Source organism: Fringilla coelebs (genome assembly GCF_963513975.1).
Source record: "Fringilla coelebs genome assembly, chromosome: Z".
Classification (NCBI taxonomy): domain Eukaryota; kingdom Metazoa; phylum Chordata; class Aves; order Passeriformes; family Fringillidae; genus Fringilla; species Fringilla coelebs.
The window spans coordinates 64,468,395-64,530,717 of NC_140031.1; the positions used below are offsets into that span (position 1 = coordinate 64,468,395).

Here is a 62,323-nt window from a genome sequence, read left to right on the forward strand (position 1 = left end):
AAAGGAGCTTTTCTGCAGTTAGTCTCTCATACTAATTGGCAAATGCCTAATTTCCTCAGGACAATTATGCACAGGTAATATCAGTGCAAATAAGAAATGTGTGTATGAATAAAACTGACTTCAAAGCAGCCCAGAGTTGCTGGCAATTCCTAACAAGCCAAGAGCATAAATAAAGGTACTGTCCTCTCCGCATGTAGAGCAGTTTACAAGCTATACAAGAAATTCAACTACTGTAGCATCTGTTTTGCATTGTTAACATCTCAGCCAGGGTAAGGTTGTAAGGGTAAGGTTGAAAGGAACACATGCAGGTCAAGTAAGTACCTTCTTATCCAGGCACATAAAGACACCAGGATAATTCTGTTTTCCCTCTTGGTGACTGAAGACATTTAATTTCCTATCTAGCAGTTACTTGACATACACTTGTCAGAGACATACTACCAGTGGAGTAACACTTTAAGCCATCCTTCTGTTTTGAGTAAAAGGCAGGTTTTATGACAATGCAATGCCACACCACCTCTGTTTCAGTCACACTGCATTTATTCAGTGCTATGATGACTGCTAGCTCCTCATGTTCCTGGGAGAGAATAGGACAAAAACTTTCAGCCTCACAGCATTTCAGTTAGTTTCTCTGCTTTTATTAACAAGCATATAATATTCATTGGCAAAACACTGGATACAAGCTTCACTATCATAAAATCAAAACATTAAGCATTAATCCCCAAAGGCTTATTCAGACAAAACTAGCCACCAGTAGTACAGAAATTACACAGCAACACAAAGCATAAAAAATTGTAAACTTTTAAATGAAGCTAAGCCAAAAATATGGTTTTACACTCTGACAGTTCCAGAATCTTTATTATGCCACATACGAGGATAAAAGGCTTAGTGGTTGCACTGGCTAATTGTCCCTTAACTGCAAAATGATCCTGTTTGCAGAAGGAAAGAACAAACTTTCCTTTTGTCCAGATAAGTCACTTGAATTAAAGATTCCATCAAACCAATACTTTCCGTTTCAAACAGAAATAACAAAAATAGTGGAATATCAGTACTTAAAACTCAGGAGTTCTTACTTCAGCCATACCTCTGTTTGAATGAATGATCCCACTGGTTTCTGTGGAACCATCCAGGGTATTAGTAAAGTTATCAATCTAAACGTTCATAGAATTGGACATGTAGCTCCTACCCTACCACCAGGACATGGACAGGTCATTGTGGCTTCAAAAGATTTCCAAAAAACTCTAAGTAGGATAAAAAATGGAACAAATAGTAGAGTCATACCTTTAATTTGTATATAAATAAACAGGTAAAACATTACCTGTTGATTTGCCACATGACCCAAGTTCTTAGGTAATTTTTGTCCTGACTGCAAGTTTTGATGAGAGCAGAGACTGAAGCATTGCTCCATGTTCTTTAGTATTGTTCTCTGCAACTTTTTTTTCAAAAACGGATCTCAAGACCCAAGTAACCTCTAATTGTATTTTATGTAGGGAGACTCGTGTGTGGAACAATTTCTGTTACCAACTTTAGGCAAACTAACTAAAGTTGCATTAATATTTTCAGTGAAACATCCAAACTGAAGTGATTACCTGAGGAAAAGCAGAAACTTGATTTTTCTGTTCAGTAAAGCCTTCTGTACAAAATGTGTACCTAAGATTCATCTCACTGATGTACAGACTGGTTGGCTTCTTCCTATTATCTTTATCTCAATGTAATATGCAGAATGCTGTAAAACAGCAAGTTATATTTATCATCTAGTAGAAAAAAAAAAAAATCTGTAAATCCCCTAGGACTGCGTTGTTATAAAGACAATAAGAGCCAGCGTAAGCTTTCAAAGGCTCATAGCCTACTGGAAAAAATAGCACCATTATAGTTGTAGTCTGATATTTTTTACGGTCCCATATCTCCTGAGTGACAGTGTTGTGTATACTATTGCACAACCGTAGAAAAAAATATTCCCAGGTGTGATGGTACACAAATATACCAGACCTAACAATGGCACAAAACATTTTCAGATAGGCTGCAAGTCTTGTCGATTGCTTCCACAATTCACATTAAGGTTTCTTGCAAGATCATTTATTTTAAAATATTGCTGACAGATAGTTCTTGTACTTACAGAAATTTTAAATCCCCCATTTCACTCGTAAAATAAAAAATGGAACAAAGCATAAAACACACACGCCCGCCCCCAAATAACAGCCCCAAATAAAACTCCATTTGAACAAGTGAGAAAAGCCATCTACATTCCTTTTAAATGTAATGGTAAGTAGATGCTACATTTACAATTTAAACATAAGCCTAATAAATGCATGTTTCAAACCTATTGCACAAAAGCATAAGTAATGCTCTTTATCCATACAAAACAAAAACATACAGATGAAAGCTACTCAAACTCAATGTAAAAGGAAGAAGCTTGTAAAAACATCTTACAGTTTCAATTTATATGCCCGTAAATAAAGCTGGACCACTAAAACCAAAAATACTTGGATGGTAAAATAAGACAGAAGGCTTAAAATAGAATAAATAATTTTATAAAGTTAAAATTTAAACCCCCAAATCTTATTTAAATTCAATATTATATAGTCTATCTCAATTCTTTATTTTTAATGAAAGTATACTTAATGAGACTCTAAGCCCAGGTGATTCATCAGTCTCACTGCTGCTGAGGATAATGCAACAAGATGCTTCCTTACTGCAACTATTTACCAGCGTTAGAAATTGTAAAAACTACTTCACAGTAATGGCATCTTCACAAAAGCCAAAATCAACTACCATGATCTCATCAGGACTAAGAAATATGTATGGCCGTGTCTAAATTTTAGTTCAACTTTCAACAGTATCAGGGTTACTTTACCCAATATAATCTTGATATAAATTGTCTCTTAAGCGTCACAGAAATTAAACAAGGCTCTGACCCAAAGAAGACCTCGCTCTACACTGAAGTCTTTTAGTGAGACTAACATATGGTACAGACAGAGTCGCACCACTCCCAAGGGCAATTTTTGTAGTGAAGATGTTATCACATGTGATTTAGAAAAACAACTGAGTAACTTTGGAGTTTTTTGTTGGTTTGGGGGTTTTTTGTTTGGTTTTCTTGGTTTGGTTTTTTTTTTGTGTTTTTTGTTTGTTTGTTTGTTTGTTTTTACTGGTGCGGTTTTATCAGATTAAACACATTGCAAAAGCAGTTACACACAATTACAAGCAAAAACCCCAGCAACAGGTATTAATACTGGCTTGAATTTATGTATCTATATAAACAGAGTTTTCTATATACTGATAGCACCATAACAAATTCAAGTGATTCTAAAGATGGTTATAAAGTTTTACGTTTTGTATTTTAAGTTGTTACAGCAAGAGATAGATTTGAAAGGCTTCTGAATTTGTGTGTTCGTAATTAATTTCTCAGTTGCTCAAGTACACAAGGAAGAAATGAAATCCCAATGTACTTTAACAGCACTGCGTCAATATCTAGTCATACAAAAGTTTCCTGCAGTACACACACTTGAGGTAGACAGATCTCATTTATATGTGTATATGTATATATTTTTTTGTTTGTGTGTATATATATATATATATATATTCTGATTAAGGTGGTTAATCAGAATGCTGTCTGGCAGCTTTAGTTTAATGTCTACTTCAGGTACAGCCACTGTGTGTATACTCTGTGTGCACAGAGCTGGGACCCTTACAGTCCTGTCCACATTCTCAGGGCCTCAGTGGCAAAGCCAGCCTCTTACTCACACTAGAACAGCAACAATCACATAAGAAACAGCTCCAGAGAGGCCCAGTATGTCAGCCTGTGTACACATCCATACCACCTGCATTGACTGCTTTCATGGAAAGTTTTAAAAATGGTAGACACACAATCTTGTTTGTTCTTTTCTGCCAGATCAAGTAATGCTAAAGACAGAAAAAAAGCTGAAAATACACAAACAGCAAGACAAAATCAGAGCCAAATTTGATTGCATGAATCACAGACATGCACACAAACACCACACAAGAACCAGATGTGGAGTTCTGTGTGACCTAAACATTCAAATGCAGCTATCTTAAGACTTCCACCCACATGGACAGCAGCATGTTCTGGCCTTTGTGTGGCTCTCCTTTCCATCTCCACAATTCAGGAGGCTCCCTTTCATTCTCTGCTCACATAAGTTCTTTTTCACTTCCTTCCTACTCACATCTGTGACTGTAATCAAAAATAAGGAGCCCTGTTGTCAAAGGTAAGCACAAGCAGCAGCAGAGCTGGGAAAGGAGAACTGAAGACTACAGAGAGGGAAATTAAGGGAAATGTGCTGAGGAATGTAGCGCTTCAAAAACTCAAGAGGAAGAATATTTAAAATGCTTAGATAAATCTCTTGCAGTATCAGCTTCCGGTTACTAAGTAACACTTTCTAGCAGAAGAAGCAAAGGAGCACAGCAAGAGGAAGCAGGGCTTCTTATCCAAAGACAATTTATCAAAAAATAACAGGGTTTAATAACAGGAATAGCGACTAGCATTTTCAGCTGACAGGAAAACTCTTCCAAAAATTAGGTTAACTATTTCCAGCTGGCAATAATAGGGCATACACTGTTTTCAGTGACTTCACACCTGCGCCAGACAAATGTTCTTACAATTGTACTATGGATGATACATAGTGGATATAGCTTGCAGAAATCACTTTCAACTACAGTTTTTTAAAAGCCAATTATTTCCAAAAGCCTAGCAAAAAGTGCAGTGAGCCCTGCTAAGTGCCATTGAGGGTGCTTTTCATAACATATATAGTTATATGTGTACATAGATGTATGTACCCCTACATACATTAATGTGTATTACCTTGCATCCATTAGGGTTGATGCAAGCAAAATTACTAGTTAAGGCCAAAAGGTGCTAAAATAATCTTGTCTTGACTCCCCCTTCCTCCCCACCTCATGTAAGTTTGGAATTGCAGTACAGAAAATACTATGGTTTCGTAAGAAATCAGCTAAAGAAATTTAAAGCTGCCTGTAAGTTTAATCAGTGAAATGAAAAATCTGCCATACTCCCAAAGTTGTCCAAGAGCCACTGTTTCAACAGCTAGTGATAGCAAATTCTCTCTAAATTAAAAACTGATTTCTGCAAGCCACAAATACATAATAAATGTTTATTTTTTAAGAAATTCACAAATCTAGCACTTGTGAGTATTTGTCATTACGTGGTGCAATTTATACCATAGCAAAATATATATCACAGCACATTAAAATCAACTGAAATTGTTTCTATTAGTCTTACCAAATTAACACGTATACAGAAGTATCAAAACTTTATTAAAACACACGGTGAGGGAGAGCAATAACTGGGCAAAAATGAAAATTTACTGGTTTCCCAGATTTTCTTAAGTTTTCAATGCAGCATAATAAATTATCACCAGTCACTGTATTATCAGGTATGTTCAATGCTCTACAGAATAACTTGAATAAAGCCAATGCAATCAGGCATACTATATAAGACAATAACACTTTGCAAAAATATAGTTTTTAAAGATTTAGAATGCAAGAAGTAACTAAAGCAACTTGGTGTCAAAAGCAACATATTTATATCACCCCACAACACTCAAACTTTTTTTCTGTGTGTAACTGTAAGAGACAAATCAGGCTGAGCTACATGGAACTGTGAAGTGTTTTCAGTATCTGTAAACTTAATGCTGGTAGTGTCTTGCTGAGTTGAAACTTCTTTCTTCCGTACAAAAAAAAAGTACAAATATTGTCTGCCCAGAAGTCTAGGTAACATATCCCTAGAAGAAATATTCAGGACAGCCCACTATGAAAGCCCTCCAGTCTTCCAAAATTATTCAGCTGGTTTGTGTCATGTGATTAGTGATGCACTAAGAAGGTGCCAGATGATAGTCTCTGCAAAAAGCTCTGTCCAGAAGGACAATTAAGTTCCCTTACAGCAAGTCCATTTTGGGTCTATAATGTAGCAGTAGAGGTGCTTTCTGCAAGACAGAAATACCAGTAAGTTAAGAAACAAATCCAGAACTAATCTGTTCAGTAGGAAAAACTTCTGTGTCATAAACTAAAGCTTCAGTTAAAGAAAAGAGCAGCTATCTGACCTGTCAAAAATTCACCGAGACAAAGACAAGGTGCAACTTCATCTGTGGGGCTCAAACAAGTGATAAAGAACCCTTTCCCCTTTATTTCAGGAGCAGATCTGTTTATCTTGGAAAGCTTCCTGGAGTAAGGGATGTCTAGAAAGCAAAAATTAGAGTATGTGGTACTTCACATTTAATAGCTCTCACGTGAGTCCTCTCCTGTGAAAGCATATGTTGATTTTTTTTACAAATAGGCAAACTTTTACAACCACAACATCCTGCACCATGGACTTCTGTGTCTCATAAAAACAATTACTTCAGCTTGCTTGTTCTGGACCTTCTGTGTCTCATTTCCATTTTATATCCACTACTTCTTTCATTTGGGAGAGCAGTTTACAGTTCTGCTTTCCACATGACAATTACACAGACCTCTCACAGGAGAAGAGAAGAGTATAGATGCACATCAATTTGATGCTCCTGTTTGGTTCTCTCTGCTACACCACAAAACCCTAATGTTTGCATTGTATCCTTTTATATATACCTACATTCAGCTTCAGGTGTTTGCTTATCACCTGTCACTCAGAATGGTAAAGACTTCATCCTTTATCATCCTTTACCAATACTTTATCATCAATCTGTCACTAATCTAATTAATGACAATGGTGTCACTGCACTGGTAATGAACTACTCAAATCTATTTCCAGGTCATTCAGAAACACCATATGAAACAGATTCCAGCAGGATTCCACTTGTGACATCTCTACATTTTTAACACTGACGGTGGACTTTATCCTGTGACTCTTACACAGGTCAATTATTTTATAATTCCAAGACAGAAAAATGCTTCTCTACTCCCACATGGACCTCGTCTAGATATGCATCCAAAGCCACCGAGTGATTTCACTTCAGTGTATACTGCATGCTCAGAATGTGTTGCTTTTGCATTACAAATACAAACTTCTTGTTCCAATAATTCCATGTATACATATACTGACTTCCCTCCTAAGTGTTCAGTTTTGCTATTCATTCTTACTGCCTGAAGGGGTCAAAAATAATACTTTTTGTAGCTTCTACTTCCTCTGACAGACTTGATAACAATTTGACAGCTAATACAGTGTTCCCTTTTCTCTTCCAATGAATACTTAATTCTCCTTCCCTTCATTTACTGGAAACAAATAAATACTTGGTGTCTAAGGATATTGAAGTAGATATTTATAAAAGTACCTTCTATAAAGGTAAACTCCAATACAGTTCCAAATTATCGCTATTTTATAGACATTTTATTTGACTACTTCATGATTTACATTGAATCACTGTGTCATACCTTAAATCTCCATCTAGTAACAACTACAAACTTGAGCGTATGGTCCTTGCCAAGAATCTCTTCATTGCATAATATGTCCAGCTGACAAAATAAAGGTGACAGTTAATTCATAGGAACCCAATGCACCAAACAACATATTTCACATATTACTACACATTTGACAAGACTTTTTTTTTCTCTGAAGATACTGGAACTGGTAATCCTGAAGTTGCCCTGCAGACAAAAATCATACCAAGAAAGAAAAAATATCTGCTCTCAACATGAAGTACTGAAAGACCATGTCAATGCCTGCCTAAGAAATATAGTATGATATGGATTTAACGTTTGGTTTATCTTCCCAAGCAGTACTAAGGTCCTTTCCTGAAAGCTTTGCATGCTTTTAAAAAGCTTGAATACATGAACAAGAGGACAGAAATCTCAGAGAGAGCTGTTATTTAGCGTACTATGTATTTTTTTTTACCTAACACCAGTCAGGTGGCATTGCTACAAGGACAGGGGTTTTTTTTAAAAACACTGACCACCATATACTTATATGCTACATTTACAGGGGTTTTACAGATACTCAACAGGAATTTTTTGTTTTCTATCTCTGTTTTAAAAAGTCTTGATATTATAAAAAAGGAGGATGTCAACATTAAAGCATGAGGATCATATGACTACTCATCAGCTGAACTACAATATCTGAACGTGAACTAAAACCAAGGAACATGTATGAAAACAGCAAGTTCCACCAAGGTGGCTTATGTTACAATGCTTTACCTCATAGCCCAGAAAGGCCTGAATGTGCATGCAGTCCACTTACATGGCAGTAACTCAAACCTGGAATAATCTGTATCAAGCAACCAAGTAACCACGTGCTCAAATTCTCCTTCTATGTGACTTGGTACTAGTACAACAATTACACGACCATTTATGTATTTTTTAAGAAAGCAGAAAGGGATAAAAAAGAAATAAACAGTATTCCAGAAAAGTTTTTCTTGCAGTAGAAACCAAGTAGATTTTTAAGTCATATCTTGGAACACTGCATTGGAGGGCTTACACATGCATATACCAAAAGAATATATTTTAAAAAACCCATTTGAACAATCCTTGTAGCAATGTAGCTGCTGGGCTAAAGCCAGGAGTCAACCTGAGCCAGCTGAGGACAGGACAGGATACATGGTTTTGTTTCAGGAAAACTAGCAGAGTTTAGGGATGTACTTGAACCGTAAGAGAGAGAGAGAGAGTGTTAGTTTGAAGTGTACAGAAGCTATGGAGGAAAAGTGATAGAGATGCAAATTGCCTGTTGACAAGCTTGAGCAGCAACGTGTTGACACACTGGACTGGAAAGCAGATGATTTGATTTGTATGAAATGTCTTAATGAAAGTCAGTGAATCAGTGCCATAATATGGAATTGAGAGATGTCAAGCTGAGAGTCAACTGAAATGTCCAGGAACTGTTACCAAGATCCAGCCAAGTGATAAATAGGGGCTGCATTCATAGTTTGCCACTTTTAATTTTTTACTCTGGTCTAGGAGAAGTTTAAAGTATTTCCTTTCCTTCTGTACCTTTCAACTTAAATTCTTCCCATGATACCCTGTAAAGACAGGGAAAAATACGCATCTGACAACACTCTGGTTGTGGTAGGCAGCAACTTCAGATTGAGCTTCACTAAAAGCACAGAAAAGAGCAACATATTTGTGGTGCTTTCTCTTCAACTGGGCTTCACTGTTGAAGTGTTGGTTTCTGTCTGGCCTCTGTAAAGGGCAAACTTCCTAAAATGCTGGAGATAAACTCAACTATAGTATATCAAACAATCATCTTGCCAGAGTCCATTTAAACACATGTGGAAGCACATAACCAAGTCTTTTTGCTCAACTATTTATAAATGCACATGAAAAGATGCACTGTAAACTAAGTGGAAAGTCCTGTACAGACCCAAAAAAGGACAAGAAAATCGCTATATAACTCAACTCGCTATATAATTCAAGAAGCAGTGCATGCTTCTGTTTTCTGAAAATAAAATCAGAATAAAAGACATCCTTTGGCAAAGGAACAAACCCCCCCCTTTCAAGTTATCGTATCTGTAAACTTATTTTTAAAAATTACAATATTACCTCATTAAAAGAAGAAAGGTTGAGTTTTTTGGCAATGAACTTCTTTAGATGCAAGACTGTTGCTTGTGCAGAGCAACGAATCCATTTTCGTTTCAATCCACGCAGTTTGCTGCTATTGCACTCCAAGCAAATGCTTACCTTCAGGAAAAGGCAAAAAATCAAGAGCTGGCTGCAACAATTTTCTGCAGTCTTATGTATTCCACATGCAGTTTTTATTAATCCAATACAGTGAAGTACAGTACTAGTGTTCTTTAAACTGAAATGCCAATTAAGAAACCCAAATTTCCAAAGATTTCATAAGCTGAGTGGTAATAAGACAAATATGTTTAAGTAGTAATTTTTGGTGTTGGAATAAGGCTGCTTCAGTCCAAATTCATAGGTTGTCAATAGCTTAAGAGGACCATACCTTAAAAGCCAGAGCAAGAAAATAGTAAGAAAACCATTGTAAATTCTTAATGATTGCTTTGAACATAATTTATTACTATAAATGCAACTGCTAATCTAGTTTAATTTTAAGATTCTTAAAAAGAATGAATACAAATGATATGACAAATATTTCAAATTCTCACTTTTTGTCCCATCCTGGGTAATATCACATTCATTACAGTCTAAACTCTGTGATGGTATGCTTGTATTGCACTAGGAGCATCTAGTAACAAGTACAATCCCTTTGAAAGTTCCCTTACATGGCTACTGAGAAGAAAATTAACCCAAGCTAAAGTTACTCTGCACTTGCACAACCACAAAACATTGTTTATACCAAAGGGAATTTTCACTTTCAAACAAGCTTTGTGTTCTAAAATTAACAGTGGGCTTCCCTGCTTTTATGATCTTTTTATGATACAGGGCTAACACTGTATTCGTATTAAATGCTGAAGACAAAATAAGTAATAAGTTAGTAAGAGTGCTGCTAAGGAAACCTGTCTGGCCATCCAGAAGCCACTCTGGCAGTCACATTCACACCACCTGAGCTGGGACTGAAGCCCCATCACAGCTACACCCCTCACACTCACAGTCAGACCAGGATTCCTCACCAGCCAACCCCAGGTTTCCCATAGCAGAGTCTCAGACATCCAGGTCCTTCAAACAGCTTAATCGTGGTGCAGTAAATAAATAACAACAGCTCCAGCTGGAGCCTCTGAGAAGGCACCCTGAACAAAGGAACCCCTGGGCTTTCATACCCTCGCAGCACCAAAGTCTGGGGGTCTCAGCTGCTGCTGTGTGTCAGTGTCAGTCCCCAGGCTGGTGCCACAGGTCCCTGTGCCCTTTCCTGTGTCAAGGGTTGGCAGTTCATGGCCTCTTGCCTCGGGCTCCCGGGCAGAGCTCAGCCTGCAGCTCTCACTGTAACTGCAACCTGAGCTAACTGCAGTGAATGTGCCAAAAGTGCCAGAGGTTTAATTCATAGTTATCAATACACATTCAGCTTAATGTAGCATGGTAATGCTGGGGTACACTCCTGTAGAAGGTGGAAAATTACATGAATTTGATTTGACAGCAAACTTTGAAGACTCATAAACAGTTACAACTATAAAGACATTTGCATGAAGATTTGAATGTATTCACCAGTCCTGCCAAAATCCAAAGGTAAAACCTCATGCTTACAAAAAAGCATTGCCCAAACTGCATCATGTTTGGATCAGAGAACAGAAAATGTAGCTTGAAATAAACTTATTTTCTTCTCTGTTAGATTATCAAAGTTACCTTACCAAAACACAATGGCTAAAACAACAAGCTAAAACTAGAGCATGCCCTATGAGCCCACCTGTTCATCACTTCGGTGGTAGTCATTATCTTCTTCCTGTTTTTCCTCTGAAGTTTCTTTATTTATATTTTCATCCGCTTTAGTTTCACCTTAGATAAAAAAACCCAGATATATGGGATACATATATATTATTTTCATATTTAAACCCCAGATATACTCAGCAGCAGCTTATAGTGCTAATACAATTAAAGCAGCAAGTTTCAGTACTACAGTATAGAATAAGCTTTGCTATTCCCAAATTGTGCTTATCGGCTCAAGCAACACTTGCAGCCAACAGCCCGTGACATTAAAGAGGAGAACACCTATGGAGTTCAGCTGCTAGCAGCCCAGAAGCTGGGTAATTTCACATTCCCCATGTAGGCACTACTATGGAGACCAACTTTGCCACAAGCAACATGCTTAACAGCTAAAACCAAAAATTCTGCACAGAAATAAAGGACAGGCAACAATCCTATGCTGACTCTATTCCTTGTTGTTAGGAAACAATTATAATTATAATATATCCACTGGGCACATACTTCCAACAGATACATTCATCAATTTACTATATGTCACCCACCAAAGACAGAACAAATAAAGGACTATTTACCATTTCGATGAGAATCTAGGTGCTGTTTTGTAGAACATGTCTCCCCTTTGATGTCCCCTGGAACTTCCATGCCCAGTTTGTGATAAAACTCCCTTTGCTTTTTCATTTCCGCTGTTTAAAATTGCAAATATTAATTCCTGTAATAAAGTTCTAATGCAATATTTATGAAGTTATTCCAAATCCCTTCCCACTTAAGGACTGCCAACAAGTGGCGATGGTGTCATTATTTACAGTCTTCTATCTCTCCAATCGCATCAAGTTATGCCTAATCTTATTTTTCAGAATTACAAAAGTACAAAGTTAACTTTATAATTACTACTATACTATTACTGCTAGAATGAGATGGAATTTAAAATACTGTAACTAATTTTGAATATCCCCCATTTTGAATATGACCGTATTTCAGTCAAAACACTGGTTTTGAATTTCAATATCCCAGAAATAATGTTTAAAGTATCTATTTAATCACACTGATATTTGAAAATGCTCTGGTTAAAAAGCAGCTTCAACAGATTAAAATACTCTATTTAAATGAAAGCTTTAACATACAGTAAGGAAAAAAAAACCCACTGCGCAGTATTTATAAAGTACTTCTTTGGTTTAACAGATCTAGTGTCTAACAGGATTATGAAAACAGTAATTGAAAGCTCTCTAACAAAAAAGAACTCTAAAAATAGCAGAAACTAAAAGCATTTTAAAATTGCATTTTACCTCTGCAAATTCTAGAAAGCTTGCACAACAGGTATACAGTTTAACAAAAACAAATTAGAGTTATGGAATGGCAACATTCAAAAGCTGAATGACTATTCTGCTTTACATAATACTGCTTTTGGAAGAAACATCTCACGTTGCCTCCCACCACCTCCACACTCAGTTGCTGCTAGTACGGGTACAAAATTAAATTAATTGCTAAAAATTACACAAGAGAAAGAGTCTTGTTTTCTACTGTATTTTTTCTCAGTTGTCCCCTGGCCCCTTTTTTCATCATTTGAAACTTTCTTTTTCCTTTAATGTCAAAGAAGTGTGTGCAAACTGACCTTTAAAAAGGTCACACCACAACTTACCTTCTTGGAGGCCTGGCACAAGTTTGTAAACAATATCTTGCATTGTTCTGTCATGACTAGAAAGGAAAAAGAAAACAACAAAAAACCAAAAGCAAAATCAAAAGCTTAAGTTCACAATCCTGATTGAAAACATTTCTTTTAAAAAAGTTCCAGGAGTAACCATATGCAAAAATCTCTAAATTCACCTAAGAACAATTTTACTTCTCAATCAGTATTTCTATCAAACCAGAAAGAACAGCAACACAAAAGAAATTATGAAAAAGTACAAGCTAAGACAGAAAACAAATGAAAGTTTGAAAAAACTAGGCTGTAGAAGAATTCACCCCACTGAGTATGTCCTCCTGCATCAAGACAAGTATGACAGTAATAATCTAAAATTCTTTTCCAACTTAAGAGATTTTTTATTACAAAAGAATCAATAATAGCTTGTTTCTCACCCCTATAGACTACTTTCTCACATTTCTAGACTAGTTATCTTTACTAGACTCTTCTAAAATGCATGAGACAAGTTCACAGAAAAAGACCACAACAAACTAAATTTTACTTTGTTCTTAAAAGGATAAAGTAACTCTGAGAAACATTATTTAGCTGAGTAGCCTGTAGAGGTAATGTAGCTCAAATGAAAAAAAGGTAATAATCCCACTGCAAGTAGAACAGTAGGGCCAGTTAAGATTCTAAACTTTAATCCCCAGCTCATCTAGAAAAATCTTGTTCTAATCTAAAATAAGTTATGATCTCAAAGAAATTAAATTCCAATTAAGAAACAGTATAAGAAGCATTTCAAGTGTCTGCCTTGGCTGCTGCAACGTCATTATCTCAAAAGTATCTGCAGTATCAAGTCCTGAACTGGACTTGAAAGAAAAGGCTTACAAGTAGTCTCAGGCTTTTCATCACCTGACATGAGCACTTCACAGCAGTGGAGATCAGTAAGCAAGTACAGAAATGGTGACAAATCAAGACGTTCACAAACAGTAATTACAATACTGTAAGTATTCAGAATATCACTTATCCTAAATTCATGTCATTCTCACCAGTAGCAATCCCATTTGTACAGGCTGAGATTATGAACAGTCATTTATGGACTGCAAACACATTGCCAAAATTATTTGAACGAAAATATATAAGTATATATAAGCACGACACCACCATTAAATCATAGGTGACAATTTGGGGGTGGGAACTAGATCATACCGATAATCTTTAAGGTCCCAAAGAATTTAAGATTCTGTGATGCTATTTAACAGTATTTAGAAATGTAAACAAGGAGACACATTTGGTTTACCCATTTTTAGACAGACAGAGATGAATAGGAGTTTAAATCTCCATTGTCAAACACCTTGTGATACTCCAGACTGTCAATTATTTTTTAAAAAAGGTAAATAAATATATCCAAAAGTAGGCTGAGCAAAGTCTGTTTCAGTTTCGATGGGGCAATATTTTACAACTAATTTAAGCAGTTTACTTAAGTGTATTCAACAATAAAAAACAAATAACAAATTGCCTTCCAGCTGCTCTCAATATCATGTTGTTTGCTGGCCCTTTTTGCACAAAACCCAGGTTTTTGAACCAAGGCAAACATGTTGTCTTACATGTCATTTATTCATTCTTGCCTATTTGCATGTACCTGTCCCTTTAATTATACACTCATACTCCTGTATGAGTGTATTATATAAATGTGGAGACTGCATACTTAGTTACAGGCTCCTGAATGAGGATGAGCTTGAGCAATGTGTGTATAGAACATTGACAGTTTTCTGTAAAAGTGCAATCAGACTCATTTGCTAAAACCATTGCTTCAGACATTGCTACAGAAGTGAGAAAGGCATGTTGAAAAATGCTATGAACAAACACAAGTTCTTTATAATGGAAGACAAAACACTACTTGATATGCAACAGCTAATGCAAACACACCATTACAATGTATTTTCATCAGCAGGAGTAAAATGGAAAGAAAGTACTCAAGGAAAAGAATGTCTTTTCTGACAAGAAAAGGCGGAAAAAACCCAACAAAAATACTTAGTGAACATGAAATTTGACTATGCAAATGGAGATGGAAAATAAGGAGGTGATTGGCAACAGCCAACATGGCTTTCAGTATGAGAAAAACAGTGTCTGACAAATTTGGTGGTCTTCTATGATGACGTTACAGAGACAGTGGATGAGGAAAGGGTGAGTCATGGCATCTACCTGGACTTGTACAAAGCATTTGATGCTGTCCTGCACAACATCCTCGTCCCTAACTGGAGAGGTATGGATTTGACTAATGCAGCATTTGGTGCATAAGGAATTGGCTGGATGGTTGCACTCAAAAGAGTTGTGATCAACAGCTCAATGTCCAAGAGGAGACCAGTCACAAGTGAGGTGTCTCAGGGGTCAGTACTGGGATCAATGCTGTTTAACATCTTTGTCAGTGACAGGGGGATTGAGGGAACCATCAGCAAATTTGCCAAGCTGTGTGGGGAAGTGGACATGCTGGAAGGAAGGAATGCTCAGGACGTGGGTCCATGTGAAGCTCAAAGTTCAACAAGGCTAAGTACAAGGTCCTGCACCTGGATTGGGGTAATCCCAAGCATAAATACAGGCTGGGCAGAGAAGTGATTGAGAGCAGCTCTGACGGGAAGGACATGGGGATATTAGCAAATAGAAAAATCAACATGACCTGGCAGTGTGCACTTGCAGTCTAGAAAGCCAACTGCAACCTGGGCTGCATGAAAAGAAACTTGGCAGCAGATCAAAGCAGGTGATTCCGTACTTCTACTCTGCCTGCAAAAGCCCCCACCTAGACCACTGCTTTCAGCTCTGGGGCCCCCAAATAAGAAGGATGTGGACCTGCTGGAGTGAGTCCAGAGGAGAACCATGAAAATGACGAGAGAGATGGACCTCCTCTCATGTGAAGACAAGCTGATAGAGTTGGAGCTGTAGAGCCTGGAGAAAGAAGACTGCAGGGAATCCTCAGAGCAGCCTTCCAGTACATGCAGGGAACCCAAAAGAAGTCTGGAAATAGACTTTTTACACAAGCAGGTGTGATAGGATAAGGGGGAATGGTTTTAAACTAAAAGATGGCAGATATAGGTTAGATAATAGGTTAGAAATTCTTCAGTGAGAGTGGCAAGGCTGGAACAGGTTGCCCAGAGAAGTTGTGCATACCCCACCCCCAGAAAGGAGGCTGGGGGGGAGGGGGGTGGTGGGGAATGTTCATGGAACTTTAAGAAACCTGGTCTTGGTAAAAGGTGTCCCTGCCCATGGCAGGGCAGCTGGAACTAGATGATCTAAAAAGTCCCTTCCAACCCACGTCCCTTCCAACCCACACCATTTTATGATGATTCTATGACATTCTTACCTGTTCCTATGACCTAAGCAAACCTTTAAAAGATTAACTGACCAATAAAGTTAAAAATTATTTCTCTCATTGCGATCAGACACTGAAAAGCACTGTTCAACTGAGACTAATTTTTGATAATTTTGTAAAAGTGTAATTCCTACAAATGTTTCATATATATTTAATTTTTACAACCCAAGCATACAAAATGAGGAATGACTATATCCCATTAAAAATCGCACAGAAATGAACCATTTGAGTGTATAGTTCACTTGTAAGTCTGGAACAAGCAGCCATGCTAAGGCCTTGCAAACTTATAGCAGAAGTTTCATTCTGTATCTCCTCCTCAATCTCCTTCATACTTCTTTTTCAATGCTTAACATGGTGATAAACAAGAATGAAAATTCTGAGAGAAGCTCTACTCTATCAAAGGGGATGAACCAGTCTAGAGTGAAGCTACTTGGACTTCTGTTCTTTTACTTACCCAATATATTGTAATGGGTGGCTCTGATGTATAACAATCCTACAGGTAGGACAGGTGTTGTTTTCCTCCAAATATTTCACTAGGCAGCTTCTACAGACTAGCAAAAAAGAAATTCACAATTAAAAAGGAATAAAAGTAGCATAACAGAAGTCTGCTTTTATATAGTCACAGAATACACAATACTGAAATAAGTTAATTTTTCTGCATCATATGCACATGATGTCTAATCTCGCAGAACATAGTTTCAAGTACCTTTCATAAATTTTCCTGATACAGGGAAAGGATGCACTAGAATTACAGCATCCATAACTATCAAAAACCTTAACATAGTACACAACACAAAATCTCACTTCAAAATTTACTGGAACAATTTCTAGCAGGTCAACATTCAGTTTGCATGGATGACATTACAGGAACTATTTCCCATAAAGATACTTAACAAAACATATTTGCTTTAACCATGGCCACCTACAGAACAACTGTGTGCGGTGCCAATAAAACCATGGCCACATACAGAACAAGTGTGTGTGGTGGCAATACACAAAAAGAATTCCAAAGCAGGAATGGGGGTATCTTGGTGTTATTTTAATTCTAACTTTCACAGAGTATACTACAGCTGAATTTCCACCAGAAAAAAAAAATTACATTGTCACAGACCCTCAGTATTAGTAAAATGTCCTGCTAGGAGTTGCTGAAGTAGTCATTCACCATTAAGCTGCATGGTTCTATATGCATACACACAATCATCCATCTTTTTCAAAGTAAACTATTTATAAACCACTCTCTTCTCCTGCCCCAAAACAGTACTCATAAAATACACAACTACATGATATCCTCACTCACTTGGAGTTACAACTGAAAAGGTATGGAGAAAAGAAGGGAGCTTTTCTTGAAGTGCACTAGTTCATGTAGTCTTGGTATTAATGCACTTTTCACACAAAACAAAAGGATTTCTGTAACTATAGTGCCATCTACCTCTCAAAAAAAAAGACAGTACAATTACATAAACAGCCTTTGACTAAAAAAAAAGTAACAGTAAAGGAAGTACTATAACTTTGTATTGTGTTTTGCATTCACACACCAAGGATGACAGCACTCTTGGTGGGAGAAGTTTAGACAAAGCCTCATCTCGCACAGCAGCTTGTTCCAGCAGAGTGCCAGAACAGTAGATCCATTTGCAAAAGTGAAGCCAAACTCCATTCCTACCAAGTCAATAAAAGCAGAATCTGACAGGAAGCAGGGACAGGTATCCTGGAAAGAGTATAGGGATGTTGCCAACTTGGGTAGTGAAGGGTTAGAAAGGCCAAATCACAGATGAAGCTGAACTTGGCGAGGGATATGAAGCATTATAAGGGTTTCTGTAAGTATGTCACAAAAAGAACGTCAAAGAATGTGTAACTCCCATATAAAAATGACTGGCAAACCATTAACAATGGACAAGGAGAAGCCTGAGGTATTCAAGTTTTCTGCCTTAGTCTTCTCTAGCAATTCCTCCTCCCCCAGCTCTCGCATAGATGAACTGCAAAGGAGGCACGGGAGGGGCGTAAAGTCCCTTCTACTGTGTGAAAAGAACAGACTCACAAACACCTGGGAACATGAATACACGTAAGTCTCTGGGACCTGATGTGTCCCAGGGTCTCAAACTGGCTGATGTAGTTGCCAAGCCACCAACAGCGATGACACTCAGATGAAATCCCCGGTGACTAGAAAAAGGGAAACATTGCTTCCATGTTTAGGAAGTAGTAGAAAGGGAGAGACCTGGAAATCACCAACCTGTCTGCCTTAACTCTGTCCCTGGAAGATCATGGAGCGCTAGAAGCTGTGCTAAGGCACATGCATGACAGGGAGGTGACTCCAGACAGCCAGCACAGCTTCACCAAGGACTCTGAGCAACTTGATGCAGCTGAAGACACCCCTACCCATTGCAGCGGTGATGCATTAGGCAGCATCTATAGTTCCCTTGCAACCCAAAGCATTCTGTTTTATCTAAAATATCATCCCACATTAGCACATCTTCCAGCTTGGACTAGGTAAACACTAACTCGCCCTAAAATAAACTGGTCACAAGGTAGATCATGTTCTGGCAGGTTTCAGTCTGAGCACAGCATCCAAATAAATGCCACTAGATGGCTTATGAAGGGTGCTGCAGCCATCTAGGTTCTTTTTTTCTGGGATCAGGTTGGGATTACAACCTCTCCTGAAACTACAAGTCTTCGGAGTAATGGACAGGCAACATGGAAATTGTTCTGTGGTCTGAAACAATATTATTTCTAGAATTTTCCATTACTTTGGTTTTCCAATATCTCTGATCTCTGTTTACCTAAATATACAGGCACTGACTGTGGATATGAACTCAGCTGTACATTTTCTGATTTCTTAAACACATCAGAGAGGTTTCATCAGAACAGGAACAGGAAAGGCTAATGCTCACTTTTTTATTTTAACAGTTTCACTTCTCTTGACTTTTTTCATAACTGTACCTAGTTCAAGTCGACCTTTTATCATCCTGATACATCAGAAGACGATAGGTTTCATAATGTGAGGTTTTCCCTTTCATAACATAGGAGGACAGCTTTCACGTGTAAACACTAACAAAACTGACATAAACACAAAGTTTAGCAAGACCTGCAGATATCATCTAACCTAGAAGTTTAATCAAGGAACAGATACAAACTAAAAAAAGACTTGACTTTTTTTTTAGTTATTACTGATGAAGTTTTTAGCAAATGACTTAGTGGCCTACCTGTCACCAACAAACTAAAACCACAGCAGAGAAATAAGTAGGAAAGAAAGTGAAAACACTTTGTTTTCTCCTAAATTCAGTCTTACAAAAATTTGCCCTCTTCCTCCAGAGGGCTGGCCTTGGTACTCCAAATTACTTTCACTAAAGGACTCAAGAACTTCATTTACTACTGAAGAGTCTTTGAACGGCTAAAGATCAGTAAATTAGAGAAAAATTGAAAAGGTAAGAAAAATGTGCAGCTCTGAGTAGAAGAGAATAAAAATTTCAAGGTGGTATAATTCAGAATAGAATTTGCTATCTCAACAGACAGGTAATTTCATGACGGATTTTACAAGGATGCTTTTCCAAGAACACATATCATTAGCATTATCTTACACAATACATACAATGCCAACGTGTATGAAGTTTTGTTAAAAAGACAGGACTCTGTGCCTATTCTCACAAAACCAATTATACAGGGCACAGAGTGAAGTAGCATTCATAAAATATAAATTGTCAAAATAAGGGAGAAACAAGGCAAAGAACACCCCAGAAATAGCAGGAGGAAAAGGTAATGTGGTGCATTTTCTGACTTTTGCAGCAAGTGCCATAGAGCTGTGGATCTATGTATTTCCTCTGTAAGCAAATGTAAGAGATGGTGTGGTTGATATCAGCTTAGGGATCTTTGTGAGGTTTTGCTTTATTTTTAAAGAACAGTAAAAAATGACCTCTCTCTAGCTCTCTGTCAGCCATGTTAACTTGTTATGATACTCATTTTGGATACATTCTTCTAACTAGCAGCAGTGAAGATATTTGGGCAAAACTAAGTAGAGGTCTAGCTCTGAAAACAATAGTATGGGAATTGAGACAGGAAGCAAGAAGACTCTGGAGAGACTTTAAAGCAGTCTTCCAAAAGTTGAAGGGCACTACAAGAGAGATGGAGATGAACTTTATACAGGGGCATGTACTGACAAGACAAGGGGGAATGGCTTCAAACTGAAGGAAGATAGGTTCAGATTAGATTAGAAAGAAATTATTTACTGTGACGGTAACTGGCACAGGTTGCCCAAAGAAGCTGTGGATGTACCGTCACTGGAAGCATTCAAGGCCAGGTTATACGGGTCTTTGAGCAACCTGATCCAATAGATGCTGACCCTGCCCATGGCCAGGTGGTCGAATATAGATTCTAGAACCATTTTGTGATTCTTGGAATCATAGAACAAACCCTTCTACTATCCTAGATTCTATGAGGATATTCAGAACAACATTAAGTGTGACAAGTGCAACAAATTCATCAAGACTGATAAACAGAGCTTCTAAATGGAATATAATAAAAAACATTATCACTGACAAATCATGAACATTGCCTTTTCCCTCTGTCAGATATAAAAGGTGAAGTTTGCTGACACTTTTTGTTTCATGATAAAGACACAGCCACCAAATAATTGCCTTCCAAGAAAATTTTGGACTAAGTCATTAAGCTAATTCTACAACCTACTAGCTTTATCAGAATAAACATAAATATTGTGGCAGAACAATTTTAAAACATGGGATGGGTTGCAAGCTTTTACAGCATCCTTCACTTACATGAAAATAGAAATTCATGGAGTAACTTATCACCAAACAACTACTTTATCACAATGTTTTGGAATACAAGCTTATTTCTAGGATACAATACAACATACTTATTCTTCATTGATAAACTACTCTGTTTTCTGCAGAGGAACGGAAGAGAAAGAGACATCTGAAAGGTTCCAGGAGGAGAACATACGCTACATCAACTGTAACAGAAGTGAGAACTAGGTATTCCACATTCCTTTAGCATGAAGACAGAGTGCATTCTTGGATGGTTACATTACCACAAATTGTATACGGCTTCAAGTTTATGCAGCACAGCTTTAATGTTCCCTCCATTTGCTTTGTTAAAAAAGGAAATCATATGTTAAAGGAAAGTAGTCTAGTAAAGCACATGTTTTTTGGCTGATGCACAATAGCTATTTGAAATTTCAACGGAAAACCATAAAACACGTTTTAAACTTGCAAGTTAAAAAAAAGAAAAAAACAACAAAAAACCCAGAAACAAACAGAAACCAAGTCAGCAACTTTAACTTAATTATACTTCTACTTACAAGTATGCAAGCATTCTGTTACAGTAGTAGCATCAATCAGGTATCCATTGCACAGACGACAGGTTATATGGGCATTAATGTCCCAAAGCTTAATCTTCCTTGTTAGCATCTTTGGTGTCTGTGGAAGAGACATATTATAAAGCGACACAGCTCTAAGTCATTTGGGAATAAATGATTAACTTGTGTTAACCCAGCTTCAGACTTTTGTACAATGTACACGGATGTGCATGCACGGTGGTGACACTAACTTTTATGTCACTTCACAGAAACTAAACCATGTAAACCCCACACTATTTTGCAGGTCAGTACTGTATGAGCATAGAAAATGGCCCTTCCAGTATGCTACTAGTAAGTTCCTTTATCAACCAACAGACTCAGACTAAAGGTGAAACCCTACTATCCTGGTAACTTGAGTCATCATATTCAGTTTAGTAATGATGGAAAACTCACAAAATACAGAGGAAGAAAATCCTCGAAGTAGGTGACTTTCAGATTCAAAAGGGTTTTCACAATTGAAAAGGCAAAGCAACTGTTCAGTTTAACTACACTTTTAAGTGTTTGCCTTGCATCACTATGTTAAAGCATAATTTTGAATCTGTATCTCAATAATGGGGCTGGAAAGTAAACCTTCTGAAAACTCTTTTATTTAAACAGAAGTTAATTGAAGACTACATTACAGATTAAAATAATTTCATTGGCAGAGGAGCAGTTGGTTGTAATAAAACTTGAACTAAACATTTTTCCTTTTTTCTGAGCATGGGATGGCATAAGCATCTTTAAAAGGGAAAAAAAAAATGAAATCAAAAATGAAAAAGCTCATTTAACTTTTTTTTGCACTAACCCAAATTGCTTAGAGAAAAAACACCACACAAAGCCCATGCCTTTACAAATGAACTGTTACATTTTAAACACAGCTGTTATTATTTTTTCAAAACATTTTGAAAATTGTACTGTAACCAGAACTTAACCAGCATTCTAGTCAATTAACAGAGCAGGCTATACTTGCTTACAACCTACTATATTTGGTTCTTGTACTGCAGAAGTCACCAAATTACATAGTTTTCATTTAAAGTGATTTTATTGTCCCTGGCTCACAAATACTGGTTCTCATCTAGCTCAGTTTGGAAAACATTTCAGAATTTGAATGGTAACACATGTTCCCTAAATTTCACACTGAAATAATGAACAAGGTTGTCTGGTCTTTAATTTTGTAATCTTTTTCCCCCTATGTTCGGTGAAGTGGAACTAAGAAAAAAGAACTATCAAACGGCAAACTTCCACACCAATCTGAACTACTCCAGTGCAGAGAAGTACCAAATGTTCCACTGTGAACTGTGGAGAAACATATCAACACCCACCCATTCAAATCTGCATTGTCCGATACAAAAAATACTAGGAAGATTTCCAGTTCTTATGGTTAAGAAGTAAACAATGGGAGAAAAAAAAAATCAGTATTATTTTATAGTATTTGAGATTTAGTTATAAATCTAGTAACCTCCCATTAAAGAAGAATAAAGAGCAGCTTGGTTTTGCAGTAGACAAAATAGGTGACAAACATATACTTGGAACCTGAATTACTTTCCTAATTGTAGAATTATTTTTAACCCTCTGAAAACCAGACACATACTAAATCCTTTCAAGTTAGTGCATGAGGTCATCAGTTAAACACTACTACATGAGGTATGTAAGTTTCTGTGGTGCTGGGAAAGAGCTATTCAACATCACTCCTCAAGAAGAGATCAAGCCACTAGTAATTTGAAAGTGGGCATGCTAAAAAACACAATTAATGACAGATAAAAGAGAAATTAGCCTAAAGAGATCCTGAAAAAGGCAGCATCAATACAACTAGTTGCTTGTCTAGACAGGAATTCAGAAGAAGGTGTTCAGGATAACTACAGGCAGAAATCCAAGCACTTCTAAGGCAGAAGAGCCAAAGACTTAACAGAGAAATCTGAAGCAAAGAGATTTTTTATTTTCTAGGAAAAAAAATTAAAATTTTTCTTCCCAACAGTAGAGAAAAATGTTACCACCAAAAGATCCATCAATAAACAAACAAAAAATTCAGATGGGGTATAATATTATGAGAACAGAGACTGAGCCATACAACAAAGGCAAAAATAATACAAAATAGTAATAAAACCATCATGCCGGGGGGAAAAAAAGAGGGTATCAAGAATAATACACACTTTTCCAGCCTAATAGGAAAAAAATTATACACATTTTGGCACTGGAAAAATTAGTATCTTCTAGAATACCAAGAGCAAGCCTATCAAATCAACCTTATGAAAATTTCATACACCTTTGAAGGAGGACAGAAAGTTGCTCTCATTAGATGTCTGAAGGACTGAAAATAAGAACTATTGGAAGAAGCAACCGAAAGGTAAGAGGTCTTTCCAGGGCAGGAGACACCTCAGAAGGTGATAAAACATACAGGAGGACATTTCTCCAGAGAGCCTGTCCCATGCTGCCTTCTTGCAGCTACTAAAACAGGAGAAGGATCTCCTCTCTGGTCATGAAGAGATCCAGACATGGCTGCTTCAGCACACCTTGAATCTCCAATAAACAATGCAGCTTTTAAGGTAACTGGCTTTGTAAGCAAGCTGTCAGTGTCAGACTTTATTTAAGCCTGTCTTCTACAATTGTGACCCACATGCTCTAGTCTTAGGAAAAAAAAGAACTCTGTCTCTCTTGCTTTTCAAAACAGTTACCCTGTTACAACAAGAGGACTTATTAAAAATTTAATAAATTAATAAAAATAAAATTTAAAAAAGGCCAGACCACGTCATATCTATTTAGAAAGATAGCGAGAAGCTTGCAAAAAATGGCATATTACCAAGATGTCAGTTCAGTCAGATAACATAAATGCTCAGACTTTGCAGAAAACTTGAATTGCTTCCTAGAGGGAAACAGAAAAAAAAAATTTAGCAAAACTAATGACACATATAAAGAAAAATAGAGACACTAATGTTACAACCTCATATAAGAAATTAAATTCACTAATCATAGCAACTAATTAAAAACATAAAGTAATTCCATATTATGTAAAGTAATTCCACATTTATCACCTGCCTGTTCTGTATCACTTCAGAGGGAAGTAAATAACATAATTGCAGATTTCATCATCAATTTTTTTTTCTCATTATTATTGCATTTGAAGATGATACACAGTCATATTAGGAAATACAAAGCTAAGCTACTACTCACAATGCTTAAGAAGAAACAGTCCATGTAGATAGGTGGCTAATACAGGATGTCTTTCATGTTCCTATCTAGAATACACTATTAGTTTAGAAGGGGTACTTGAACCACACATCTGCTCTTGGGAAGGCATCCCAAGATGCCCAGGTTTCTACAGCCTAGTGCTAAATAAAAGTTAAGCAACACTTTTATCATATAAGACAGCCAAGTTGTTATCACCCCACCAAAGTCCATGCCAGTAATCTCATACAAATTGGAACTAAACAGCAAGACTATACAACATCCTAAAAACAAGTCTGACTAAGAATCACACAAGCTATTTTTCTATTTTCCAGGCAAATTAACAGGTCTTCCTTAAAAAACTTCCCTTTGAAAAAGGGATATTTTTTAAAATCTGAATTCCAGATGACCTCTTTCACAGGCCCCATCTTCCCATCTCTCAAACAGTTATACACTGAAAAGAAAGCTAAAAATGAATTCACATACTTCCAAAACGAGTAACCTAACCTTAAAAACAAAAACCACGCAAGTCTAAATACATATTCCCAAGAAACCGTGCAGCTTAAAAGCACAGACAGGTATCTGGATAACACACTGAGTCACTTGGTCTGACCTCAGTTTACTCTGCTTTGAGCAGCTGGATTATATAGAATATCCTAAATTGGAAGAGACCCATGGAATCATCAAGTCCAAATCCTGCCCTGCACAGGACATCCCTAACATCTCTCAAGTACCTGAGAGTATTGTCTGAACCCTTCTTGAACTCTGTCAGGCTTGGTGCTGTGACCCCTTCCCTGAGGAGCCTGTTCCAGTGCCCAAACACCCTCTGGGAGAAGAACCTTTCCCCAGTACCTAACTTAAATCTTCCCTGACACAGGTCATGCCATTCCCTCAGGTCCTATTACAGGTAACCACCTCACATGAAGGACATTATCTTTTTCTAACTTGAATCATCATATGATCCTATGAATTTATTACCTCTGCCTATCTATGTATTAAACAAGCTGAACTTCTTACTATATTGGCTGATCTCAAGCTGCTGATGACAATTAGAAAATCAGAGATACCAACTCAATGAAGCTAGCATGAGCTCAACATCTAAAACTGGCTGCTGCAAAAAGAAAACACACAGGTTGACAATAAAGTTATGAACATCAGCTTGCACCAATAACAGGAGATAAGCTTACTTTTCCAAAGCACAACCTAGGCTGACATCTTTTTGCCTAAAACATATATACATATATGTATATAAAAAAAAATCAGACCAAAAGCTTATCTCCCAATTGACACTTCTTTCTTTTTTTACAGAGACTCACTAGACTGTGCAGGATTTAGTAGGCGTATCAAGCCTCTAAAAGAGACCATTTACATTTGCCCAATTTTGTAATGTAACCCATCATGCACTGTAGAAGATGCATGCTCAAGAGCTCCTTGAGCATGGATCACAGGATCACAGTCAAGTTCAGAGTCAAGCATAAGTTTCACAGAAAGCTACCATCCAATATAAAACCAGGTAAATTCAAAGGACAGTTCAAATTCTGTACAGTACAGTACAGTATCACTTACAGTATCATTTTCCAAATCTAATAGCTCATTTGAACACCGTGAACCTCAGGCTCCCACTAAACCCCCACAGCAGTTAGCAGACAAGAGGAAATACCATACCTTAATTTAGTTTTAAGAAAGCCAAAACCAAGAAAGGCAAATCTCTGTAAAACAGAAATTCTTTAGTTCTTCTAAATTAAATTGTTAGTTCTTATGAGATTTACCTGCTCAAATAGTAACCTTTGACAGCAAGCAATCTCAGACTTTAAGAACTGTAGATAACCTTGAAACTTTCAATTCACTGACTGAACTGCGACGCTTGATTAAAAAAAAGTAAAGTCTTGTTTTGTACTTAGTCAACAAATGAACACAGGAGCCAAAACACAGTTCTTCTCTGTGGGGGTACCAGTCATTGGTTTCTCTGGGTGTGGATGGAAGTCACTTGACACGGTAGCTCATGGTCGGACTCAAGTGTTTATTATTTCTTATCAGTAAAACAGTCTCACTACTATGAGTTCAGCAGCTTTTCATTAGAAGGCACAAAGTGGCTAACAGTCTCTTGTTACAAGGTCTTTTAAGACTAAACTGTCCAATTAAGAACTGACACCTAGAATATTTTCCCTTTTAACCCAATAACTCATCCCACAGAGCCCGCAATGCAGACTTTTCTGCCCAATTACAGAATGCCACCCAAACCCATGAAGAAGAAGGAAGAAGAAGCATGAAGAAGAAACCCAGGATGACACCTTGTGCCCTCCATCTTGCTTCCATCCACAACATACTAAAAATCCCAAAACCTCAATTTCTCACCAAGTGATACACCTACACGACTTTCTATAATCTATTTCATGCTTTGGTGGATTCTAGTCAATTCTGGAGTTTAGAAAACTTCCCCCATGTATGAGGGTCAAAGTCAGTGCTCCCCTGGGGGTCAGGACACCCCAGAGCAGACAGAGAAATGTTCCCGGTGCCCTGGGTTTCCACACTTCTCCCTCAAAACCATGTTGCCGTAATAGTAAGAAGTCACTCCTCAGTTCTACAATCACAAAACTCCACTCAACTCACTTATCAACCAACCAACCAAAAAACCCCCAAAAAACCGCACAAAACAAAACAAAATCTAAAAAAGACACACAAAGCACCAACCTGAGCCTCAGCTCTTTACAGGAAATGCAAAATTCCTAAAAGATATCCCTTCAACATGTTACAGAGATTCATAGGATAATGTCATGGATATAATGAAGTAACCTCTCTAAGCTTCTCTAATCTAACCTTGTACTCAAAGCAGGCCCACTTAAATAGAGCAACAGTGAGCTATTCCAGCTTCACTCAGAGAGCGTTCAACAATTAAGATTCCACAGCCTCTTTGGGCAGGCTTTTCCAGTGCCCGACCACCCTCACTGGCAAAAAATGCTCCTCCTGTCTCAAAAGAATCTCCTGCATTGCAACTTGGGTACAATGCCTCTCATCCTACAAATGTGCACCTTCAAGAGTAGTGCAGTATCCTCATCTTGATTTCTGTCCACAGGTTCTGTAGAAAACAGCAATAACATCTTCCCTAATTCTAAGCATCACTTTCTTTAGGAGTTTTGTAAACACTGCATAAAAAAGAGCAACACCAAAATCTTACTCAATAGCTGTAAGAGCCACTCTTAAACCAAGTTGTTAGTACTTCATCCTGGTTATTATTTCGGAGGCAGAACAAATCAGCACTGCACTTGCTTTGGAAAATAGGAAGCCCTCTGAAGTGCTTAAAATGAATTGAGAGATCCTGTTTAAAAAAGATGAAAAAAGAAAATAAACCAATCTTTTTCTTACAAAGACAAAGCCTACTTTTCTAACATATGCCACCACATCTGCTTGAAATGGATGGAAGACCTGGTAGAAGAATTCCATTTTGAAGAGACAGTTTTCTTAACAGCTGCCAAGCAATGACTTACTCAAAAACAACATACCAACAATGGAGAGAGAAGAGAAACTTTCTTTCAGTGCTGGAACATGAAACCCCAAACAAACACAGAAAATGTTCCAAACATTCAGCTAACATGAAAAAAAAGATCATTTGCAAAAAGATTAGTATTTCTTCATCTTGGATCCAACTGACATTATTTTAAACCACACTGCTGGAATGGTGTCAGCCTCTCACTGTCTGGATGTCCTCCAAAACACCAAAAAGGGAGTGAGGGCATTTACAAAATCTGGCCTATATTCCCAGTTAAAAAACAAGCAAACGAACGAACCCACACAGGCACTAAGTCATGAGAGGCTGAAAGGGGACATGCACATTTCAGGAAGTCGACTTGTTTTGTTTGTGTATTATCCCCTTTGTCCACTAAGGCAGAGTTCTCTCAAGACGATCAAGAAAAAAGTTAAACAACATATTACAGACCTCTCCACTAAAACTGATATGACAAGCCTGCATATCTCAGCACAAGCTTTCACATCTGAGAGAGATGTCAGCACTGAAACTATTATTCATGCAAGATTACAGAGAGGATCAGCAGAGGGACTCCTCAGAAGTACAACCTTGTCATTTATATAGAAACCAGTCCAGAATATTTTGGCCTACATGAGGCATACCTCTTAAAACAGCATTTCTTTTCAGAGTCTGCCATCCAGAGACCTGAAAAGACAGAAAAATAGTCTGAAAGTTAACATCCAAAATTCCTCAAAATACAGCTGGCACAAAGAAATACTCAGCTCACTAAATTCACCTAAGTCTCTATTAATTTAAGAGAACAGTGGGGCAGAAGCACTTGTAAGCAAGAAAAGGGGGAAAAATTTGATCCTCAGGAAAAATAAAGAAAAATAAGATTTAACACAGTCTCCTACTAGACAAGGAAAATTGCTCAAAAAATAAGTTCTTAGAAGTCCTGTTATCATGTGATAGGAAAATAAAAAGAAATTCACTATCTTCAAAAATGACAGGGAAAATAACCAAATAAATAAGAAGATTTCTTTAACAACAATCTATGGACTAGAAAGTCTGTAAGAAAAGAAAACATTTGGAATTGAAGATGCATATTTAAACGAGCAGCATTCTCAGTTTTCAAGCAACGTTTTCAAGTAATCTGCTCCTTGCATCTTAATCTTTCAAAATACTTTCAAGAAAATAACTAGTATTTCCAGAATCTCTAGCTATTTGCCAGAATAAAATTATATTTTAAAAATAACAAAAAATAAGATCTTTATTCTTTGGCTAAAGGTGATACAATCTCACATGAATAGGTAAGTTTGAGAGAAGAAGTAATTTTTCTTATTGATTCACACAAGGAAGATTCAGCTGTTACAGTGATGGGTAAAGAGTACTACTAGTTCCATCTTCCTGCTCCAAAAAATCAAAGGCATAGCCTGTAGTTACTGATTTTGCTGTTATACTGCAAAGAGAACTATAAAAACAATGACAAAACAAGCTGTTAATGACAGCACTTGACAAAAACTTCCGAACAATGCCAATAAAAATCTCTTTGCAATTCCACTGTGAACTTCTTTGATTGAATTCAAAATAAAAAATTACTATTAACTGAAAGCAATGCAGAGTTGCAGGAGATGCTCTTTTGTTGGAATCCACAAAGAAGATCCCCATTGAGGACACAAAGCCTCTCATACAGTAGAATAAACTCCATAAGACTTTGTTATTTAAAGATCTCTTTTTCCAGCAAAATGTGGAGAGCAGAGAACAGAAAAGAGAGAACAGTCACTCTACTTCTAAAGAAACCAGCTCAGAAGCTTATTGCAACTCCAAAAGCACATCATAACATGAACTCAAGTAACAAGTGTTCCAAAAGGCCTTGTCATGCATCTTCCCTCACCACTGCTGGAAGAGGACAAGGTTACACTTTAGTTCATGTGGAAAAAGGAAGTGGCACTCAATTTGTGAGAGAAAACCAACAACCAAATTGGTCCTAAATCTTCACAACATTCTTCTAGTTCTAGTTACAGGGTGATAGTGGCACACTATGAAAGCTGACAACAGGGAAATTAAGTTCCTTTTTAGATCTAGATGGTTGCTGGTGACTGAGCAAGCGGATCATTGTACTAATCTTGTAATAAGTCAGAAGTGAGTACTAATATTTTCTTTAAAGGATTTTTTAAGTGCTGTGATTGCTATTAACAACTTGTCAGATTATCAAACTAACTGCAGTTTGTACCACCTAGCTTTGTGGTACAATAAGACAGGAAGTTATTCTTACCAGGTACAAATTCAGAACTGAAAAGAATGGCAGTATTACAAACCATTGAAACTTTGCTCTATTTTAACATAATAAGCATACATAATTTTCTTTCACTGAAACACAGCACAATAATGTTAACGCATTAAAAAACAAAAGGATGATGCTCACAGTGGGGAAACCTTGAGGAAAACAACTATACATAGCAAATAATAACAATTTAGCTGAATCATTTTGTTAAAAGGTACTAAAGTCATACAGCACTGAAAGCTGAATGACAACTGTACTGGAAGCAAAATGTGTACCTCAACTCACAAGGACAGTGTATTCAAGGTGAAAGTCACAGCTCTAAGAACAAAGCACTACAACAACAGAACTTTGTGCAGATTCAAAACTAAATGTGGAAAAGAAAAATTTCAAATCTGATGTTATGATTGTGCGGCTAATATGGGGCATAAGCATCTCACTTTTGTGAGATCACGAAAGTCAGGCATCTCACTCATTAGATAAACCTTAGATTTTCAAAAGCTGAATTAAAGTGTAGAAAGAGAATACAGCCCTTGCTATTGCAATCAGTTTCATTATTCTCAAAGCTGACCAACAAATATTGACAAATTAACATTTTAACTATTAATTTATATATCAACATTAAATTCTTAAGTACTATTATAGATGTTCAATTTTAATAACTGTTTCTTAAGTACTATTATAGATGTTCAATTTTAATAACTGTTTCTATCTAATTACACAAACTATACTAGCTGAACAGGCCTGGAAACACCTTATTCCATAAAGACAGAATTAAAAAATGGCTCCTGATACTGTGAGCACAACCATGTAATAAGAGAACTAATGTAATTAGTTATTATAACTAAGTCTAATTCACACTTCCATCACAATGCAAGTAAAGTGTTGCATGGTCATGAAGTCAGAGCTTATGAAGAGATACAAGCACAGAATTTGTCTTTTTCAACTACCTGGATTAAAACAAAAATAGGCTGTTATTCTAATCAGCTGCAATAGAAAGACAGAAGTTGTTAATGACTGAACAAACAGACCTCTGTTCCAGAAGGAAATTTATTTAAAAGTAACTTATTAAAATAATATGGTGACCTGCAACAGATGAAGAGTAACAGCTAAATGAAATTAATTTTAAAACCTCACCAGCTTAAAATAAAGGACCTTTCTATTTTACAAGTTTTTCCACTGTAGGGCAAGATACTTATCAGTATTTTTTTACTTCAAGAGAACTGGAGAAGCAGTCATAGTCCTACTTCTGTTGCTAGAAATGTCAATACAGCCAGTACAGTATTCTGAAGAAGGATGAGGATATTACCTCAGGTAAGCAACTTAAGATGCAGGACACGATTTCAACAGATGGACAGACAAAGAAAACAGTACGTGGTTGCTTTTGCTTTAGATATCAAAGTTTTTTATTTAAACTGTTGTCAGATGTATGTTGTTGAACTTTTACTTTGAAACAATATATAAGCAACTTATAAAAGAGCACAGTGACTTCAAACATTAGCAGTGAGAAGTTTGTGCTGGGTTTACCAAAATGGCGTAACAGAAGATATTTTGTCTTTTAAAATGAGTTTTAAAACATTGTAAGCTCCAATAAAACTCTTTTATGTTGTGTTTGCAAAGCACTGTTTCATAAAAGATACTACTAGAAAAAAACCTTTCTGTTGAGCAGAAAATAATAGATTAAAGATTTAAAATTTGCTGTAGCAAGCTTAGTTATGAGTAAATGTGCAGATTTTTATTACTTAATTCAAGAAAATAATTACATGCTAAGGCAGAAAATATATCCATGTACTTTTTTTAGTATCATGCCAGCAATTTTTCACATCTCAGTAGAATTCCTCTCAAGTCGTTTTTCTCATTCCTAGGAATGTCCTAACACCACCAGATGGCACCAGTACCCTACCTTCAGTAAAGCAGTAGCTCTATCTCAATAACTGAGCACAGAAAAAAACAGGACTGCTCTGAAACAGAAAAAAATAAATTAAAACAACACATTCACCATCATTTTCACGATGGAGACTTCAAGATCCTGCTGTGTGTCCCTGTCAGCCATCCAGACTCACTTGGTCACCCCAACAGTCAGTTCCTCCCGTCTCCCCCTTAAGAGACACACACACCTGTCCATGCTGGTGAGTTTGGCTGTTTTGTCAGTAGCACTCACCCATTTTACTGTAATTGCTGGCACTATAAACTATGGATTCAGCCAAGCACATCACTAAACAATGTCCCTTAATGCCACATCTACACATCTTTTAAACACCTTCAGGGTTCCAACACTGCCCTGGACAGCCTGGTTTGATGACTGACCACTATTTCAGCACAGAAATATTTCCAAATATCCAGTCTACCCCTCACCTGGCATAGTTTGAGGGCACTTCCTCTTCTTATACCACTTGCTTCCTGGGAGAAGAGACTGACTCCCACCTGTATTCAGCCTCCTCTCAGGTAGAGAGTGAGAAGGTCTACCCAAGCCTCCTTTTTTACCGACTAAACAACTTCAGCTCCCTCAGCATCTCTTCACAGGACCTGCGCTCCAGGCCAGCTCCTTTCCTCTTCTCTGGACTTGCTCCAGCACCTCAATGTCCTTCCCAACATGAGGAGCCCAAAACTGAACAAGAACTCGAGGTGTGGCCTCATCAGTGACAAAACAGGGAGAAAATCCCTGCCCTGCTCCCACTGACCACACTGATGCTGATACAGGCCAGTACGCCACTGGCCTTCTTGGCACCTGGACACATTCCTGGCTCATGTTCAGCTGCTGTTGACCAGCATCCCCAGGTCCTTTTCTGCTGGAAAGTTTTCCCACCATTTTGCCCCCAACCTGTAGCACTGCATGAGGTTGTTTTGATCCAAGGGCAGGACATGGCCCCTGGACTGGGCCTTGTTCAGTTTCATATCACTAGCCTCAGCCTACCAATCAATCCTGTCCAGAAAACCCTGTAGAGCCTTCCTGCCCTCCAGATCAACACTCCCACCCAAGCTCGTGTCATCTACAGGCTGACTGAAGCAGCACTTGATCCCCTTATACAGGTTGTTGAAAAAAACAGTAAATAGAACCAGCCTCAATACTGAGCCCTTGGGAACACCACCTGTGACCCATGGCCAGCTGGATTTAATTCCATTTCCCACCAGTCTCTAGGCTTGGCCATCCAGAGAGTTTTTTACCCAGCAAAGAGTGGACTTGTCCAAGTCCTAAGCAGCCAGTTTCTACAGAATACTGTGGGAAATGATGCCAAAGGCTCTACTAAAGTTCATATAAACAAGATAAGCCCTTCCCTCATTCACTAAGCGGGTCACCTTGTCACTGAAGGAGATCAGGTCAGTCAATCAAGATTATAAACTAGGTCAGTATAAGGCCTATATAAAAGTTTTGAGAATGCATTTACCTTTCATGAAGTGTTTAGGAAGAAAATCACCAGGCCTTCCTACTCCAGGCTAACATCCACATCTATTTTGTTTTTTACGTAATCAAATACTTCAGAAGGACAAGGTGGATGTAGATGCTGGGACATTTCACTGTTCCTTAATAAACCAGGAATTTCTTTAGCAGGGATAACTTTATAAGATGCAAAAAAGTTATGGAATTCTTCACAGTAACTCATATTACTGCATGCTTGTGTCAGAGGTAACTGCTTCCAAAAACAATGCTTACCAAACACATTCACAAACCTGGAGAACACAGCTAAGCAAAAGAGAAGGTGATAGGAGAAGAAAAACTGGAGCAGTACTTAATGCTCTAGACTATCACATTTTTCTTCCCGCAACAGTCCCCAAGTCTAAGTTTATTTATTTCAAGCCCGGTTCAGAGGAAATCAAAAAAGGGGGGGAAAACCCCAGAAAACCAACCAAGGACAAAATACCCACCTTATTTTGCACACAGCAAGTAAAAGCATACTTTATACACACATAGTAAAATTTCTAATTTATACAAGAGCATTACTATTGCCACAAGAATACTGGAGAAAATTTTTTAAAAGTCTGTGATCCTAGTTTTAAAGTGACCATGTGAGTTGGCAACTGAAAGGGCTGTTTAGATTTTGTTAAATTTTTTTTTAATCTCTAATCTTTTGGTTTTGGAACTAAATAAATGAGTAAAATGTTTTTTTCTCCCTCCCAGCAACCAGCTGGCAACTCAAATAAACTATATCTCAACATTTCTGTGGTAAAATTTCCTATACATAGAAGTATAACTTGATCTTCAATACTGCTACCCAAGAGGCTGATTCAGTGATGAGCTTTATGCTAGACAAATTTTTACTCTAGGTGGTCTTACTATTCACTAGCCAATTCCCATTTCACATTCATGATCAAAAGACAAAGAGCTGACAAGTCAACCAAAGCACAAATAACGGGATCTTTAGCCAACTTATTTGTAATTAAGTTTGCCATGTTATTTTAGAGAACTTGAATCATGATTAATGGTAATGTCAGCTATCTGGTAATACAAAAAAAGAAAGAAAAGAAAGAAGTGGTGTAATAACATACAAAAACAAAGAAGCGGTGTGATTACACCACTTTCATGAAAACATCCTTAAAAATTACGATGTAGTACTGATTTCTTTGATCTATTACACTCAAGAGAACCTGGCTCTTTTTTCAAGAAGACTTGACTAACAGGTTAAAGAGAAACTACTCAAGATATATTCACAACTTTACTAATAGTTGCATTAAGGTGGATTAAGAAAAGTTCACCCCAAAGCAAAACACACTCACTTTTACACACAGTTCATTCATTTGAACGTAAAATAAAGGACAGTACTGATAATAAATGACATGTAAAAACTGACACAAATATTTGAGATAAAGTAGAAGCAACAATCAGGACATAGAAGCATTAAATCTACCCATCTACTCTTTAGTCACATCACATATTTTCTTTTATGGTACAATGAGAGGCTGATGTATCTGGTATTTCTCCATCAAACATGTGTCCAGAGAAAATGAAACAGGCCCTGCAGTAAATTGTCAAAACAGCATAGATGATCAAAATTTCTGTCTTACATGTCATTACTGAAAGGCATAATGAAGAAAAGAAGGATTTTATTTAAGACAGGAAAAATAGCAATGAAGTTGAAGTCTAAGTGACTGAGTGACTCAAAACTAGGTCCCACACCCCTTCACACAAATTTTGGTAACATCTTCTGTCATTTCAATCTGAAGAATGAAATGACGAACATAAAACACCACCCCCTCCCAGCTGTCAGAAGAATTAACTTCCTTAGAAAATTTGTAAGACATAAATACTATTAAAATGTTAAACATATTAAAAATAAATTTCCCACACACAAAGCGATCACCACAAACAACAACAAGAGCCATTCAATCTCAGTTTGCCCAATATCTTAAAAAATCTCATTTACTAGACATGTAACCAGGGTTTAATACAATGACATTTTAATATAAGGTTTTATTTCAGTATTTTATCTTGTATATTATATAGATTTTGAGTTTTATTAAAATTAATTGACTGCATTAGAATCCATTTAAAGGAACCTGTTAAACCTGTTGAACCATTTAAATTTTGCTAAAAATTTAATTTTGCTGTTAAATTTTGCTAAAAAATGGTTGCAAAACTGATCCATCAATGTGTTTGCAGCCAAAGAGATAAACAAATACCAAAATCATCCAAGTTAGAGTTCTTTAAAATTTCAACTGAAAATAGTTGAAAATTTCAACTGAAAACAGTGCTTATAAAGCACTAAATTAAGGAAGATACATTGAAAATCAAGTAAGTAACCATTTATTCCTCTAAATAAAATCAAGTAAAGATAATATATCTTTATATTTATTTGTCAGAAAAATGGCAACACTAGAGTGTTGTTATATATGGTGTTTATTTAAAAACACATCTACATCCTCACCTACCAATAGCATAAAACTTCAAAGAAGAAAGACATCATCCCTGCACTGAGATTCATATTTCGTTTTCAATAAATATTGAGTTTCTTTAGGTTTGTTGTAGATTTGAATTTATAGATGCCAAGATTTAACAGTATAAAAACCCCGCATGGACAGATGGACAGTATCTTCTGTCCAAACATGTGAAAGCATAGGCTTCAAACACTGACAATATTTACTGCAGCAATAATCAGATAGAGACTAATCCAGAATGTATCATGGGCCAACTTAAATACTTAGTCTGCCTTAAATGCAATCTTGTAAGCCACTAAGTAAAGCTTTTGAAATAATGTTTAATTCTAGATTAACACATTCAGGAATAATGACATGAAACTGGATCAAGTATCAAAACACTGTGTGAGTAAAAAAATCTCTCTGTCTTATATTCACCTATCACATCCTGGTCTGACTATTACTTTCAAGGTAGGAGAACACTAAAAGAGTTATTTAAATTAAATGTACACTGGAAAGAAATCACATGCACAAACTATGTAAGAGCTATATTTAGGTGGGCTTTAGAAAAATGTTCCCAAATATCTGTAATACTCTTATACCAAAGATAATGCAGAAATGTAATAAGGCACCTTGCTTGTTTACTCAAAGACAGGAGGAGAGTGAAGCTAACTAAATGACCCAGACAGTGTTTCAGGCTTTACAGTTTCTCTAAGATGGTGCCTTTGATACAGCAAGGTCACAGCAAACACAGGAAAATAACAATAAAAGTGGTTTTTTCTTCTTAGTATGCCAGCTGCAGAAAAACAAATGCAAACAATGTCATACTCCCAACTCTGACTTGCAGCACAATCATTATCTAACCCCTCCCCTAAAGACCACCTGTAACTTCTCCAAATCTTTGTATTATAGAAGCCTGCTACAGTTTTGCTGCAGAACTACATGAGGAAAGAAAATGAAACTGCATTTAAAATGTACAAATGGGAATTCAACAGAGCAGAGAAATAAGCACCCTGCCTCTCAATAGGAAGCTGGAGACAGATTCTGGCATTACCTGCCTTCAGCTCTGAAGGCAAAAGCAAACACAGTGCAAAGCAATTAAAGATTAAGGTTTTCCTGATTTCAAGCAATGATGATTAAAAATTGTCTTATATTAATATGCATAAAACACCAATATTAAATCAGAGCTGACATTTTGAAAGGTTCTGTTTAGGAAGAAGAGCAATGAAAGTGAAAAATAAGAGAATGGCAGATTTTCAAAGTAAGGAACATGTACACACAGTGCAACATCCTGGCCTACTTACTTGATTGCTTCCCACCTACCACCACAACTGTCAGCCCCAATGCATTATTCCCCATATCCTGCCTCCCCCACTTTTTCCACTGCCTCAACATTTCTTAGAGTCAGACAAGGGACAAATATGTATTACATCCACCCAAGACACTGGAAGTGTTATTATGAAAGAGATTACATTCCCATAGGAATGTTCATCAATAGGAAGCTTTACAAGTGGCAACAGATGGCAGGCATTTCTTATCAGAAATAAAATATGATAATGAACATAAAGTAATACATCATATGAGAATTTTGTATAGGTACTTTCAGTTTTCTTTCAATAAGAGTATTAACTTTAAAAGCAAGTAAATTTACAGTAAGTGTACTTGCAGTGCTTTTACTTGAGCTTGTAAGTCACAGTACAGATTTCACTCTAAAATGATCTTATCTTAAAGTCAATATTCAAAATTTATTGAAATTAATCCAAAGACTGCTGCTGTTACAAAAGAAAAAGTGCTAAAAAAAAAGAGGGGGGGCTGACTACTGGTGAAAACATTCACACTAAATATCCTAAATAAAGAAACATTAATTATAAAGACCATGTATTCCTGTAGCTAGCCAAAAATGTACAAAACACAAGATAAATCCAATTCTCAGAGTACTTTCAGATTGGCTAATATTATTTTTCCTATTATTTTACTGAAGTGTATTAGGATACTAGGGTTTGGAGTATTGTTTGTTTATATAGTGGTTCACTATTTTGTCTCCCAAGTAGTCATCTCAAAAACAGCATGCTACAGCCAGTATTCCTAAATTGCATTTGTCTTATGTATTAATATCATAAAGCTAGACTGCAAACCTCAATAAAGGGGGTAAAAAGGTGATTATACTCTTCAAGTTTTTTTGAATGACATTTAAAATGTCACACTACCAGAAAAATACAGGGATATTTAATATTGTGAATTCTCCACATCAACATTTCCTTTATCAGGCAGGATGAAGGCAACTGGATAGCCAGCCAAATTTCAGATGCAAAATATCGAACTGCATTAGTATGAGACTCTAATTACTGGGATAAGATTTACAAGCTTTTGACCTAGTACTGCATTTCTGTACCTTGGGAAGAAAAGTGTCTGGGCAGAAGATCTGCAATGAGCAGCATTGTATCTGGAGACCCAAACTGAGAGGATATGAGGTGGTTCTACTGCAACAGCACAAAAATTTCTAAGTTTTGTTGTACCTGCAGTGCCAGCTGCTAAGGGAAATGTGATTCTTTAATTTTCAGGTCCAGCCTTCCAAATCATTCCCTCCTTTTAACCTCTGAGACAAGTAATGCAGTTGGCAGAGCTGGAGTCAGCAGCACAAAACCAGAGGGAAAGAAAGGGCAAGACAAAAAGGTTTTGAAAACAACAAAACACCTTTAAAACTTGGTGTCTTATACTTGTTTTGGCTGTGCTAGCACTCGGCATCACAGAAATCAGGGATGTATACTGTTATTCCACTATTAAGCCCACTTAGAAAGAGGATGAAATTTATTACTGAGAATTTTATGCCCTTCTTTTACACACCCCGATATACTGAGTACCAACTCCAGGGCAAAAAAGGTATAAAATATAAAGAGTCATAGGAAAAAGAATTATTCTTCACAACTTTTGTGCTCATATGCTAATAAGGAGGGTTTTAAAAACTCACTTGACTGTCGCAAACAAACACTCACAGCTTGTGTTTCAGCCCAGTCACTACCTTGCCCTCAACAGAAACCATTTTGACAGAGTTGCTTTCACTCACAGCAAGTAATGTATCTAATGCAAGTAATGCACTAATGTATCTATATGAAATCATGTTCTGGTAATGTAAGCCATTTCCATTAAATTCTGGTAAGATTTAGGCAGCTGCAACATAAACAAAGAACTATAACAGGAAAATGAGGAAACACTGCCTTAAAACAAATGCTTCATTTGGTAATAGAAAAACTAAGAAAATCTCAAGCATTTGTAATATAATTCAACTAGAAATGGTGATTTTATGGTCTCAAAGTTCTAAAGTATCACAGTTATTCTAAAGTATCACAGTTATTCTCTGCTTTTATTTTGGTGGATTTTTCCAAATTTAAATGGGCTGACTACTGTAATTCTAGTTTATTGTACAATACCGGTATGTACACAACGTCCTATACAGACTAGAAAGGTATACATTTAAAATAAAAATTCATTAATGAAACCTTTACTTAGAAAAGCTTTTATAAATTACATTCCATATATTCCATAAATTACATGTCCATAAAACTCCTTGCAAGAAAAATATTTTGTGGCACTTTACATTAAAAACCATGTTTTCTTAACTGACATCTAGCTCGTCTTGATAAGCAGACTTTAGAATTTCACCACTGTACTGTTCAAAGCACCTCCTAATAGAGTCACATTAAGACAGTATCTTCCAGACATGTAGTGCTGTTTCAAAGCTTGGAGATGCTTTGGGAATGGCTCAAATCTGTGGATGGTCTTCTGCAGGACTGCTAAATTCACTTATTAACAGGAAAGTTAATGGAGAACTTGAGAATCCTCAAGCAAAGAGGATACACTGCACGGTGAAAACTGAAATTTGTTTGGCAGCAAAACACCACTGGCTTGGTTCCTCAGTCTGTGAAACCACTTTCTTCAAAACTCTTAATTTAGGTGCTTTCCAGACTCTTCTTCCAATTAAAACATGCTTAATTGTTTAGACCATGAGATGCTCATGACAAGGTCTTGACACAGTCCTAAGAACAAAGTAACAAATACAAGGACACAGAAAAATATTTGTGCAACAACAGATAAAATTCTCTGCAAGATAGCTTGAATAAAAACATCTGTCTGGCAAGATTTTATCCAACTAAACATTTTCCAACTTCTGACAAAGAAACACTGATTTAACTACATTCAAATTACTCTTTACATTCTGCTATTTCCTTTTTTAGTGCTGAGGTCATTTCCAATCAACATCCATTTACAAGCATGGATAAAACTGGGAAGCAGTCTTAGAGTGCCAAAGTTCCCAAAATCTTAAAATATTATAACAGCATTACTGCAGAAGTGAACTTATTTTCTGTAATGAATACCACTATGATCTTCTCTAAATAAAATCTGGCTCATTATCAGAAATCAAAATCATTGCTAGAGGCCTCCTGGCTTTTGAAGAAAAGACTACTCTTGAGTGCTCTTCCAGATCAAGTCTTGACAAAATGTTATGGAGACATTTGTCATACACTGGAAGAATACATTCCAGCATACTACATGTTGAGAATTTAGAGATGTAAAATACAAGTCATTAAAAAAGCACTTTGTTTCACACAGACCAAGATATCCTTGGCTTACAGTAATTAAAACTGAGACCAAAACCAGCCCTGAATATCATGAAGAAAAAAATCTTCAGTGAGATTTTACTACCTGATTTCACATCACTTTTTCAATGTTTAATATCCATGCACTTCAGAGAAGTAATTTAAGGTCTTAACCACAGCTGAAACAGACTGTAACATTCATTATGAAGACCTCTGCAGAACAAATGAACAACTCAAAACAACAAATGACTTTCAGTTGTCATTTGAATCTGATGGTCTATGTTTGAACTGACTGCTCTGACTCCATCTAGACAAGAAAACTAAGGCTTGAAAGGTTTACCACGAAGAAGCAAGAAGCCTTATGGATCTGTGCCATGAACTCCTCAAAACCTTTAAGCTTTGATGATCTTTGCCTTCATCATTCTACTTACATTTGTATGTTTTAACTTCTGTTGTTGAAAAATCCTAATTATACAATAAAAACATCTAGTTACAAAAGAAATTAAATGTAATTCTATAGCCCCAGAAATCAACCACTTATTAACAAAGATGAGAAAAATGTGTACCTCTAGTAAGTAACTGTATGATAACCTGAGTACTAGGATTTTTGAATCTTTCATCACAGATCCCTATCAGAAACAACAATTTTCTCTATCAATTGTTTCTGAAATAGAGAGGAAGAATCTTCTTGTAATTGTCTTAAGATAATTCCTCTTGCTATCTATTAAAAGGTCCTTAAAAAATCTAGTTTTCAGTCACCTGACTCCACTTATTGGTCCAGGTATACTGGCAGACCAGTAAAGGAGTAGCTGTTAAAATGGAAATATGTAGTCGGCCAGAAGCTACCAGCTGGTAAGAAGCAGGAGGGTACTACAATTCAGCTGAAGACACATTTTACCAACAATCACTTTTTCACATTCCCATATAGATTAAGCCCAGATAGCAGCACCGGATGGTTAATTAATCCAAAGATTTGAAAGGGCCTGAGAAACTACATATCCTTTGGTTGAAAAAATTAAGTGACTAAAGCTTTCAACTTCATTGATCTGTCCAATAATTGCCTCTGTGCTGCTACAACAGATGACAAAAAAAATGTTGCTAGAATTGCTCCATAACCTGCAAGTGGTTTGCAGGTATTCTGGAATCCTTGTGGATTCAACCGTACAGACAGTAAATTACATAAAATTAGCTATCCATGTACCATATAATTCAAATTATAAAGGAGCCTTGCAAAATTGTTCTTTTGTTCCTGAAAGCCTGGGAGGACTCTAAGATGCACTCTGTTCATATGCTTCTCCCATTATTCTGACATTCTGCTCTTTCAGATATAAATTGCAACAATGATACAACAAACTCAAAGTCTACTTTGAACTCTTGCCGCAGCAGCTTTCTTACCCCAGACACAATCCTCATATCTGGAAATGAGAAACAAACTAATAGTTTACATTATTTATTTCATATTAAATACTACAGCAGGAGTTTAACCAATAGAGCACAAAAGCAATTTTTCTTTCCACCTATAGCTGTTCAGTCCTCCATTTCTTCCAGCATTTAATTCTCTCAATTCTTAACTTGAAGTCGAAAAACTTTGATTTTGAAAACACTTTCCATCTTTTTTCCTCTCTCAAAACAAACATAATTGTTAGAGTGCTTAGTGTATTAAATGGGGGGAAGAGGAACAAGGGAAACTTTGGCATGATGGCATTTGTCTTCTCAACTGTCAGTTAGAAGTGATGGGGCACTGTTCCTGGAGATGTCTGAACAACTACCCATGCATAGCAGTGGATTTGTTTTCTTGTTTCCTCTGCTTCTGCACACAGCTTTTGCTTTCCCTGTTAAACTATCATTATCTAAACTCATGAGTTTTTTTAAAGTACACCCTTCTGATTCTCTTCCCCCTCCTGCTCCAGGGGAGTGGGTGAGCAGCTGCGTGGGGCTTGGTTAAACTGTGACAGTCCTTTTTTGCATCAGATACGAGGCACAAAGGGCTCAAGATAATGACAGATTCCACTGGGACGTATTAGACTGAATAGCTGTTAGTACTGTTCAGCTGGTAAACAGCAGCCTCCTGTGCTTGCCTTGGGGCTTGCTTTCCTGACATGTATTAAAAGCCTAGTGCTTACTTTCTGCTTTCCCTGCTTTCTGTACTGCTGCACTGCTTCTCACCTTCCTGAATTATGCCTGGGAACGCTTTGGTAACACCACATCAATGTACCTGGGTTGGCAGACAGCCAGGGTAGGGCTGCTGTGCTGACAGGTTGAACTTTGGTCTGAAGTTGAGCTGAAAAGACTGTGATGTGTCCTCCATGGTGGAGGAGTGATTCCCCTGCAGCCCATGTAGAATCCCCTGCTAGTGCAGGCAGATGACTTAAAAAGGCTGTGACCTTGTAAGAAGCCCATGCTGAAGCAGGTTTGCTGTCAGGACCTGTGTCTCCACAGGGGACCCTCACTGGATCAGTTTATGAACAACTGCAACCCATAGCAAGGACCCACGCTGGACAAGTTAAGTAATAACTGCTTCCCATTAGTGGGGCCCCACACTGGAGTAGGGGAAGCAGAGAGTCCCTTGCAGCCTGTGCTGAAGACCATGGCAAGGCAGGCTGTGTCCCTGCTGCCCACTGCCCCGGCAAGGCCTACGATGGGGACTCCACTAACAGTGGACTCTTAACAGGAACCGCCTTGCAGCCAGGCTGCGAACAAGAACAGGATTTCACTGCAGTATAACACCCTATAAACCCATAAGTATCAGGTGTGAAGGTTATTATGGTTATATAATTCAATTGTTACAATCCATTATCTAAATTGTATGCTGCAGGAATAAATATAACAGGAACTACTCAAATCAACAGAGGAGAAGCCTTCCAGAAGTCCAAGCACAACAGCGACACAATCTGAGCTGGCTTTGGTGCCCTGTAATTGGACTAAATTAATTGCATGCAACACACCTCCTCTCCTGTCCTGCGTGACTGCCATAACAGATAGAGCCCAAAGTCATGGACTAAATGAAATTAAAGGATGTATTATGGACATTTTGCAGGGGTGGTCCACAGACTACAGGAATGACATCTGGGTATTTTATCAAAGAGAGCAAAGGGGAATGGTGGTTAAATAGCTTGTGTGGAATTGTGTGGGACCTGAGTGTAATGTAAATGATAGGGAATAAGGGGTGGAATCTGCTGGTTTTGAATAGGGCAGAGCTAATTCTCTTCAGAGTGGCTAGTATGGGACCATGTCTGAACAGTGTTGATAATACAGGGATCTACTCGGCTGTTGGCTGGAGTTAAACTACAAGAGCATTATTTACAAAGACTGGAAGATTTCTCCAGTCTTTGTTAAATAATACTAGACTACACTATTAAAAGCTTCCCTTTTTTTAACAAGGAGACCTACAAATAATTTCAATGATACATTAAGCCATTAACAGTTGGGATAAAGCTACACTTGTCATTCACTGCAAGCAAAATAATATACCAGGAAAAAAATCATTATTTATTATTGAGATTGCATGTGTCACGAAGCAGCATCCACTCCTATTCTAGCAGACCCCTCTTCAGTGTCAATCCCACAGGCCTTGTACTGCACATATGTTTCTCATGGTTAAGTCTTTTTCATTCAGGTACCACTCATGGCACGTGTTGAACTTCCCTTGAAAGACAGCAGACAGCCAGCAGTGAAGGTTCAAAAGCCACTTCCATCAGCCTGCAACTGAGCAGCAGAATTGTCCAAAAAATATGAGACACTATTCCTCAGCTGCACAAAAACCCCTTAGGCCCATCTGTCCTCTGCAGAATCAAGGGCAATGAATAAGCACTTGTCAGCCCTACAAAGGCAGGGAAAAAACAGCAACCTGAACAAATCAAACTTAGCAGAACTCTCCCTTTGTACCAATGCAAACTGCACTCAAATAACAGCCTTTAATATAAACAGACTAAAAGGAAGGCTGCCATTAGAGTGACAAAACCATGTAGGCTTGTAGTAGAAGAAGGAATAGCTAAGAGGAATTAGGGAAGAAATGGACATATTAACGGGTAATAAAAAGGAAAGTGAAAAACAGCAGTTTGAACTAAGGAGGACTAAGACAGGGCATAAAACACCCTAGACTCATCCAAAAAGCATGAAAGCAGATCCTTCCAATACAGTAAAACTACAGCTTTTAAGATCTGAGCTTATTTTGACACGATGAACGTACCACTTTTACCACATTAAATCAAAATAGGAACATAAAGAGTAGCCCTAAACTACTAACCCAGCTGTTCTAAGAGGGTTTTTTTAACCTTTACAATTTTTCAGCAATTAGATGCTGTATCCATTAGAACCAGCAGACAGCACAGAGATCTCAAAGTATCTTATACCAAAACACAAAAGACATTCATAACTACATTTCATCAGCCATGTCTCTCACATTTCATGTATTATGAATTTTTCTTACTATGTTTGTGCTCAGGGTTGATCCCATTATGTGACGGAAAGATTCCACTCATGCTTGTGGCAGGCTTAATGAAATAATTACAGAGACATGAGCCTGGCAACTCTGAAATTTTTTTACATTGCTATGTGTGCTCATGTAAAACAACTCTGAAATTTCTTTACATTGCTATGTGTGCTCATGTAAAACAACTCCTATACTTCCAAGTCTGAATTATTTCAGCAATGAGAATTACTCCACTTTCCATTTCAAAATATTCTCAGCAGGATAACAGCATTTGAAAACTTACACTTGTAGAAAGAATGATACCTTTAAAGCACTCACATTCTATTTTCATTTCTTTGTCATCATTAGATCTGGTGTTTCGCATGCATGTAGGAACAAAGGGAAGAAGTTAAATGTCTAGCATTATGAAGACATGCATTATCTTCCACAATGAAATGATACTTCACAGAAAAAAATATCGCAGTTATCAAAACTTTCTCTGTTTTGCTGGGTATTGGTTTGAGGTTTTTTGATTGTTTTGTTTCAGTTTGTTGGGTGGTTTGTGGATTTTGGGTTTGTTTTTATATTTCACTGTAAATGTTGCAGAAAGAAAAGACTTCCAAAGTTTTACTCTAACAATTTTTTTTCATTGCACAACCTAATAATGTGTCACAATTAAAACCTGATAGTAAATACAGGATATCAAACATTGCATCAAAGTCATTAAGAGAGTTCCTCAAACTCTGAGCAAAAAGCAGAGTGTCACCATTACACCATCACTATACTGTCTGTCAGTGTCAATGAAGAACATTGCCCACAGTGAATAACAACAGCATTAGAGGCTTCAGTACTTATATCTGAATTCTTTGCTGTGACCAATCACTGCCATGATTTGACATTTGCTAGTTTATTTATTTAAAATGGAGAAAATTTGCTTGGAAGTATTCAGGATCTGAAAGGTCTAAATTACTAAGGCAATGAAATCTCACCCATGGCTAGTTTCACTTGTGCAAGAGCCTAGACAAACTCACTTCTGCAGTTTTAGAAACAGCTGATTGGAACTGTGCATTCCCCTTGCTGGAGATGACCACCTGGAAGCAAAACCTCCTTAGAGATCAGGTGCTTATATTAACAGATACTACCACAAATTAATGATGACGGCAACTTCATGGTGATACAGGCTTCATATAGCAGAAGAGCAAGGAGAAACTTCAGGGAAAAAGCCAGGTTTAAGAAGAGGTACGTCCACCAACCTGCCTGACTGACATAATTCTCAAGTGCTGTTTCAACAGCATACGCTATTAAGATCTGCCAAAATGATAGTCTGTATTTGCTTCCCCTAGTTCATTAGAGTTGTAGTTCAATCAGGAAGGAACAGCCAAGGAAACACTTGCTAAATTGCCAAATACCAGCTACTTAACTGAATCCCAGAGAAGATAAGCAGTTACTAGTTTCTCTTACAAGCACCTCAGCACTTGCTGCAACATTAACAAAAGATTTACACAATCCAGCTAGTAGAAGTTCCCCTTTCCAGTCTTGCCTATAGTCATTTTGCCAGACAGAAGGCTGCTTCTCTGGAGTCAGAAATATAGAAAACCCATACTCAAGCAGTGCAAAAGTTAAGTTGCTCTTCCTTATCCAGTCCTGGTAATGGTACTCTACATTTTCTGGAATAGTTTAGTTTTAATCAAAAAAAGAGTTGAAGACATGTTCTGCATTTAGATCTTTGCACTAAACTCCTCAGAATCCCTTAAAACAAGACATTGATGTCAACTTTTATAGGTAATGGGAAATTGTTAGTGAAAATAAAGAAGTCCGAACAGAAACTGAATAACCAGCTACCTCTTGCCAATTTCAAGTGAAAAAAACAGCACTAACTGACAAGTGAAACGAAGTAAAAACACCTATGTGGAAAACTAGTACGAAAGCAGACAAATAATGACTAAAATGGCTTTTTTGCTGTGAGGAGTCATGACAGCATTTCAGATGGACATAATGATTTTCTGATATACTGATAAACTTTTCTAATCCACAATTTCAGATCAGAAAGCAGCAAAATACAAAGAAAGCACTGTCAAGTCATTGATGAGTTACAGTTTTTTATAGTTATCTTTTGCTTAGTCTGTATAAAAGGGTATCCATCATTAGAAACATCACTGAACTTACAGAATTGATAATTACCATTCAAACAGATAGCCATTACCACCCAAAACTATTCAGCTGCACATTGAAACAAACTTTTCAAAAACTGTAGAAATAAACTATTCTCTGAAAAGGTTCAGCTTAAACAGACCCTGACAGTCCATGCAAGGAATAAGTAAATAAATAAACATTATCTCTGCTACTTATCTTAATAATTGTACTCTAGATATACTTTTAAACTACCCTCAGGAATTTCTTAAAGCCAAATCACTTTCATACATCCTGATTGCTTCCTACAACAAATTTCAAATGCTAGATGGATGTATGACATGCAGTAAAAAGAAAATAAAATCTTTCACTGCCAGTTATTAACTACTGCAGCCTACTACTTGTATCTGTAGGCTTGAATTTACTCCTTCTCTGCAATTCATGAAGACCTGCTTTTGGTGACTGAACTATGCTGTAAGAGACAACCAAAATAAATAACTAATTTTATTAAAAATGTAATCGTTTTTTAATGGATGACACCCACACTGACGCTTGCCTTCCTCCATTCTTCAGAACACAACATTCATCACAACAAGCATGCACCAGTAAAAGTTTGGCTGACAAGGTCAGAAAGGACCATGTCTCCAGCAAAGCAAATCCTGGGCATCTCAAAGACTTTCTGTTCTCAGGATTTACCATGTATAGGTCTCTTCACACTAGAAAGATGAATTATCAGAGGAAAAATTTTTAAAAAATCATTCCTTTGGTTCTGGATTAAAGTTGGGAGAAGAGGTTTTTTTTCCATTTGAATGCTAAAATTGTCAAACTCTGCAGATGGCGATAATGGATGAGTAAGTCAAAAAAAGGTTACTTATGGGAAGCCATAAATGGCTAAGGAATCTGGGGGAGAAGCAAAAGCAGCTCATTTTCCCCTTGTCTTCACTCTTACAGTGAATATATCTTATGTTATCATCAGGCCTAATAATGGAAGCTACAGAAAAGGACTCCAGAAACTTTTTGCATTTACTTATTAGATTTCCCATACTAAAGATTAAGGGGGAAAAAAAAGACAAACCAAAACTATGACACTTTCCTATCACCTCCAAAAATTCAATTCATTGGCAACTAACGCTTGTGACTGGAGAACAAATGCTCTGACAGAACACTGGCTTGGGAAGCGTACATCAAGTTCCACTATGAAGGTAATTTGACCCATTTGGTGGTGTGATGGAGGGCAGAACTGAAGAATGGGGACAGGATGTACTTTCTCTTCCCTAAGTGAAGGGGCAAAAGAAGACCATAATCGATTTACATATTTGATCATAAAATGGCTTATATAAATAGTCCTACAGTTATTTTCAACCCATAGCATTGATAAATTCAGTAAATTAGAAAAAAGGCCAGGGTAAAACACATCTTTGTCCTAAAAGAAAGAAAAACCAAAACCAATGGGAAGCAAAACAAAATATTATCCTCCTCGTATCTGCAACCTTTGTCCAAATTCAAGCCATTTTTAGTCATAAAATCGTAATCACACAACCCAAGAGCTGTTATTGTCTGGACAAAACCTTACATAATTTGAATAAATGCTACAGATTAGAGAAAACAGATTTAGATAAACAATTTCCAGTGGCAGTATCTCAGATTATCCCTAAAATGTTACATTAAAAAATATTGCAACTGATACAGTAGTTTTTACATCTATGTATTTCTACAACAGTAAAATGAAACCCTGAAGTGCCAAAATTCACTTAATACCACACAGATCAGTTCTGGCGACTTTTTTAAAAACTTGAAAGAATCTCATCAGCAAGAAAGTGAAGAGAAGAAAATTGCTCCACCTGGAGTCCTTTTCACCTGGTATGGTGCCATTTACAATACTAGGCTACTTTTCCTGTGGCAAATGGTCAAAGAATGACAAATTAAGTATTTTACCAACATAAACACAAGTCTTCTGAAATTGTTGTAGAATAACCTGATCTTGGGAGGGATGTGTACCTCGTTCTAGCCAACCGAGAAAGAGAAGTACAAGACTAGAAACAGAAAATTAATAAACTGATATGCAAATAAATTACTCACTCTACTGCTACCAAGTCTAACATTACTCTTATGAAGAATACATGTTATTAAAAAGCATTTCAGTTAAACTCCTCCTACTCAGCAATAGTTAGATTGAAACTTTTGGTAAAATATGTTATTACCACAGTCATTTCAGTCATAGAAAAGGCCTATGTGGATTTTTCAAGGGAAAATAGAAAAATATTATCCATCTGCAATTTATCTGAGAACAAGCATATACCAGAGAACTTTATTTTACCAATATTCAAACTAAATATCTGTGAAGTAATCATCTTATGACAACCCAATAAAAAAGCATAAATCAATTTAAGATGGAAGTCTACTTTGCAATTAGTCTAAGGGAAGTGCTACAGGAAAACATAGCTTAATTACTTACTTCATTCAACAAATTAAATAAGTCCATGGAAATGTTACTAAAAAATGTAAATATTTTTCTCTAAGACCATGGATTTCACACAAGAGCGTAATTTTTTACTACACTTTCCACACTATAGAACTTTTCCACAAGTGTAGTCTTTTGCACGTGGTAAGAAAAACTTGCACAGACAGATAAATTTTTAGCGAGCATTTAACAAGTTAGGCTTGTTTTTCCTAAAAGAGGTTCAGTAAAGCTTAAAAACCAGACAGTAAACAACCAACTAGTACAATGCTAAAGCAAGAAAGATTAATCACTTGCTATAGCACTGCAGTTGGGGGGGGGCTCTCCTAAGTACAGACAGAAGCAACCAGGCAAACACTGTACACTGGTGTGGGGGTTCAGACCTCAGAAGAAAGGAATAACTCAAAGATGGAAAGAAAACCATTTCAAGCGTTAAGAAGAGGGGTTTGAATGCAGTGTGTTAGCACTTTTTAAAAGTGATGAAAATACTATTAGAAGTATCTTTAACAGATACAGATTTAAGAGAAGTTATGTTCTAAAATGTAAATACTTGGATAGGAACAGGGGCATATATACATTTAGCAGCATGCATGATTAGGTACTTACACAGCACATAAAAATTTCCTTACCTCTTCCTACTTTGAATCCTGGAATCAATACCTGGGTCCTTGTGTCCAGAATATAATTTATATATTAGGGGGAAAAAGTAAATAAAAGAAAATCCAGTTATTATCACAACAAAAAAGTAGGAAACACAATCATCTAAAATGCAGAAGTTAAGATCCCAGATCATCTTGATGTTATTGCCCTGACAGAGCTTAAGCTTCTAAATGTCTCAATGTTCCAATGAATTTTGGGAAAAGTCACTCTGAAGGAATGAAAGACAATACTTTGTATGGACAGTATGTTGAAAAAAAAAAAAAAAACAAAAAATCCTGTTCCTCAAATCGGTTCTACTGATTGCAACTGCTCAGTAAAACAAATAATTTTTTATTGTAAAAACATTTGTGTAGTCAGTTAAAATAAATCTGGCATTGTAGTTTAACTAAGTAATCAACTGACCCATGGCTTTTATTATGCCAATCTGTGTACTCAATAGTTCAAATACAACAGTAAGTGTCACAGACAATTATTCATAAATAAAAAATTTATAACTTAGCCAGCTGTACTGTATCTACCAACTTCTTCTTTCAGGTGACAAACCAGAAAAAATTGTACAGCACAACACATGCCCTGAAAATTCATCAAACACTGCACTGACACATTTGCATGAAAAAATGACATTCGTGATCACAAAAACTGTATTGTTTGCATGCATATTGTAAAAGAATAACAAAGATGACCTGTACTGGTATAATATCATTATAAATCAAACAAAAATTGCATTACATATAATAACTGATGGTACCAGATAATAATCAACTAGAGAAGATATTGTATTCTGTCTGGTTAGGTAGAGAGAAAAAAAAGTTCTTAAGGGAAAATCTTGCCAAAACAGCCATTTGCAAGATAGCAAATAACATCAAACTCATTCCATGAACCTAAAAAATTAACATTTCCTCTCCTAATTACTCAGGTACTGCACAGCATTTTCTCACTGACAAACATACACAGAATGCTTTCTGTCTTAAATCAAAATGAACTTAATGCTATTCATAAAGCAACAGTTTCCACCAACAAGGACAGTCTCACTATCAAACAAGAAGGATCCTTACTGCTGCCAGACCCTTTTAATGTAGACAAAGTTCTAAGTTACCATCAGTTAAAAATTAAGAATACAAAATAGTTATCTCTTAAGATCATCCAATATGGATGTCTGCAGGGTCGTTAAGTCTTCTCCATGCCACTTTGCAGAGATGAAAAATAGTGTCAGAGTTAGTTTAAGTTCTTCTATTGGCAACAAAACTTCAAAAAAGACTGATTATCAGTCTTGCATATTTCTTCCTTAGAATTCCTGCACTATCATAATGGTACCTTGATTTACTCCAGTTCTCACCCCCACCCCCTCAACAATTTCCCCCACTGGCTCCATCAACTTATAATTGTGATTTGAAAGAGGCAGTCATAACTGTGAGAACAGTCATTTTCTGGCACAAAGAACAAATAACTTGAGCTCACCAGAGTTTGTCATTCCCCCTACTTTTAATGATCTGTACCACCCCCTACTTTTGAAAAGTATGTGTTGTGTTTGTCAAAGGAATAAAGAGACCCTTAAGTTCCTACATATAGTTTGAAGTTCCAAGTCTAAAGTATTATTTCTGATTAAAGAGAAAAAAGAAAAGGCAGATGTGGAAAGAAAATGCCATTGAAGAACTCACTGCTGGTTTATTTGTTCCTACAATGCTGGCTCTTCAGTATGATTGCAAAACAAACTTCAACTGTCCCTACAAACTTCAGCCAAACTATCAGTAGCACATAAGGTTTTCAGTCCAATTAGTTCCCACCACACTGAGTATTTCAATTTCATATTCTGTTGATTTAAGTACAGATGCACTTTTTCAGTAAAATTGACTTCAGAAAAGCTAATTTTCAGTCAGACAACAAGGCAGCATCACCAGCAATGACTGAGGTAAGTGTGGGGGTGAGCACTAGATCAAGATGTACAGGCGGGTTCCCAAGCTCACGGACTCCGGAGCAAGAGCTCAGAGCTGCATCCAGACCTGGAAGCTTTGGTGAGCCAATCAAGCTGGCAGACAAACAGATGGAGAGCAGCCCTGGGGAGAAGGGGCTACCGGTGGTGGCCAGTAGGGTGAGGGAGGGAATTCTGCCCCTCTGCTGTGCTCTGGTGAGACCCCACATGGGTCTAACCCTAACCCTGCATCCAGCTCTGGGGTCACAACACAGGAAGGACATGAACCTGTTGCAGTGAGTCCAGAGAAAGCCATCAAAACGATCAGAGGGCTAGAGCAGCTCCTACAAGGAAAGGCTGAGCAAACTGGGGTTGCTCAGTCTGGAAAAGAGAAAGCTTTAGGGTGACCTAATAGCAGCCTTCCAGTACTTGAAGGGAGCCTACAAGAAAAGAGAAGGATTTTTTACAAGAGCATTTACTGACAGGACAAGGTGGAATGATTTCAAAGTGAAAGCCAGGAGGTTTAGATTAGATACTGCAAGGAAATTCTTTGTTGTAAGGGTGGTGAGGCACTGAAATAGGTTGCCAGAAGCTGTGGACGCTTCGTCCCTAGAGGTGTTCAAGGCCAATTTGGATGCTGCCCTGAGAACTGGGTCTAGTGGGAGATGTCCCTGTCCACAGCAGAGAAGTTGAAACAAAATGATGTTCAAGGTCCCTTCCAACCCAAACATCCTATGATTCTATGAATTTCAATAAAAGCAGCAAGTTTTCTCTAGGCTCTTCAGAGCAATTACAGAACAAACCACTATTTATAGTGTTTCTTCAGGTAGCAATGAAAATGTGTTACATATCACAATAGGTGAAAATGCTTTTAACACAGAATAACCTGATTCTTTTTTCTCTTGTACTGCCTGTAAGACCTTCACGTACTACCTAAACTTGCAGTCTAATACAGCAAGTTGTATTTTAAAAAGGGTGGTGTAAGTAATGCAAAACTACTTCAAGACAGAGCTTCCAAGAAAGTCTTGTGTAAGCTAGAAAGTATGGGCACCTTCTGCCTGGCTTCTAACCTACTGCAGTCAAACTGCCCTGAGAAGGTTTTCCTCCCCATTTCCTTTAAATATGACAACAAACCTAACCCAGCAAATCAGAGAAGTTTAAACTTCACTGAACATCCTTAGTAGCACTAACAAAAAGAGATTAGGGTTTAGGTTAATATACTCTCTGACAGTCTTAAATCAACTGCATCTCCAAATGCTACTATCAAAACAAACTTCCACTTGGTAACTACTGACTTGCTAGATACATGTACCAAACAACAATAGTTCCAAAGCAAGAAGTAGAGAAAATATTTATTTTATAAAATACAACATATCCTTACACTTTCTTGTAAGCTGGTACAGTAATTTAGAACAATAGTTGTAGAGTGAAAGGCTATCAACATGCATGCTTTTCAAAACATCATGTCCACAGCCACTTCGTAGGTTGGAGCTTAATAGCTCCACTTAAGAGTTTCAATGGAAATGCTTCAACTTCTTCTCACAGTATTACCCAAGGAGTTCAGGAATTTATTCCAGAATTATTTCAGTCCTGGGAGTTCATTACATGACAAAAGCTAAAAAGGCCACACTACCTAGATTAAATGGCCATATGGGAAAAAAGAAATGAAAGCTATTAAAGCAAGTGTAGAATGGTTCTTGACAAGAAAACTTACCTGTATCTCAAATATAAAGCTTTAAGATCACCTCCTCTAAATCATATAAGTGGACAGGAGATGTAAGAGCAGGACAGCTGCAGCAACTAAATGCTGTACTTCATAGCCTCTTAGTAGCAGAAATCTTTCATACCATAGCAATTAATTTCTGCCATTCTTGGCATTACTATTAGGCTAGGATAATCGCAAACTCGAAGTGGGCTTTACTGTAACATTTACAAGTGTTCAGTCTTGATTTTTGATGGTGAAAGCAGAGTAACAAGATCAAATCAGCCAGATCAGTCCACAGAAAGAAATCAAATAGATTTTCCTCAAGACCTGGTTTATGACATGTTTTATTTCCAAGCTTTCTGTAGAAAGTTGCCTGACCCTCTTCCAATGCATCCTAGGTTTTTCCACCATGTACCTTGAGTTCTGCACAGCTTCTGTTTTCCCTTAAACACATTATAAACTGTCTACAAGTATAGCTTCAAAAGAAATAGCAATTTTACTGAAAGGGTACAAAGTTTCTGTTTCTATTCCCCTTGTCAGGAAAGAATTTTATGAATTTCAGAGCACCTTTATGAGACACATGATGAGTACCACAGCTGAGATTCTAATCTGATACTAAAAGAATGAGTACAAAACTTTAAAAGTATCCTACCCTAAAATAACGAATAATAATCTTTTAACAGCCCAGTACCTAGTACTAAAACAACTCCTAACAAGATAGCTACCACATGCTTAATTGTTCATTCTATATAAACAAAACCAATCTATAATGGAGGATGCATACATGGGATGCTCCTTAAACATAAAGGCTTATCTCCACTTTTTTTTTTTTTTTTATTCAAAGCTTTTCATCCATGGACTTAATTCTTCTGTGATACTCTGGAAGAAAATACACAGTATTATTTTAAAAAACACCAAAGAAAATATTTTCAGAACATTCCAGAGAATGTAGGGGTAATAAACCAGAATTTCTTGAACTGGTTTCTCAGAGGCATGCATTTCATACAGAAAGCAGGAAGAGCCTAAACCGATCTGACAGAGAGCCTGCACAAACAGTTTTGTGACCAAAAAAAAGAAAAAAGAAAAAAAAAGGAAATTGCAAATATGTGAAGCAGCAAAAGAACATCCAAGCGCTTGACAACCCCTCAATAATCAAACTTCCTTTGAACCTTATTAACTTTTGGACATGCAAAACTTTCCACACAGGACACTGAAGTAACACTTTCAGGCTAGAAGTGACCAACTTAAAAGGCCAAATGTGACACCACAAACTACTAGAATTCAGTGGTTTAGAAAACTTTCCAAATTTCTTGATACTGAACACATACACACGTATATATGTCTCCGTGTGTGTGTGCACATATATGTACATTTGTCTCCAGACTGTAAAACAGACTACAGACTTCAGGCTGTAAAACAATTCAAGCCCCTGTACTCTTACCTATGAGTACCGATTCATTTCCTATTTCTCACAACTTCATATCATAGATACACAGCACTGGAGCCACATACCTGCACGGCTGAAGTCGCACACCCAAGGGACGTGTCCCCTCTATCTCCACCTTACTGGAAACGCCATCTTCACCCCTCCACTCAAAGAGACCCTTTCTCCCCAAGCCGTGGGATTCTGTCCCCTGCCCAGGCCCCTCCACACAACCGGCAACTCCTCCCGAGGGTAGGAACGGGTGGGGCGGGGGTGTGCGGGTTTCCTTTCCCCCAGCACCCGAGACCGCCTTTCCCCGCGGGGGGCACACGCGGCAGGACAGGGACGCGGCTCCCCTGGCCCACGGAGACTCCCTGACAGTTTCGGGAGAGGAACCCCACCAAACCCCCACCCCGCCTATGATCACCCCACGCCCGCCCCGAAAGTTCCAGCGCAGCCCCCCCCCAGCCCCGGCCCGCTCCTCCGCAGCCCCCTAAGCCGTCGGGGCGGAGAAGCCCCTCCGCCCGCAAGCCCCGCGCCCCCTCCTCTCACCCCGCAGCCCACACCGCAAATACCCCGCAGGCGGGCGGGGGGGCGGCGGGCCCGCCCCGCCCCCGAGCCCCTCGGCTGCCCCCAGCCCCTCGGCGGGGCAAGGCCGGGACCCCCACGCCCGCCCCGGCCCTGCACTGACCTGACGGGGGGGGCGCGGCCGCCGCTCGGGGCTACAGCGGGGGCTCCCCCCGCCGCCGCCGACCCTCCGCTCCCCGGCCCGTCCTTCTCCGAGCGCCACCGCAGGGCAGAGAGCAGAGGAGTCAGAAACGCGAGGCGGAGGGAAACACCGGCCCCTCTTCCCTTTCCCAAGAAAATTTTAAAAAGAAAAAAGGGGGATTTAAAGGGCTCGGCCCGGAGTTTAAAACAAAGAGGCGGAAATAGCCGAGTGCGGCCCGAGCGGAGCCGAGCGGGGGCGCCGCGCTCGCGGCGCATGCGCGCGGGGCGCTCACCCGGGCACGGCGCCGGCCGCCCCCTCCTTCCCTCCCCCGGGCAGCGGGGCCGGCGGAAGGGGGTCCGGAGCCCCCGACAGGCCTGGGCCCAAGCCATGTCCCGGTCACAGAACCGCAGAGTACGCTGAGTTGGAAGAAAGCCATCAGGATCATCGAGTCCGACTCTTATCCTTGCACAGGACACCCCTGAGAATCACACCATGTGCCTGAGAACATTGTCCAAAGGCTTCTTGAATTCTGTCAGGCTTGGTGTTGTGACCACTTCCCTGGGGAGCCTGTTCCAGTGCCCAAACACCCGCTGGGTGAAGAACCTTTTCCTAATACCTAGCCTAAAGCACTTCTGACTCAACTTCAAGCTATTCCCTCGGGTCCTGTCACTGGTCACCACAGAGAAGAGATCAGTGCCTGCCCATCCGTCTCCCCTGGTGAGGACTTTGGAAGCTCCAATCTCCCCTCAAGTCTCCTCCCGGCTTGACAGACCAATTGACTTCAGCCACTGCTTGAATGGATTCTCCTCAAAGCTGTCTTTACTGCCCTCCTTTAGACATTAATGGCTTAATACCTTTCTTACATTGAGGTGCCTAGAACTGTACCTAACACTCAAGGTGAGGCCACACCAGCAGAGAGCAGAGGTAGGAGTAGAGGCTGTGTGCCCAACTTGGAAAAATCCATGCAACTTGTGAGCAGCCAAAGGTGGTTGGCTTTTAGGCAGGATTGCCTGTGCATTGCTCCAAGCCACCTCTTTTCGCTGAAAGGTTTTCCTCAAAAGCGCACAGGTGTCTTTCCACCTGATAAGAGTGGAAACTTGAGTAGGAGCTCGGTGGAAGGAGAAACTTTAATAAGAGTGCTGGTCTCAAGACACACTGTATCAAACTGCAGGTGGCTCAAAACACACCTGACTGATGAAATTAGGAAGATCCTGTCTTCCTGAAGGTGTGAAGTCATAGGTGAAAGAGCATGCACAAAGCTTGGGAAGCCCATGCCAAGTTCAAGTTTGCACCAAACAGCTGAACATTTAATTTGCAAAGACAAGTACTTAAAAATTCACCTGTTCAAAGACTAAAGACACCAAACCAATCTTCACCTTCTCAAAAAAGCCCATATTTTGAATGTAATCTTTTAAAATACCTTCATATTTCCCTCTTTTCTTTCTTCCTTTCCAACAAAGAATGAGCCATGAGACAATCTTCCACCTTGTCTAAAAATGCCATTGGAAATGGGCTATCTGATATGGCACAAGCCCTCCATGTTCTACAAACTACTGAGCTTTTATTGTGTGCCAAGACAGGGGCTGTGCTTGGCTCTGGGAGTTATGTTTTCCAGATGCTAAGCCTGAGTTAATGGAAAATATGTCAGCATTTTAGATTTGCTTTGTTTCAGTTCAAGGGTTATGTAGTTACATGAGTGCATCTTGTCTATCTGAAATATAAATTCCATTTCCAGTTTAACCACAAATTATTTTGTTGTGTGTTGTAGAAAATAATGGGGCTTCCTATGTGACCCCTGGAACTGGGTTCAAGTAGCCAGAAGAAAAAGTTACAAACCATAAGAATGTGCATGAAATTATAAATTGTAGGCCTGCTTTTCTTGTTTGGTTGGCTTGTTTTTTCCCAGTGTTTCCGGACCAAACACTACAAATTGGGAAAACCATTAAGGCCATGGTGTATAAGTGTTGACTTTCTCTTGATATAGAATTTTTTTAGGAGATGGTGCCTTAAACAAGATGATATGAGCATGCCTACTACAACAATCTATTGTAATATACCCACTGTGACAAACCACTGAGCACAGGCAGTGGTTTGCTCTCTTCTCAACCTCATCACCTAACATCAGTTCTAATGCCTTTGGCAATACCATTAAATTATATGTTAGCCATAAGTGATGTTTCTGAAATATAAACTTTGCAGTGACTACAGCATCTAATATCACAATTAGAGTGATTTTTCTGAACTACAACACTGGATATTAGACGAGAAGTGAAACTTTTTGTTTGCATTGCAGTCAGTGAGCCATGGTGAAACTACAGAATTTCAGAGAGTGACTTGAGGAGAACTAGAAACTGCATTTAAAAGAGTCTTTAAGTTAGCTTTACATGCAGTAGTCTTCACAATTTTCACCCAAAAAAGAGCATGATGGGAACATGGGTAAATTGAATCTCTAGCTTCCAGAAACATATATTCCCTCACTGAAACAATTCATGGAATAGAATCTGAGAACTTCTTGACAGAAAACAACCCCAAACATCTCAGGTAAAAGAAATTTTTTTTATCTTCTTTAGGTCTTCTAACAGTGAAAAGGAACTGGTCAGCATGAAAATGTTAATAGTAATAAACAAAGAAATTATTAGAAACCCAACAAAGCACCACATTTTCATAAACAAAGTAGAAAAGTAGCAAATAAAATGAATAAAGCACAAAGTAGGAAAATAAAGGACAAAATTACTCTAATATAAGACTTACAATGATAAAGTGTTTAGAAACAGACCCATTGAGAACTATTATTTCCAGTAGTTGCTCAGAGCGCAAGTGCTACATCAATTCTGTAGGTCTGTGAATGAGACTGCGAGTGCTGAGAGTCTGTTGATGCCATTGCAAGGCTACTCCCCAACTATGACCTTTTTGAGATCATGGTGACCAGGCAAGTCCCCCAGTACTGGAGAAGAGTAAATATTTCACCTCTCTTTGAAAACAGTAAGAAAGATAATTTAGAGCTAACTACAGCTTCACTTTGGTCCCTGAGAATCATGGAGAAATCAAAGCTCTCAGTGCTGGGCTCAAACATCTTGCAGCCTAAAACCAAAGAGCTCAAGCATTGACCAGCTTATTTCTTATGCACATATGTACCAGGCACAAATTATTTAAGCACCATATTCTAATGGGTCAGTCTAGAAGATATGGGCATTATCAGAACACGCACATGGAATGTGTGAGGTTGGAAAGGGCGTTTGGAGATCACTCAGGACAATCTCCCTGCACAAAGGAGGATAAGGCAGAGCAGCAGCGTCACTTCTTTGGTTATCACCAGACCAAGCACTGCCATTCTTACATTGTAGGTTATGCGTGGTCATCCTAAGGACTAAATGATAACTTCACTCTTGACCAGGAACCACTGGAAAACTGTCTTTTGAATGTCAATTTCACCAGTTACATTCTGGCTTCAGAGATGTTGTCTATTAATCCTCTGATCTAAAAATAAAGACCTAGAGGTCCTTTACAGGACGAGCTATGAGCTACTACCCCCTATGTACACAGCTGCATACATGACAGGCCAATCAACCTGTCAAACAGGCCAATCAACCAGCAAACTGTCTTGGCAAGAGATTTGGAGGTTCACTGCTCCCCAAATTCTGACATTCTGAAACATGGTTCAGCGTTTTGTTATAGATGTTACCTGAGCATAAGCATAATAACCATAAGTTTTTGACACCATAACTGTTATGCAACCTCTAGCATCTATAGAATAGTAGGAAATTCCTGTTTCTTTAAATAACCTTTAATATTTTGGGTTTGGTGAGTTGCTATCTTTCTCCCTGTTGTCCTTGCTAAAGAATTGATAAAGCATTCTCTGAGTCTCTTGCTAATCAGTTTTATTCCTAAACTAATCTGCATAATTGTTTTTTATGAATTAAGGATAGTATAAAATTCAGAGAGGTTTAAACACAGGTGATAAATATTTAACTATACCCTCAGTCATTCCAACCCACTTGAGCTGTTCAATCATCACTGTGACTTGGCTTTCAAGGTCCTCCATTTCCCATGGAAAAAAAATCCTTCATTTTCTCTCTGGTCTCAATGTCAAATAAATCGAGTTCCTTCCCTAGTCAAATCCACTCAACTGTACAAGACAAACTGATTCAGCAATCATTTGTAAAAGAGGAAAAAGCAAATACCAGACATTTAAGTATCTCTAGTCTTACAAATATTTCCACTGGTAAGTGAAAGATTACTAGTCTTGCCAGAGCATATAACTGTTAGCTAGCAATTAGAAATTTCTGGTTATGAAGTCTTCCTCACCAGAAAACCTCTTAATGTTTCAAAGATGAGCATTAGATAGAAATACTGAGAGATTTAGTGACTCAAAAAATAAGAATCTTTTGCCACTAATTACTTACATAAATACAGCTTAGATCCCTTCAACAATCAGGGTTTTAAACAAAAGCTTTGGCAATATACTTACTTTTAAAAGATTAAATTTATGCTGAGGGCAGGGGGCAGCAGGGAGAAGCAAAACAGAAACTCTTGCTCAGTTCCCAGAAGTTCTGCATCTTGGATATTCTCAGAATATCCAAGAGCAGAACCTGGAGCTTGCTCCAGTAAGAGAAAAGTTATTAGCAGTCTACTGCATTGTGCAAGGCAATGTGCTGTCCCTGTGATTGTCATCTATAGATATTGCATTGAAACTGAGGAGGAAGTTCTCTTCCTGACTGGGGCTTACTTTCCTGATTTCTTCATGGCCATCAATTTAAATTTGGCTCTAGTATGCCAGATTGAACACTGACAAGAACACTGGTCAGTCTTTTGATTGACTACACAAGTACAAACCACAAACAGCAATACTTAAATTCCAGCAACTCAGCTTCAGATACACTTCCATGCAACCTGTACAAAATTAAAAGCAGAGGCAGTAAGCCAGAAGTAAAGTCTGTAAAGAGGAGCAGGGTCCAGGAGAAAGAAACATTTAGAAAAAGGAATAAAAATAATTTCTTGTTGAGTATCCAGCATGTTCTGATTTACCACTTAGACACGCACAAGTCCATGGGACCAGATGGGATCCACCCAAGGGTACTGAGGGAGCTGGTGGAGTCACTGAGTCATTTTCAATCATTTACCAGAAGGTGTGGCTAAAGATGGAGGTCCCAGGTGACCAGAAATTAGTCAGTGTGACACCCACCTCCAGGAAGGGCTGGAGAGACCAGCCAGGAAGCTGCAGGCCTGTCAGTCTGACAGTGGTGCCAGGGGAGGACATGGAGCAGATCATGTTGAGTGCCATTATGCAGCACATACAGGACAACCAGGGGATCAGGCCCAGCCTGCAAAGGTTTAGGGAAGGCAGGTCCTGGTTGACCAACCTGATCTCCTTCTATAACAGGATGACCTACTTCGTGGATGAGAGAAAGGCTGTGGATGTTGTCTCTGTGAACTTTGGCAAAGCCTTGGACACCATTTCCCACAGCTTTCTCCTGGAGAAACTGGCTGTTCATGGCTTGGATTGGTGCACTCTTGGCTGGGTAAATATTTGGCTGAAGAGCTGGACCAAGGGAGAGGTGGCAAATGGAATTTCATCCAGCTGGCAGCTGGTTGCAAGCACTTTTCCCCAGGGTTCAGTATTGGGGCCACTCTTGTTTAACATCTTTATCAATTATTTGGACAAGGGAACAAGTGTCCCTTCAGTCAGCCTGCAGATGACACCAAATTGGGCAGAAGTGTTGATCTGCTGCAGAATGATCTGGACAGGCTGAATTGATAGGCTGAGGCCAGCTCTAAAAGGTTCAACAAAGTGCAGTGCTGGGTCCTGCCCTTGGTTTACAACAACCCCACACAGTGCCACAGGCTTAAGGAAGAGTAGCTGGAAAACTGTCTGATGGAAAAGGACCCGGATGTGCTGGTTGACAGCCGGCTGAACATGAACCAGGACTGGCCAAGAAAACCACTGGTATCTTGGCTGATCCTGACCCGTATCACCTATTGCCTTTTGTGCTGATA

General features: G+C 38.0%; 1 protein-coding gene across 4 annotated transcripts; it reads right to left on the reverse strand.

The window, feature by feature from the left end:
- Positions 1–695: 695 nt before the first annotated feature.
- PCGF3 (polycomb group ring finger 3) lies at positions 696–56,491 on the reverse strand (the record flags this gene model as incomplete). 4 transcript variants are annotated; one of them, XM_084225184.1, is made up of 12 exons in its annotated part: positions 696–5,951; positions 7,372–7,452; positions 9,469–9,606; positions 11,231–11,319; positions 11,820–11,930; positions 12,884–12,939; positions 16,687–16,783; positions 21,538–21,655; positions 24,371–24,433; positions 28,861–28,903; positions 50,553–50,590; positions 56,312–56,491. In XM_084225184.1, the coding sequence occupies 8 exons, from the start codon at positions 21,644–21,646 to the stop codon at positions 5,904–5,906; spliced, it is 729 nt and encodes a 242-aa protein (XP_084081310.1). In that variant the 3' UTR covers positions 696–5,903. The 4 variants fall into 4 exon arrangements, with proteins under 4 accessions (XP_084081310.1, XP_084081309.1, XP_084081311.1 ...); XM_084225183.1 differs by lacking the exon at positions 56,312–56,491 and having other exon boundaries at positions 50,553–51,165; XM_084225185.1 differs by lacking the exons at positions 28,861–28,903; positions 50,553–50,590; positions 56,312–56,491 and adding an exon at positions 26,505–26,531.
- Positions 56,492–62,323: the final 5,832 nt, after the last annotated feature.